The sequence below is a fragment of the Eubalaena glacialis genome, chromosome 2, assembly GCF_028564815.1.
Source record: "Eubalaena glacialis isolate mEubGla1 chromosome 2, mEubGla1.1.hap2.+ XY, whole genome shotgun sequence".
Classification (NCBI taxonomy): domain Eukaryota; kingdom Metazoa; phylum Chordata; class Mammalia; order Artiodactyla; family Balaenidae; genus Eubalaena; species Eubalaena glacialis.
In genome coordinates, this window is record NC_083717.1 from 29,011,019 (window position 1) to 29,083,107 (window position 72,089).

The following is a 72,089-nucleotide window of genomic DNA, read 5'->3' on the forward strand; positions in this document are numbered from 1 at the left end:
CGGTCAGGTGCAGTCGCCTGAGGGCCGGGCGTCGGGTCTGAGTCATGCGGGGCGCTGGGCGCTCGCCTCCTCTGCTCCTGAGCGCAGCGTCGCGGGGTTCGGCTGGCGTCTGAGGCCCAAGTGACGGCTTCCATCCAGGTTTACATCTGGGCCCCAGGTTTACGACTTGGGGGGTTTACGTCTGGACCCCACGTTTACGCCTGGGCCCGATTTACGACTTGGGGTATTTACGTCTGGACCCTAGGTTTACGGCTGAGCCCGGTTTACGACGTGGCAGGGGTTAGACGAAAGGGTTTAGTCTGGCCCGGGTTCATGGCTACTGCTGCCGTCTGCCTTTGGTGGCCCCGAGCTCATGTCCCAGCTTCTCAGAGGAGGGTGACCAATGGAGAAAGGGTCCTTCAGCGGCCACCACCTCCAGGACGCAGGAGCCAGGTCTTCCTGGGCGAGAGGTCTGGAGTTTTGGTCACAGCTGCCCCTCAGGGGCGAGTGCAGTGGAAGCTGAACCCTTCGCGGGGCCGGGCTGGCAGGCACCGTGCTCCCCTCCTCCTCCGCCGGCGTCCGTGTCAAGGTGTGTGTGTGCGGGTGACCTGAGCAGCTCAGGTGGAAGTGTGTGGGTCCACTTACAGTAAACACGGACTGTGGTGGCACTGCCTGATCCGCGGGCAGGGACAGTGGACGCGCGGGCCACTGCAGAGTTATGCTTGGGTTTTCCCCTGCGAGGGGTTGGCGCCCCGAACGCCCCTGTTGTTCAAGGATCAGCTGTACACATGTATGCACTGTGTGTATTAAATATTATGTATATATATATGTATCAGGTAAATGAAGAGGGGACTTACAAAGAGCATTTCTGGGATCATTTGGTTTCCAGTCATCTATCAGCCATTCATGTCATAAGACAAATGCAACTAGGGCCAGTGTTTTTTGTTTTTTGTGTTTTTTTTGGTTTTGGTGTCTCGTTTTTTTTAAATTGAAACCATCCTCAGTGGTCAATATGCTTCCTACACAGCCTGACAGAGGCAGAGATGCTTTGCTCAAAACCTCCTTTATTTCATTCATAATATAAGTAAGTTGCCATACAGACGTTGCCTTCAGTTTCTCCCATCTTCTAGAAGAAAGACAATAGTCCAATCATTATGGACTCCTCCTCATTATGTAATTTGTGTATCAAAACCTTGGGAGGGTTTTAAGTTCTGGCTTGATTTGTTTGCTGCTTCATGCATATGTGCCATAATTGCATTCAAATTGACACCTTCAGAATAAATATTTTGTTTTTTTTTATGATCTCACTGCCTTAGGTAGTTTCTCAAAGTGTGCACACCCCCAAAATAAAGTTCTGTGATTTTAAAAATGAATTCCTTATGCACAAATTGTTGCCTAGGAAAAGAGCCATTTAGAGGAAATTACAGATGCACAGATTTGAGTGAACTACTGCTCATGATTTTCCAATTAGTCCTTGTCTCTGTGTGTGTGTTTTCATTCTTTAATACTGTACCTTTCTTTCTACGCTTTTTTGTGTGGATCCCATGGCAAGCTTATTTCTCTGCCTCCTAGCAGCTGTTGAAAGGTTTATGAGATACTATGATTGTGGATGAAAGTCTATTGGTTCCACTCTGAAATCTGTTGAAAACAGACCATCTTGTATATTCAATTTGAACCATAAACTGTGGAGTAGAGGATTCGAGTGGGAATGGCCTTGGCTTATCCACTAAGGTGTATGGAAGATGAGTTTTGAATGAGAGATTGAGGAGTACTGAAAGTAGATAGGGAGAGAATATCCATGATTGTTTGACTGACGTGCATCAGGAAAACCTGGTGAGGCTTGGGAAGTAGGGATTCTGAGGTCATCTACAGTCATATATTTGCTTCCAGGACAGAAAATACTTCTATCCCCAAAAGGTGTTTTCTGATTTAAGAGATCCTTGGGTGACTCAAGTGACTGAATTGCTTCCAAAAGGTTGTCGAACATAACACAGATGTTTTAGATTTGTTTTAAGGGGCATGGGATTTTCACCCTATTGCCCATGAACCATAGATGCCAGTAGCAGAAGGAGTTGCCAATAGTGAATTCAGTAAAATGCCATCAAATTCAACATTTTGTATCATCAGTCTCAACACCCCTTATTTTCACATGTGACTTATGGGCATTGAGAGCACATCCATTAAAGGGTTCTGTGTATGTACAGTGTACAGTAGAAACGTTGGTTAAATCATGAGCAAATCCATGCTGATAAGACTGAGACTCTTCCATGGAGGGAAGGCCAGCTATGGACTGGGAACATGATGGGTTTTCAGGATTCTAAACTGAGGCTTATATGAGGACAGAAATCTCAAGGCATTGTATTTTAAACTGTTGGCGGAAAGTAGTGAACTAACAGTCCAGATATATCTTTGTGAGCACATACCTGCTCTGTTTCTGCTCCAACCATGCACTGCAGTGGGTGCTGTGATCCTGCGATTCCACCATAGCTTGATCAGTGGCGCTGCAGCTAAGTAACTGATTGTACATCAGGCAGCATAGAGATCTTTGATTAATCTCCTCCTGGTAGGTTTAAAAGATGGAAAACCCCCTAAGGGGTCCCGTTTGCTCTCCTTCTTTGCAGAGATCAGAGACAAATAGTTCCTTGTCGTGTTATTCTTGTCTGAGTAAAGAGGATTTGTACAAGAAAGTCCCTGGTGTAAACAGTATTGGAAAATAGTCTAAAGGATTAAAGCACCTCTAATGATCTGACCCCAGGACTGAGTCTTCTTGCAGGCTGCATTGATGATGCCAGGAGTAGGCTGCTCAAAATGATACTGGGACAAAGTGAGAGAGTGGCATGGACATATATACACTACCAAATGTAAAATAGATAGCTAGTGGGAAGCAGCACAGCACAGGGAGATCAGCTCGGTGCTTTGTGACCACCTAGAGGGGTGGGATAGAGAGGGTGGGAGGGAGGGAGATGCAAGAGGGAAGAGATACGGGAACATATGTATATGTATAACTGATTCACTTTGTTATAAAGCAGAAACTAACACACCATTGTAAAGCAACTATACTCCAATAAAGATGTTAAAAAAAGAAAAAAATGATACTCAGCACCGGGCATAAAAAATAAATAAGTACAAACCAAGTACAAACCGACACAGTATAAAATCAGGCTTTGCTTTGACATTTTAATATAAATATTAAAAAATCGCAGACTTAAGATATTAGGATATACACATAATGTTATCAACTGAAATTAGAGATACAATGTGGTGGGCTCGGTGGGCATATTGAGCTAAGTAAATGGGACTGCTAAGAAGAGAGAAAGCCAAAGGAAAGAGAAATCAAAACATAGGTACAACAAAATAGTAACATTTGAAAACACTTTCCAATGCATCACTTTAGAGCTTGTGGCAACAGGATTTTTTCCTGCTACATCAGAGAGTAGTTCAATGTCATTTCTTATTCCCCAAACAGGAAATTTGGTTTGACTGTCATAATAATCTCTTCGGATCAGTGAATCGTTAACAACTTAATCCAACAAAGCTCTGCTTTTATTTCCAGGCCAAGATTAGTAACGAATGTTTGAGACTTAAGCTGGGACTCACTGGCAGCCCTCTAATGCACTGACAACGTTCTAAAGATTACAGGTAAATCTAAAAATTAAGAATAAAGCGCTGCCCAAGATGGCACCCATCTGTCCATCTGCTCTGCCCTCCACAGTGGACAGAAGTCACACACACGCCAGTCACCACCCTTGTGATACCTGTTCTATCGTGAGTCGGGATGCTCTACTGACTTTTTAAGCTACTCTTTAGGATGGGAAAATTAGAGTGGAGGAGAGTTCCTGTGAATAAACAAAGTGTCCTTTCTGAATTCACTGAACACTTTTACAGGCTTCCAATTCACTTAACGCTGCTTAACCCACACTTGCAAATATTTGAAGAAGAAAATTACTTGTTGCCAGTAATTGCACCATTTGAAGAGATACATCTATAAATATGTACACCATAAACCAGCACATCTTAAAAAGTTTTTCCATTTAAAAATGACATTTGAGATGGGATCCTGTGGATTAAAGAAAAAGCAGGAACCTGTGGGCTTAAAGTATGAGAGTTGGTGGTTTTTTTACTCCATAGTTTCCCATATTGTGTAGTATGTTAATGTTTATTGTGAATCTGCAAGATTACATTCCACATGTGTGCTGTAAGCTTTCTAATTGCCACCTCCAGCTATTTCACAAGATTATTAAGTGTTCAAAGTAGGTTTATTTTGGATGTCAGTTATCCAGGGGAGCTTTAACTGTTATATTTTATCACGTATATTTTACAGCATGGTTCAAAGATGCTGGATTACTTGGGAGACTTTTGCACAAACTGCTGCCACCATTTCTTTGGATCAGTGTGTCCTGAACTATGTAACGGGGACGGGGAATCATTTTATCTTCCTCATTTTCTCTACAGTTGTACTCACAAAGGGATGAAACATTATATTCCATGTGTCCTACTGAGTTTTCTAACTAGCCTTAAAAATCATTAGCATTTATCGTTGATATGGACCATTGTACAGATTTCTACTGAAATGCCAGCATATATTTTTAAATTTCTAGAACACATCTGGAGAAGGACTGTACTCTATTGTGATTTTGCCATTTAGCAATAATTTACATCAGTAAAAAGCCACAAAAAAATTGAGGAGCATTTTTATTTTCAGATTGCCTATGATAGGATTAAATGGGAGAATATTGATGTACCTTTTTTTGATTCTAGAAAAATCTTTTTCTTTATTTAGTTCCATAAACTATAGGAATGGCATCATTATTTTTATCAGCTATTTTTATTTCATTTTCTGTTGTTTGTGTTTATCTTTTTAATCTTCTCATGTGTGATATGTTCGGGGATGGATGGCAACATTGCCAGAAAAGCAGTTTCTTTCTTTTTTTTTTTTTTTTTTTAAAAGTCCTCGCCTATTTTATTTCCTCCTTTTTGTACTTCTCAGATAAATCCACTGTCTTCTCAGGAAAATGCAATTTCTCAACTAAACATACATCTATCTTGGTTTATCTTTTCAGGCCTCACATTATGCCTGGAATATCTTTTTTCTGAACAATTTCTTTTTTTTTTTTTTTTAAAACATCTTTATTGAAGTATAATTGCTTTACAATGGTGTGTTAGTTTCTGCTTTATAACAAAATAAATCAGTTATACATATACATATGTTCCCATATCTCTTCCCTCTTGCATCTCCCTCCCTCCCACCGTCCCTATCCCACCCCTCTAGGTGGTCACAAAGCACCGAGCTGATCTCCCTGTGCTATGCGACTGCTTCCCACTAGCTATCTATTTTACATTTGGTAGTGTATATATGTCCATGACACTCACTCACCCTGTCACATCTCACCCCTCCCCCTCCCCATATCCTCAAGTCCATTCTCTAGTAGGTCTGTGTCTTTATTCCCATCTTGCCACTAGGTTCTTCATGACCTTTTTTTTTTTTTTTTTTTTTCCTTAGAGTCCATATATATGTGTTAGCATACTGTATTTCTTTTTCTCTTTCTGACTTACTTCACTCTGTATGACAGACTCTAACTCCATCCACCTCATTACAAATACCTCTATTTCATTTCTTTTTATGGCTGAGTAATAGTCCATTGTATATATGTGCCACATCTTCTTTATCCATTCATCCGATGATGGACACCTAGGTTGCTTCCATGTCCTGGCTATTGTAAACAGAGCTGCAATGAATATTTTGGTACATGACTCTTTCTGAATTATGGTTTTCTCAGGGTATATGCCCAGTAGTGGGATTGCTGGGTCATATGGTAGTTCTATTTTTAGTTTTTTAAGGAACCTCCATACTGTTCTCCATAGTGGCTGTATCAATTTACATTCCCACCAACAGTGCAAGAGTGTTCCCTTTTCTCCACACCCTCTCCAGCATTTATTGTTTCTAGATTTTTTGATGATGGCCATTCTGACCGGTGTGAGATGATACCTCATTGTAGTTTTGATTTGCATTTCTCTAATGATTAATGATGTTGAGCATTCTTTCATATGTCTGTTGGCAATCTATATATCTTCTTTGGAGAAAAGTCTATTTAGGTCTTCTGCCCGTTTTTGGATTGGGTTGTTTGTTTCTTTGTTATTGAGCTGCATGAGCTGCTTGTAAATCTTGGAGATTAATCCTTTGTCCGTTGCTTCATTTGCAAATATTTTCTCCCATTCTGAGGGTTGTCTTTTGGTCTTGTTTATGGTTTCGTTTGCTCTGCAAAAGCTTTTAAGTTTCATTAGGTCCCATTTGTTTATTTGTGTTTTTATTTCCATTTCTCTAGGAGCTGGGTCAAAAAGGATCTTGCTGTGATTTATGTCATAGAGTGTTCTGCCTATGTTTTCCTCTAAGAGTTTGATAGTGTCTGGCCTTACACTTAGGTCTTTAATCCATTTTAAGTTTATTTTTGTGTATGGTGTCAGGGAGTGTTCTAATTTCATACTTTTACATGTACCTGTCCAATTTTCCCAGCACCACTTATTGAAGAGGCTGTCTTTTCTCCACTGTATATGCTTGCCTCCTTTATCAAAGATAAGGTGACCATATGTGCGTGGGCTTATCTCTGGGCTTTCTATTCTGTTCCATTGATCTATATTTCTGTTTTTGTGCCAGTACCAAACTGTCTTGATTACTGTAGCTTTGTAATATAGTCTGAAGTCAGGGAGCCTGATTCCTCCAGCTCCATTTTTCGTTCTCAAGATTGCTTTGACTATTCGGGGTCTTTTGTGTTTCCATACAAATTGTGAAATTTTTTGTTCTAGTTCTGTGAAAAATGCCAGTGGTAGTTTGATAGGGATTGCATTGAATCTGTAGATTGCTTTGGGTAGCAGAGTCATTTTCACAATGTTGATTCTCCCAATCCAAGAACATGGTATATCTCTCCATCTATTTGTATCATCTTTAATTTCTTTCATCAGTGTCCTATAATTTTCTGCATACACGTCTTTTGTCTCCTTAGGTAGGTTTATTCCTAGATATTTTATTCTTTTTGTTGCAATGGTAAACGGGAGTGTTTTCTTAATTTCACTTTCAGATTTTTCATCATTAGTATATAGGAATGCAAGAGATTTCTGTGCATTAATTTTGTATCCTGCTACTTTACCAGATTCATTGATTAGCTCTAGTAGTTTTCTGGTAGCATCTTTAGGATTCTCTATGTATAGTATCATGTCACCTGCAAACAGTGACAGCTTTACTTCTTCTTTTCCGATTTGGATTCCTTTTATTTCTTTTTCTTGTCTGATTGCTGTGGCTAACACTTCCAAAACTATGTTGAATAATATTGGTGAGAGTGGGCAACCTTGTCTTGTTCCTGATCTTAGTGGAAGTGGTTTCAGTTTTTCACCATTGAGGACAATGTTGCCTGTGGGTTTGTCATATATGGCCTTTATTATGTTGAGGAAAGTTCCCTCTATGCCTACTTTCTGCAGGGCTTTTATCATAAATGGGTGTTGAATTTTGTCGAAATCTTTCTCTGCATCTATTGAGATGATCATATGGTTTTTCTCCTTCAATTTGTTAATACGATGTATCACGTTGATTGATTTGCGTATATTGAAGAATCCTTGCATTCCTGGAATAAACCCCACTTGATCATGGTGTATAATCCTTTTAATGTGCTGTTGGATTCTGTTTGCTAGTATTTTGTTGAGGATTTTTGCATCTATGTTCATCAGTGATATTGGCCTGTAGTTTTCTTTCTTTGTGACATCTTTGTCTGGTTTTGGTATCAGGGTGATGGTGGCCTCGTAGAATGAGTTGGGGAGTGTTCCTCCCTCTGCAATTTTTTGGAAGAGTTTGAGAAGGATAGGTGTTAGCTCTTCTCTAAATGTTTGATAGAATTCACCTGTGAAGCCATCTGGTCCTGGACTTTTGTTTGTTGGAAGATTTTTAATCACAGTTTCAATTTCATTACTTGTGATTGGTCTGTTCATATTTTCTGCTTCTTCCTGGTTCAGTCTCGGCAGGTTGTGCATTTCTAAGAATCTGTCCATTTCTTCCAAGTTGTCCATTTTATTAGCATAGAGTTGCTTGTAGTAATCTCTTATGATCGTTTGTATTTCTGCAGTGTCAGTGGTTACTTCTCCTTTTTCATTTCTAATTCTATTAATTTGAGTCTTCTCCTTTTTTCTCTTGATGAGTCTGGCTAATGGTTTATCAATTTTGTTTATCTTCTCAAAGAACCAGCTTTTAGTTTCATTGATTTTTGCTATTGTTTCCTTCATTTCTTTTTCATTTATTTCTGATCTGATCTTTATGATTTCTTTCCTTCTGCTAGCTTTGGGGTTTTTTTGTTCTTCTTTCTCTAATTGCTTTAGGTGCAAGGTTAGGTTGTTTATTCGAGATGTTTCCTGTTTCTTGATGTAGGCTTGTATTGCTATAAACTTCCCTCTTAGAACTGCTTTTGCTGCATCCCATAGGTTTTGGGTCGTCGTGTCTCCATTGTCATTTGTTTCTAGGTATTTTTTGATTTCCCGTTTGATTTCTTCAGTGATCACTTCGTTATTAAGTAGTGTATTGTGTAGCCTCCATGTGTTTGTATTTTTTACAGATCTTTTCCTGTAATTGATATCTAGTCTCATAGCGTTGTGGTCGGAAAAGATACTTGATACGATTTCAATTTTCTTAAATTTACCAAGGCTTGATTTGTGACCCAAGATATGATCTATCCTGGAGAATGTTCCATGAGCACTTGAGAAAAATGTGTATTCTGTTGTTTTTGGGTGGAATGTCCTATAAATATCAATTAAGTCCATCTTGTTTAATGTATCATTTAAAGCTTGTGTTTCCTTATTTATTTTCATTTTGGATGATCTGTCCATTGGTGAAAGTGAGGTGTTAAAGTCCCCTACTATGATTGTGTTACTGTCGATTTCCCCTTTTATGGCTGTTAGTATTTGCCTTATGTATTGAGGTGCTCCTATGTTGGGTGCATAAATATTGACAATTGTTATACCTTCCTCTTGGATCGATCCCTCGATCATTATATAGTGTCCTTCTTTGTCTCTTGTAATAGTCTTTATTTTAAAGTCTATTTTGTCTGATATGAGAATTGCTACTCCAGCTTTCTTTTGATTTCCATTTGCATGCAATGTCTTTTTCCATCCCCTCACTTTCAGTCTGTATGTGTCTCTAGGTCTGAAGTGGGTCTCTTGTAGACAGCATATATATGGGTCTTGTTTTTGTATCCATTCAGCCAGTCTGTGTCTTTTGGTGGGAGCATTTAATCCATTTACATTTAAGGTAATTATCGATATGTATGTTCGTATTCCCATTTTCTTAAATGTTTTGGGTTTGTTATTGTAGGTGTTTTCCTTCTCTTGTGTTTCTTGCCTAGAGAAGTTCCTTTAGCATTTGTTGTAAAGCTGGTTTGGTGGTGCTGAACTCTCTCAGCTTTTGCTTGTCTGTAAAGGTTTTAATTTCTCCATCAAATCTGAATGAGATCCTTGCTGGGTAGAGTAACCTTGGTTGTAGGTTTTTCTCCTTCATCACTTTAAGTATATCTTGCCACTCCCTTCTGGCTTGCAGAGTTTCTGCTGAAAGATCAGCTCTTAACCTTATGGGGATTCCCTTGTGTGTTATTTGTTGTTTTTCCCTTGCTGCTTTTATATGTTTTGTTTATATTTAATTTTTGATAGTTTGATTAATATGTGTCTTGGTGTGTTTCTCCTTGGATTTATGCTGTATGGGACTCTCTGTGCTTCCAGGACTTGATTAACTATTTATTTTCCCATATTAGGGAAGTTTTCAACTATAATCTCTTCAAATATTTTCTCAGTCCCTTTCTTTTTCTCTTCTTCTTCTGGGACCCCTATGATTCGAATGTTGGTGCGTTTAATGTTGTCCCAGAGGTCTCTGAGACTGTCCTCTGTTCTTTTCATTTTTCTTTATCCTGCTCTGCAGTAGTTATTTCCACTATTTTATCTTCCAGGTCACTTATCCGTTCTTCTGCCTCAGTTATTCTGCTATTGATCCCGTCTAGAGTATTTTTAATTTCATTTATTGTGTTTTTCATCGTTGCTTGGTTCCTCTTTAGTTCTTCTACGTCCTTGTTAAATGTTTCTTGCATTTTGTCTATTCTATTTCCAAGATTTTGGATCATCTTTACTATCATTATTCTGAATTCTTTTTCAGGTAGACTGCCTATTTCCTCTTCATTTGTTAGGTCTGGTGTGTTTTGACCCTGCTCCTTCACCTGCTGTGTGTTTTTTTGTCTTCTCATTTTGCTTATCTTACTGTGTTTGGGGTCTCCTTTTCACAGGCTGCAGGTTCGTAGTTCCCGTTGTTTTTGGTATCTGTCCCCAGTGGCTAAGGTTGGTTCAGTGGGTTGTGTAGGCTTCCTGGTGGAGGGGACTAGTGCCTGTGTTCTGTTGGATGAGGTTGGATCTTGTCTTTCTGGTGGACACGTCCACGTCTGGTGGTGTGTTTTGGGGTGTCTGTGGCCTTATTATGATTTTAGGCAGCCTCTCTGTTAACGGATGGGGCTGTGTTCCTGTCTTGCTAGTTGTTTGGCATAGGGTGTCCAGCACTGTAGCTTGCTGGTCGTTGAATGAAGCTGGGTCTTGATGTTGAGGTGGAGATCTCTGAGAGATTTTCGCCATTTGGTATTACATGGAGCTGGGAGGTCTCTTGTGGACCAGTGTCCTGAAGTTGGCTCTCCCACCTCAGAGGCACAGCCCTGATGCCTGGCTGGAGCACCAAGAGCCTTTCATCCACACGGCTCAGAATAAAAGGGAGAAAAAATAGAAAGAAAGAAAGAGGATAAAATAAAATAAAATAAAGCTATTATAATAAAAAATAAGAAAAAAATTATTAAGAATAAATTTATTAAGAAAGAAAAATTTTTTTAATTTTTTAAAATAGATTTATTGATTTTTTATAATAAAAAATAAGAAAAAAATTATTAAGAAAATTTATTAAGAAAAAAATTTTTTAATATTTTAAAATAAAAAATATGAAAAAACTCATTAAAAATTTTTTTTTAATTTTTTAAAAATAGAAAATAAGGAAAAAATTATTAAGAAAACATATATTAGGGAAAAAAAATTTTTTTTAAGTTTAAAAAAAAAAAAAAAAGGACAGACCTACCCCTAGGACTAAGGGTGAGAGCAAAGCTATACAGACAAAATCTCACCCAGAAGCATACACATATACACTCACAAAAAAAGGAAAAGGGGAAAAATTAATATATCCTGTTCCCAAAGTCCACCTCCTAAATTTGGGATGATTCGTTGTCTATTCAGGTATTCAACAGATTCAGGCACATCAAGTTGTTTGTGGAGCTTTAATCCGCTGCTTCTGAGGCTGCTGGGAGAGATTTCCCTTTCTCTTCTTTGTTCGTACAGCTCCCGGGGTTCAGCTTTGGATTTGGACCCGCCTCTGCATGTAGGTCGCCTGAGGGCGTCTGTTCCCCGCCCAGACAGAACGGGGTTAAAGGAGCAGCTGATTCGGGGGCTCTGGTTCAGTCAGGCCGGGGGGAGGGAGCGGTACGGAGGAGGCGGGGCGAGCCTGCGGCGGCAGAAGCCGGCGTGACGTTGCAGCAACCTGAGGCGCGCCGTGCGTTCTCCCGGGGCAGTTGTCCCCGGATCACGGGAGCCTGGCCATGGCGGGCTGCACTGGCTCCCGGGAGGGGCGGTGTGGAGAGTGACCTGTGCTCGCACACAGGCTTTTTGGTGGCGGCAGCAGCAGCCTTAGCATCTCATGCCCGTCTCTGGGGTCCGCGCTGATAACCGCGGCTCGCACCCGTCTCTGGGGTCCGCGCTGATAGCCGCGGCTCGCACCCGCCTCTGGGGTCCGCGCTGATAGCCGCGGCTCGCGCCTGCCTCTGGGGTCCGCGCTGATAGCCGCGGCTCGCACCCGTCTCTGGAGTTCGTTTAAGCGGCGCTCTGAATCCCCTCTCCTTGCGCGCCGCGAAACAAAGAGGCAAGAAAAAGTCTCTTGCCTCTTCGGCAGCTGCAGACTTTTTCTCGGGCTCCCTCCCGGCTAGCTGTGGTGCGCTAGCCCCTTCAGGCTGTGTTCACGCCGCCAACCACTGTCCTCTCCCTGCGATCCGACCGAAGCCCCCGAGCCTCAGCTCCCAGCCCCCGCCCGCCCCGGCGGGTGAGCAGACAAGCCTCTCAGGCTGTTGAGTGCTGCTCGGCGCTGAGCCTCTGTGTGGGAATATCTCCGTTTTTCCCTGTGCGCCCCTGTTGCTGTGGGATCCGCGCTGATAGCCGCGGCTCGCGCCCGTCTCTGGAGCTCGTTTAGGCGGCGCTCTGAATCCCCTCTCCTTGCGCGCCGCGAAACAAAGAGGCAAGAAAAAGTGTCTTGCCTCTTCGGCAGCTGCAGCCTTTTTCCCGGACTCCCTCCGGCTAGCACCGAAGCCCGAGCCTCAGCTCCCAGCCCCCGCCCGCCCTGGCAGCTGAGCAGACAAGCCTCTCGGGCTGGTGAGTGCTGCTCGGCGCCGCTCCTCTGTGCGGGAATGTCTCCGCTTTGCCCTCCGCACCCCTGTGGCTGCGCTCTCCTCCGTGGCTCTGAAGCTTCCCCCCTCTGCCACCCGCAGTCTCTGCCCGCGAAGGGGCTTCCTACTGTGTGGAAACCTTTCCTCCTTCACAGCTCCCTCCCACTGGTGCAGGTCCCGTCCCTTCTTTTGTCTCTGTTATTTCTTTTTTCTTTTGCCCTACCCAAGTACGTGGGGATTTTCTTGCCTTTTGGGAGGTCTGACGTCTTCTGCCAGCGTTCAGTGGGTGTTCTGTAGGAGCAGTTCCACGTGTAGATGTATTTCTACTGTATCTGTGGGAAGGAAGGTGATCTCCGCGTCTTACTCTTCCGCCATCTTGCCCTGAGGCCAGAAAAGCAGTTTCTTTACCCTTGGGCCCATACCCTCTGTGCTTCCAATAACTGGAAGAAAAAAGAAAAAGGTTCAGTGAGAACATGGACTTTCCCCCTTTGCAGGGTCCCTCCATGTGTTCAAGCGTCTGCCCGCTGAACAGTGTCATCTACTATAAATTTCAAAATATTGTTATTCTCCCTTAGTGTACTTTCTGTGTTTGCATAATTATAACAATTTCTTTCTTTCCTACCACTCCATGTGCATAAAGTGAAGAGAAAATGACAACAGAAGTGGAGAGAAAAATCACAAAATTCAGTTTGAAAAAGTTCCCATTTCTACTACTTTAGCTGAACCTTTATTTCCGTGACAATTGGCTCTGTGGCCAGCATGCCAGATGCTTGACCTCCCTTGTCCTCAGTCCTGTCCTCCAACGTTAATTAGTTTGCACTTTGTGACTGGCTCCTGTTGCCTGGAATCCCTGGAGTTAATCATGTCACGAGGGAACTTGTGTTCACTCTGGGACTTTATGTTACAGTATTAATTGTACAGTTAGTCTAAGGTGGGTGCAGTGGTGCCCATACGGTGTCTTGCAGGAGAGGGAACATAAATCTAAGCTGGGGCAACTCTTCTCTCTGGAAGCTGCACGTAGAGGGCATTAGATACTATAAATTGCAATGAAAATTTGGTGTGGATTGCATTTCTGTCTATAATCTCTAACTATAATGAGCAAGATATTGCTGAAGAAGAATACTTGTTAAGAATTCAGGTATAGGAATTAAACAAAATATAAAATGCCAGGGAAAGGGACTGCCCTGGCAGTCCAGTGGCTCGGACTTTGCCTTCCAATGCAGGGGGTATGGGTGCCATACCTGGTCAGGAAGCTAGGATCCCACATGCCTCGCAGCCAAGGAACCAAGATATAAAACAGAAGCAATACTGTAGCAAATTCAATAAAGACTTTAAAAATGGCCCACATCAAAAAAATCTTAAAAAAACCAATCCAAGGAAAGATTATGGGGCAGATAGCATTATCAGCTACAGTCGAATTATTAATATGACAATGTCATATATCAGGACAGACAAATGTTTCCCATGTTTCTCCAAAAATTGTAAATATGTGCACTGATGTTTCAGAAGGCCTTTGAAAACATGAAAAAAAAAACCTCATGTATTTTCAGTCTTTTAAACTTTACCTCTCTAGTGTATGTGTAGTGGTAGTTCATGGTTTTAAATTGCAATTTTCTGATGATTAATGATGCTGAACGCTTTTTGTTTATTACTTATTTTTATATCTATTTTTGTGATTTATCTATTGAAGTCTTTTCTCCAGTTTTTATAGATTGGTTGTCTTCGTTTCTGATTGGTAGTATTTCCTTATATATTACAACTGAAAGGCCTTTGACAGATACATGTATTGCAAATGTCCATGGATTGCTATTCCATTTCTTACAGTATCTGTTGATGAGCAGAAATGTTTAATTATGATGAAGTAAAACTTTTCTGCTTGTCCATGTCCCACGCTTTTGTTGTTTGTCCTGTTTATTTTTAAAAATTTGCCTAACTAAAAGTTGTAGAGACATTTTCTAGTGCTTTCTTCTAGATTACTTATAGTTCAGGGTTTACATTTCAGTCCAGATTACTTGTTCTCTGTGTGGTAGAGGTCAAAATTAATTTTTTTCTGTATCAGTAGCCTGTTATTTCAGCAACAAATTTTTGTATGGACTTACCATTAGCTATTGAATTGTTTTGGAGCCTTTGTTGTAAATCAAATGACCAAATTAGCATGAGTATGTTTTTGGACTCTATATTTATTCTGTTGGTCTAATTTTCTTTTTCTTTTTTTAAAATATTTATTTATTTATTTATTTGGCTGCACCGGGTCTTAGCTGCGCCACGCGGGATCTTCGTTGCTGCATGCTGGATCTTTAGTTGCAGCATGCGGAATCTTTAGTTGTGGCATGTGAACTCTTGGTTGCAGCATGTGGGATCTGGTTCCCTGACCAGGGATCGAAACCGGGCCCCCTGCATAGGGAGTGCGGAGTCTTAGCCACTGGACCACTAGGGAAGTCCCTATTTGTCTAATTTTCTATCTTTAATGTAAATATTCTCTCATTCTATTATTTTTATTGAAGCTTTTCTTGACTATTCTAGGTGCTTTGAATTTCCATATGAACTTTAGAATTAGCTTGTGAATTTCTGCAAATACAAAAGAATACTGAAATTTTGATTTAGATGCATTGCAATACATACAGAATAATTGGTGGAAAATGAAATCTTAGCAATGCTGAGTTTTTGAATTTATGAACATGATACAGCTCTCCAATCTTTAACTTCTTTTTTTTTAATAAATTTATTTATTTATTTATTTACTTATGGCTGCATTGGGTCTTTGTTGGTGCGCGCGGGCTTTCTCTAGTTGCTGTGAGCAGGGGTGGGGGAGCTACTCTTCATTGCGGTGCACAGGCTTCCTGTTGCGGTGGCTTCTCATGTTGCAAAGTATGGGCTCTAGGTGCACAGGCTTCAGTAGCTGTGGCACGCGGGCTCAGTAGTTGTGGCTCGCAGGCTCTAGAGCGCAGGTTCAGTAGTTGCGGTGCACGGGCTTTGTTGCTCCGCAGCATGTGGGATCTTCCTGGACCAGGGCTCAAACCCATGTCTCCTGCATTGGTAGGTGGATTCTTAACCACTGCGCCACCAGGGAAGTCTCTCTTTAACTTCTTTTTACTTTCCCTTTAACAATATTTTGCAGTTTTTTAGTGTAGTATGCTTTAGCTTTTATTAAAGAGTTTCCCTTAAGTATTTGGTGTTTTTACTACTATTGTAAATGCTATTTTTTGGCATTTTCCCATTGTTCATAGCTAATACAAAGAAATACAATTGTTCTTTGTATAATGACCTTGTATCCTGAAACTTCACTAAATTCACTTTTAAATCTATTAGTTTGTATCTTTTTTAATTTTCTTGAGTATACATTAAGGCAATGTGCAAATAAAGTTACTTATTTCTTTGCAGTTTTTGTAAACATCACACCTTATTTTTGACATATTATGTTGGATAGGAACTACTTTCCAATACCTAAATTGAAGTAGTGAGAACTGATATCCACGTCCTGTACCATCACTTATGAAAAATGTAATTCTGCCTGCTGTTAGCTGTAGGTTACTCATAGATGAGGTTTATCAGGTTGAGGAAATAATCTTCTATTTCTAGTTTGTTGAGAGGTTTTTATCCTGAATGAGTTTTGATTCTCAAATGCCTTTTATGCAACTATTGAGAAAATCATACAGATTTTCTTTGAGCCTAATAGTATGTAAATTACATTCAGTGATTTTTTTCAAATGCTAAATCAAAATTGCATTCCTCAGATAAACTTACTCGTAAAGTGTAATCATTTTTATATATTGCTGGATTTGATGACCTAATTCTTCTTAAGGATTGTTATGTCTATATTCATATATGTCTATATCTATATCTACCTATCTACCTAGATAGACAGAGATATAGATACAGCTATATGTATATATGTATCAGGGTAATGCTGGCCTCATTAAATGGATTTAATAATGTTCCAAAGTGTATTTCTAGAGAAGGTTATGTAAAATGGTATGTTGTCTTTATCTATTTGGTAAAATTTATCAGTAAAGCCACTGGGACTGGAACATTCTTTGTAGAAAAAATTGTAATGATGAATTTGATTTATTTAATAAGTATGGAACAATTCAAATTATTTTTTTGAGTAATCTTTCATAGCTTGCCTTTTTTTTGTCCAAACAGTCTCCACCTATTAACTGCTTACACCATTATTTATATCTTATATAATTTTCAAAAGAGTTGGATTTAAATCTACCATATTGCTCTGTTTTCTATTTGTCTCAGTTGATCACTGTTTATATTTCCCTGCCTGTATTTGAATTGAATTTAATCTAGCCTCCACAAATGGCCTAACAGCTATACCTTTTACATTTTAGTGGTGGCTCTTAAGTTTACAGCATATAACTTTAACATATTTCAGATGACATTCACATACAGTGTAGAAACATTTCAGCAGTATACTAGCATTTTCCCATTCCTGTTTTTTGCTATTGCTATCATACATTTTAAATTTAGATATGTTATAAACTCAACAATGCATTTCTGTTATATTTTCATTAGAGTTAGTGATCATTTAAAAAGATGAAAAAGTTAGGAAAAATGTGTTTTATATGTCTACCCATATTTACAATTTCTGGTGCTCTTCATTTCTTTCTGTCGATACAAGTTTCCATCTGGTGTAATTTTCATTCTGCATGGATAACTTATTTTAGCATTTCTTGGAATGCAGGGCTGCTGGAAATGTTTTCTCTCAGCTTTTGTTTTTCTGACAAAGTTTTTATTTCTATTCATTTTTATATCAGCTTTATTGGGGTATAATACACTTATAATAAATTTAATCAATTTTAATTTTATAATTTGATGAGTTTTGACAACATATCCAGCCATGTAACCACCAACACATAGTATAGAACATTTTAGTTACCCCCAAATTTCCATGCTACGCCTTTGCAGTTAATTCCTACCATCCCACCTGGCCCTAAGCAACCATTTATCTGCTCTTTATCACCTAATTTTGTACAGTACACAATGTAATACACATGAAATCATATAATATGCAATCTTTTATGGATGACCCTTTCATTTTCACATATTTTTGAAATTCTTCCAGGTTGTTGCATGTTAGTAGTAGTTCGTTTCTTTTTTTCTGAATAGCATTATTTCCTGTGGACATAACCACAGTTTTTTCACCCATTCACAAATTTGGCAGATACTGGCTTTTTTAATAAATTTTGGCTATAATGAATAAAGCTGTCATGAAGATTCAAACAGAAGTCTTTTGTCAACGATGTTTTGATTTGTATTGTTTTCATTAATTAATAAATGAATCAGAAGGTAAATATTTAACTTTGAAAGAAACTGCCAAATTGTATGCCAAAGTGGGTGTACTACTTTACATTCCAAGTCACAGTTCATGAGATTTCCAGTTGTTCCATGTACTTTCTAAGATTTGGTCTTGTCTTCTGAATGGTAACAATTATAGAGTGTGCTTAGTACTAGCTATAGTGATTTTAATTTAAATTTCACAAATCAGTAGTGATGTTGAGTGTTTTCTTCATGTGCTTATTTGCCATCAGTATATTTTCTCTTCTGAAGATTCTCTTGAAATTTTTGTCCGTTTAAACCCTTCTTGTTATTGAATCAAAAAGATTCTTTATAAATTCTAGATACAAGTTCTTAATCAGAAAAATATTTTGAAAATATAATCTCCCATATTGTGGCTTGTCATTTCTTTTCTTAGAAGTGATTTATGAAGAATATCTTCTGGGGTTTTTTTGTTTGTTTTTTTTAATTAATTATTTTTATTTTTGGTTGTGTTGGGTCTTCATTTCTGTGCGAGGGCTTTCTCTAGTTGTGGCAAGCGGGGGCCACTCTTCATCGCGGTGCGCGGGCCTCTCACTATCGCGGCCTCTCTTGTTGCGGAGCACAGGCTCCAGACGCGCAGGCTCAGTAGTTGTGGCTCACGGGCCTAGTTGCTCCGTGGCATGTGGGATCTTCCCAGACCAGGGCTCGAACCCGTGTCCCCTGCATTGGCAGGCAGATTCCCAACCACTGCGCCACCAGGGAAGCCCACATCTTGTGTTTTTTTAAAAATTTTTTGTTGAGGTTCAACTTATTTGAATTTTCTTTTCTGGTTTTTGCTTTTTATGCCAAACCAAAAATCTTTTTTGCCGTGAAGATTTTCTCCTGTGTATTATTCTGAAAGTTTTATTGATTTAGCTCTTACATGTACATGTATGATCTTTTTTAAAGTATGATATGAAGTAAAGGTTGATATATATGTTTGTGTGTGTGTATATCTGTATATATAATTTCTTCAGGAATTGTCGGGGACAGTTCTTTCTTCATGGAACTAGATTGGCACTCTTGTTAAATATCGACTGGTCTTCGATGTTTGAGTCTACTTCTGGATTCCCTGTTCTGTTTCTTAAATATATACATCTGTCTTTGTACAAAAACTGCAGTGTCTTTATTAATGAATCTTCATATTTGTCTTTAAATTAGTTAATGTGAATTATCCAGCATTCGTCTTCTGCTTACAATTTTTTTGACCATTTCTAGATCTTTTGCAGTACCACAGAAATTTCAGAATCAGCTTATAAATTTCTAACTAAAAATCCTGATGAAATTTTAATTGACATTACATTGAATATATTAATTTGTGGAAACTTAACATATTAACATACTGAGTCTTCCCACCCATGAATATGGTAAATCTCTAAATATATTTGGATCTTCTTGAACTTCTCTCCAAGTTGTTTAGTGTTTTTAAGTATACACATGTGGTACAAATTTTGGATCCCTGAGGATTTCATATGTTGGATGTTTTTGTAAATTCTTTTGCCTGCTGAATTTCAATTTCCATTTTTTTAAAATATACATTTTGGAATACAATTCATTTCTGATATTGACCTATAACATTGCCAAGCTTGATTTTAACTCTGTAAGGCATTATTATTATTATTATTATTGGTAGAATCTTAGGGATTTTTCTATTGAGAAGATTATGTGAATTCATTTGTGAATTAAATTAGGTTTATTCCTTTTTAAATTTTTTTGTGCCTCACTGTACTTTTTAAAGCATCTAGTAAAATGCTGACTAGAATTGGTGAGAGCTGATATCTTTGTTTTGTTCCTGATCAAAGGGGAAATCATTCAGTCTCATCACTTAGTATGATATAGCTGTAGGTTTTTTAGGCTAATAAGGTTCCCCTATATTTCTAGTTTTCTAAGAGGATTTTTAGTGAATAGGTACTGGATTTTGTTAATTTTTTTTTCTACAGCTTTTAATATGGTTATGTAACTTTTCCTTTTTAATTTGCTAATTGAGTGAATTAAATTGATTTTCAAAAGTGAAAACAACCTTGCATTACTGACTTAAACTCCACTTGGTCATGATCCATTTTATATCTTGCTGGATTGTATGTGCTAGTGTTTCCTCAAAAGCTGTTGTGTCTAGGAAAAATAAACTTTGGTACATCCCGATGATAGATATTATTCAGCACACAGAAAAAGAGCTATCAAGCCATTCAAAGGCATGGAGGAAACGTAATGCACTGTACTAAGTGAAAAAAGGCCATCTGAAAAGGCTACACACTGTATGATTTCAACTACCTGACATTTTGGAAAAAGCACAACTATGGTGACAGTAAAAAGACTAGTGGTTGTCAGGGGTTGAGTGGTAGGGAGGGATGAATAGGTGGAGCACAAAGGATTTTTAGGGCAGTAAAAATACTCTGTATGATCCAATAATAATGAATACAGGTCATTCATTATACATTTGTGCAAGCCCATGGAATGCACAACACCAAGAGTGAACCCTAATGTAAACTATGGACTTTAAGTGATATGACATATCAATGTTGGTTCATTGATTGCAGTAGATGTATCATCTAGTGGGGAATTTTGATAGTTGGGGAGGCTGTGCATGTGTGTGGACAGAGGATATATGGGAAATCTTTGTACCCTCCCTTCAATTGTGCTATGAACCCAAAAAACGTTCTAAAAAATAATCTATTAAAAATTATTGAGTCTATAGGTATGAAGGATAATGGTTTTTTATTTGATTTTCTTATAATATCTTTTTCTGGCTTAATGCTGGGTAAATGCTGACATATATTGAAGGGTTTGTATAGAATTAATATTATTTCTTTCTTGTATGTTTGGTAGAATTCACCACTGAAACTGTTTAATTTCTTTAATAGATACAGGGTTGTTCATGCTTTTCTTAAGTGAGCTCTGGTAATTTGTATCTTCCAAGGAATTTGTATTTCATCAATTAATAGAGAATTCTTCTTCCCCTTGTCATTCTTTTATTGGCCATGGGATCTGATGTCCCTAGTCTCATTTCCAGTATTAGTAATCTGTTTGTTCTTCCTTTCTTAGTTTATTAATCATTATAGATTCAGATTTACTCATTTCACTGATCATTTTAAAGAACCAGCTTTTGGATTCTATTGTTACTGTTTTTCTTATTTTAATTGAGTTGATTTCTACTCTTTTCTTTATCATTTCCTTCTGCCTTGCCTCATATGTATTTTGCTTTTCTTGGTCTAGTTTATGAAGGTATGCACTTTTCTCATTGACATCAAAACTTTCTTCTTTTCGGCCGTAAGCACTTGTTCCCATAAATTTTTCTCTACACTACTTTAGCAAAGTACCTCACACTTTCATGTGCTGTGGTTTTATTCAGTTATATTTAGGCGCTGTTTGGGTCATATCCCCATTGCCTGACAGTGGACAGGGGCAGTTACAGTGAGGGCCATGCTAGGTATATTATTTATGGCATTTTTTTTTTACACCTTTATTGGAGTATAATTGCTTTACAATGTTGTGTTAGTTTCTGCTGTATAACAAAGTGAATCAGCTACACGTATACGTATATCCCCATATCCTCTCCCTCTTACGTCTCCCTCCCACAGTCCCTATCCCACCCCTCTAGGTGGTCACAAAGGGCCAAGCTGATCTCCCTGTGCTATGCTGCTGCTACCCACTAGCTAACTATATTACATTTGGTAGTGTATATATGTCCATGCCACTCTCTCACTTCGACCCAGCTTACCCTTCCCCCTCCCCATGTCCTCAAGTCCATTCTCTATGTCTGTGTCTTTATTCCTGTCCTGCCCTAGGTTCTTCAGAACCAATTTTTTTTTTTTTTTTAGATTCCATATATATGTATTAGCATACGGTATTTGTTTTTCTCTTTCTGACTTACTTCACTCTGTATGACAGACTCTAGGTCCATCCACCTCACTACAAAATAACTCAATTTCATTTCTTTTTATGGCTGAGTAATATTCCATTGTATATATGTGCCACATCTTCTTTATCCATTCATCTGTCGATGGACACTTAGGTTGCTTCCATGTCCTGGCTATTGTAAATAGTGCTGCGATGAACATTGTGTCTCTTTTTGAATTACGGTTTTCTCAGGGTATATGCCCAGTAGTGGGATTGCTGGGTCATATGGTAATTCTATTTTTAGTTTTTTAAGGACCCTCCATACTGTTCTACATACTGACTATATCAATTTACATTCCCACCAACAGTGCAACACGGTTCCCTTACTCCACACCCTCTCCAGCATTTACTATTTGTAGATTTTTTTGATGATGGCCATTCTGACCGGTGTGAGGTGATACCTCATTGTAGTTTTGATTTGCATTTCTCTAATGATTAGTGATGTTGAGCATCCTTTCATGTGTTTGTTGGCAATCTGTATATCTTCTTTGGAGAAGTGTCTTTTTAGGGCTTCTGCCCATTTTTGGATTGGGTTGCTTGCCCTTTTGATATTGAGCTACATGAGCTGCTTGTATATTTTGGAGATTAATCCTTTGTCAGTTGCTTCATTTGCAAATATTTTCTCCCATTCTGAGGGTTGTCTTTCATCTTGTTTATGGTTTCCTTTGCTGTGCAAAAGCTTTTAAGTTTCATTAGGTCCCATTTGTTTATTTTTTTTTTATTTCCATTTCTCTAAGAAGTGGATCAAAAAGGATCTTGCTGGGATTTATGTCATAGAGTGTTCTGCCTATGTTTTCCTTTAAGAGTTTTATAGTGTTTGGCCTTACATTTAGGTCTTTAATCCATTAGAGTTTATTTTTGTGTATGGTGTAAAGGAGTGTTCTAATATCATTCTTTTACATGTAGCTGTCCAGTTTTCCCAGCACCACTTATTGAAGAGGCTGTCACTTCTCCATTGTATATTTTTGCCTCCTTTATCAAAGATAAGGTGACCATATGTGTGTGGGTTTATCTCTGGGCTTTCTATCCTGTTCCATTGATCTATATTTCTGTTTTTGTGCCAGTACCATACTGTCTTAATTACTGTAGCTTTGTCAGATAGTCTGAAGTCAGGTAGCCTGATTCCTCCAGCTCCGTTTTTCTTTCTCAAGATTGCTTTGGCTATTTGGGGTCTTTTGTGTTTCCATACAAATTGTGCAATTTTTTGTTCTAGTTCTGTGAAAAATGCCATTGGTAGTTTTATAGGGATTGCGTTGAATCTGTGGATTGCTTTGGGTAGTAGAGTCATTGTCACAATGTTGATTCTTCCAATCCAAGAACATGGTGTATCTCTCCATCTATTTGTATCATCTTTAATTTCTTTCATCAGTGTCTTATAGTTTTCTGCATATAGGTCTTTTGTCTCCTTAGGTAGGTTTATTCCTAGGTATTTTATTCTTTTTGCTGCAATGGTAAATGGGAGTGTTTCCTTAATTTCTCTTTCAGACTTTTCAGCATTAGTGTATAGGAATGCAGGAGATTTCTGTGCATTAATTTTATATCCTGCTACTTTACCAAACTCATTGATTAGCTGTAGTAGTTTTCTGGTAGCATCTTTAAGATTCTCTATGTATAGTATCATGTCATTTGCAAACAGTGACAGTTTTACTTCTTCTTTTCCTATTTGGATTCCTTTTATTTCTTTTTCTTCTCAGATTGCTAAAACTTCCAAAACTATGTTGAATAATGGTGGTGAGAGTGGGCAACCTTGTCTTGCTCCTGATCTTAGTGGAAATAATTTCAGTTTTTCACCATTGAGAACGATGTTAGCTGTGGGCTTGTCATGGCCTTTATTATGTTGAGGTAATTTACTTCTATGCCTACTTTTTGTAGTGTTTTTATCCTAAATGGGTGTTGAATTTTGTCAAAAGCTTTTTCTGAATCTATTGAGATTTTCATATGGTTTTTATCCTTCAGTTTGTTAACGTGGTGTATCACGGTGATTGATTTGCATGTATTGAAGAATCCTTGCATTCCTGGGATAAACCCCACTTGATCATGGTGTATGATCCTTTTAATGTGCTGTTGGATTCTGTTTGCTAGTATTTTGTTTTGTGTTTATTTCCATTTCTCTAGGAGGTGGGTCAAAAAGGATCTTGCTGTGATTTATGAAATAGAGTTTTCTGCCTATATTTTCCTCTAAGAGTTTGATAGTGTCTGGCCTTACATTTAGGTGTTAACACCATACACAAAAATAAACTCTAGGTATGCTCTGATTTCCTCTTTGATTTCTTCAGTGATCTTGTGGTTATTTAATAGTGTATTGGTTAGCTACCATGTGTTTTTAGTTTTTAAAGATTTTTTCCTGTGATTGATATCTAGTTTCACAGAGTTTTGGTTGGAAAAGATACTTGATATGATTTCAATATCCTTAAATTTACCGAGGCTTGATTTGTGTCCCAAGATATCATCTATCCTGGAGAATGTTCCATGAGCACTTGAGAAGAAAGTGTATTCTGTTGTGTCCTATAAATATCAATTAAGTCCATCTTGTTTAATGTGTCATTTAAAGCTTGTGTTTCCTTATTTATTTTCATTTTGGATGATCTGTCCATTGGTGAAAATGGGGTGTTAAAGTCCCCTACTATTATTGTGTTACTGTCGATTTCCCCTTTTATGGCTGTTAGCATTTGCCTTACGTATTGCGATGCTCCTTTCTTGGGTGCATAAATATTTGCAATTGTTATATCTTCTTCCTGGATTGATCCCTTGATCATTATTTAGTGTCCTTCTTTGTCTCTTGTAATAGTCTTTATTTTAAAGTCTATTTTGTCTGATATGAAAATTGCTACTTCAGGTTTCTTTTGATTTCCATTTGCATGGAATATCTTTTTCCATCCCCTCACTTTCAGTCTGTATGTGTCCCTAGGTCTGAAATGGGTCTCTTGTACACAGCATATATATGGGTCTTGTTTTTGTATCCATTCAGCCAGTCTATGTCTTTTGGTTGGAGCATTTAATCCATTTACATTTAAGGTAATTATCAATATGTATGTTCCTATTACCATTTTCTTGATTATTTTGGGTTTTTTTTTAACATCTTTATTGGAGTATAATTGCTTTACAATGGTGTGTTAGTTTCTGCTGTATAACAATGTGAATCAGCTGTACATAAACATATATCCCCATATCTCCTCCCTCTTGCGTCTACCTCCTACCCTCCCTATCCCACCCCTCTAGGTGGACACAAAACACCGAGCTCATCTCCCTCTGCTATGTGGCTGCTTCCCATTAGCTATCTGTTTTACATTTGGTAGTGTATATATGTCCATGCCATTCTCTCACTCCATCCCAGCTAGGTCTTTTCCTTCTCTTGTGTTTCCTGCCTAGAAAAGTTCTTTTAGCATTTGTTGTAAAGCTGGTTTGGTGGTGCTGAATTCTCTTAGCTTTTGCTTGTTTGTAAAGGTTTTAATTTCTCTTTCGAATCTGAATGAGATCCTTGCTGTGTAGAGTAATCTTGGTTGTAGCTTTTTCCCTTTCATCACTTTAAATATGTCCTGCCACTACCTCTGGCTTACAGTTTCTGCTGAAAGATCAGCTGTTAACCTTTCGGGATTATCTTGTATATGATTTGTTGCTTTTCCCTTGCTGCTTTTAATATTTTTTCTTTGTATTTAAATTTTGATAGTTTGATTAATAGTGTCTTGGCGTGTTTCTCCTTGGATTTATCTTGTATGGGTCTCTGCGCTTCCTTCACTTGGCTATTTCCCTTCCCATATTAGGGAAGTTTTCAACTATAATCTCTTCAAATATTTTCTCAGTCCCTTTCTTTTTCTCTTCTTCTTCTGGGACCCCTATAATTCAAATGTTTGTGCATTTAATGTTGTCCCAGAGGTTTCTGAGACTGTCCTCAATTCTTTTCATTCTTTTTTCTTTACTCTGCTCTGTGATAGTTATTTCCTCTATTTTATCTTCCAGGTCACTTATCCGTTCCTCTGCCTCAGTTATTCTGCTATTGATTCCTTGTAGAGAATTTTTAATTTCATTTATTGTGTTGTTTATCATTGTTTGTTTGCTCTTTAGTTCTTCTATGTCCTTGTGAAACGTTTCTTGTATTTTCCCCATTCTATTTCCAAGATTTTGGATCATCCTTACTATCATTACTCTGAATTCTTTTTCAGATAGACTGTCTATTTCCTCTTCATTTAATTAGTCTGGTGGGTTTTTACCTTGCTTCTTCATCTCCTGCCTATTTCTCTATCTTCTCATTTTTCTTAACTTACTGTGTTTCGGGTCTCCTTTTCGCAGGCTGCAGGTTCATAATTCCCGTTGTTTTTTGGTGTCTGCCCCCAGTGGGTAAGCTTGGTTCAGTGGCTTGTGTAGGCTTCCTGGTGGAGGGGACTAGTGCCTGTGTTCTGGTGGATGAGGCTGGATCTTGTCTTTCTGGTGGGCAGGCCCACATCCAGTAGTGTGTTTTGGGGTGTCTGTGAAATTGCTATGATTTTAGGCAGCCTCTCTGCTAATGGGTGGGGTTGTGTTCCTGTCTTGCTAGTTGTTTGGCATGGGGTGTCCAGCACTGGAGCTTGCTCCAGAGGAGTGGAGCTGGGTCTTAGCGTTGAGATGGAGATCTCTGGGAGAGCTCTTGCCGATTGATATTACGTGGGGCCAGGAGGTCTGTAGTGGTCCGATATCCTGAACTTGGCTCTCTCACCTCAGAGGCTCAGGCCTGACACCTGGCCAGAGCACCAAGACCCTGTCAGCCACACAGCTGGTGGTTCTGCACCCCTGTGGTTGTGCTTGGCACAGGGATTAGAAAACAGGGAAATATCCTGACTTCAAGTGTATGATCTTCACAGCAGAAGTCTTACTTCTCTCTGAATCCATAACAATGCAGCTGTGGTAAGTGGGTCATTCCTCCACTGGGAAGTGGAGGGTCAGCCCCTTGGACCTGGTCTTATCTGTGACAACCCTTGCTGTGGCTGGCTGGATGTGGCCCGGGTAAGATCTTCTCGTGCTAGTGGCTTGTCTCTGCCTCGCCAGGAATGACTCCCCCGAACCTGTACTAGCAAGTCTGTCTTCAGCCGCCTTTTTATGCAGAGTCATTCCCTGTGATTGGAAGCAAGATGGCTGGAGCAAGCGGACACCGGCAACAGGGAAGAAGGAGAAATAGAGCCAGGGACATTTATGGCATTTCTTTATGTTTCTTCCTGATGTCTAGATTTTTTACAAGGAGTTGCATTTTCTCCACTCTGGCTGGGCTGAAACTCCAACAGACTCTACCCCAACATGACCTTCAGAATCTCAGTTCTTAACCTCAGAGCACCGTTTTTTTCTGCCATGATTTGCTGCCCCTCACCCTGAGCATAAGAACCCTGTTCTGTGCAGTTCTTGTTCTCCATGGCAAACTCTACAGATTCAAGCCCCCTCCCCTGCCCCAAACTCTGAGCTCTCAGCTCAGCAATATCATGGCACTCTACCTGGATTCCTAATTTTGTCCTGTGGTAGGAAATTGTCCCCAGATGGAGAACCAGTGTGATTGTGGCACTCACTCATCATTTTAGAAATGATGGCATTTCTAAAACAAATGCCATCAAATGGATGGCAACCTTGGACTGTCTTTATCCAAAGCCTGAAAGCAGTGCCTCATATGTCTTGTCCAGTGTCATGGTTGTTGAGAGTGGGAGGAGTTCGCCCCGTGCCAGTTACTGTATCACAGCTAGAAGTCAAAATCTCCCTTGTGCACCTTTCAAGTAAAGGGATGTTTCATAAGAGAGACGCTATTTTCTCCCAGCAAGTGTGATGTTTCTGTATTATGGTTAAAAAAAGCAACAGAAACAAAAATGCAAACAGCACATCTGTCTCTTGCAGTGTAGCCTTCGCAATTCATGTGGAGAAGAGTCCCAGAAACGCCTGCTGCTGTGAGCACCCTGACAGACACTGACAGCTGAGAACCCATGCCCACACCAGTCATGGAAAGCCCGTGAACCTTTAAAATTACATATTTTGGGGATGTCTCCAGCTAGGGCTATCATCAGTATATATTGCCGTGTTTCCAAAATGATAGTAATAACCACAGAATGACAGAATTCAGAGGACGTGCCGTGAAAAGACGTGAGGCCAGGTGAGGTGAGGTGTGTCCCTCTGGAAGGGCACATTGCTAGATGTGTCTGACTCTCACTGTCAGTACACTGCTCAGTTATTTTACCATCTCACTGTTTGCAGAACCTGGGAATAAGAGCTTTTAAAAAGCTGGGTCATAAGTGTCTGGTCATACTTGTAGTTATACCAACATACTAGCAAATATTATGGTAAATAGCACATTTCGCTCAAACATTTAGATTTTGTCTTTGTGTAGATAAGGATAAAGAAATATTACAACTTTCAATAAGAACTGGAGCAGAATTAAAGTAAATCCATGCTCTTTACACATGCCAGGTCTAATCTTATGAATGCAGCAAGAAACAAGCAGTCCTGATAGACTCATTTTTTCAGTTCTCTAGCTTGAATATCATACACTTCAATGGTACCTTTGCCCAAGAAAGATCTAGATACAAAGATAAGGGACAGTATTTCTCACCACATTACAAATGAAAGACAACATATATTTCTGAACATGAAGACTTAAAGAAATCATCTAAAACATGGAAATCTCAAAGTAATCCAGAGCATTTTACTCTAAAGTTCTGTCCTTGACACAGAATATATTTTGTTCATGGTGTTATGGTAGCATTTACTTGCCCTTGTGACTTCTCTCACATATTTGCTCACTGGCTGACTGTCAGCTATGCAGTGGGAGGGACCACCCCACAGGTTTGTTATCATTGATCACGTTAGCCTGGTGACAGTATTCCATGAGCAGCTAAGAAGTGCAAGTCCCATTTGGAAAGCACTTCTCAAGACTGTGCTTGCATCAAATGTGCTGTTGTCCCACTGGCCAAAGCAAGTTCAGTGGCCAAACCCTGACTCAGTATAGGTCACACCATATGAGAAATGACCAAGTTGAGACCATGACTGTGACAGTCAATCCACTCTCTGTCCCAAGTGATCCACATCCGTCCCTATTATAAGATTCACTCCTCACCCAACCAAAGGCCCAAATGTCTCGTCATACCGTGGTGTCAAGCTCAAATCCAGGCTCTTTTCATCGACATCATGTCCACATGCAGCTCCTTGAATGCAACCCCTCTTGACTCAGAGACCTAGGATTTAGAAGATGAGTTATCTGTCCTTCACAAACCCTGGAAATAGTATGGCAAGGGGACGAGATTCTTGCGTCAGACACTCCCACTTAAGTAGAGGAGGAATAGAGACACACTGTAGTTGCTGGTCCACAATAACTGTGAAATTCTGCCGAGCCATAGTTACTACGTGCCCCTTAGCAGTGCAGGCAGCGTTCCCGATTGGGCCTGGCTCTGCTCCCTGGGGGTGACCTTGAATTCCATCACTTTCTGGATCTTGGTTTCACCTACTGGGCTTGGTGTCTGTGCTCCAAGACAGCCTTCCTTCTCTGCAAGGAATGGCTGGGCTGGCAGATAATCACCTTTCTCAACTTGCTTCCTGCACGTAGAAAACTGAGGACCCAGACGCCCTCTGCTTTCATCAACCTTGGACTCATAATGCAAGCTGGTATCACATATTCATACACAACTTTCTTAAAATCATGTGGGCTTCTTATGTATTACAAGTCAGTCCTCTTCAGTCAATCAGAGACACACCCTCGGTGACCTGGAGACATGTCTTTCTCAACCTGTTCTTACAGTTATTCTGTGAGTGAGCTTCTGGGAGGCTGCACCCTGAGGAAACTTACAAGTCCTGATGTAGCGGAGAAGGTCTGCTGAGCAGCATTGTCAGCATTTCAGAGGCTCCTTTCACTGTGAGAATCATCCACCAGATCTGGAGCATGGGAAAGAGAAATTGTCTTATTTTCCAAACCAGCAAGCCCTGCCTATTCTGTATTCACTCAAAATCCCATGTGCAGAACTGAATAATTTTTCTTTAGTCCTTCTCACTCTTCTTGTATCTCATCATAAATAACTGAAAGAAGCCAACAAGCCGGGCCCACATTTTGCCTGGACATCACCTTGGCAAAATCTGCAAGTGCTTTAGGTGTGTTTTCTCTCATGCCAGTTACCAGAGGAGATGTTTTCCCCGTTGTTTCACATCTACGTAACACAGGCCACCATTTCCCCAGCTTTGTGTAGAATTTTTCTAACAAGCGTCCACCAGTAATTTGCTCATCATTTTTCTAGCTTTTGCATCCAGCCTCCACTCACTGCCTTGTCCCAGTGCTGGTGTTTTAGCTTTCAGCTGTTGTTTTCAGCATCCTACTTCCAGGTACCAATTCTGTCAGTTCACCTTTGCTGCATAACAGACCACTTCAAAACTTAGTGAGTTAGAACAACAACTATGAATTCAGTTTGGTTTGAGCTCAGCTGGACACTATTTCTCAGCAGGGATCAGTAATGTGTCTGTGGACAGCTTGGAAGTTGCTAGGCCTGGTCGGCCAAAGAAAATCTCACCCAGGACTCTGCTCCACGAGGTGTCTCAGCAAAGTAGACAGTGTTTCCCACGTGGTGACAGAGTTCTAAGGAAACACTGCCACACCTCTTGAGGGCTGGACTGAGAACTCAAGACAACACCTTTGCCACATTTGATTGGTCAAGACAAGTCAGATGCCAGCCCAGATTCACAGGATGGAGAAAAGACCCCACCTCTTGATGGCAGAAGTTTCAAAGTTTTTGTCTGCCTTTGTAGTCTACAAATTAAATCCAGGACTTGATTTTGGTGGGTTATATACGAGTAAGAAAAAAGGATGTGACAGAAATGAGAGAATTCCTCTGTAGTTATGAGTTTTTTCTTTTTTTTTTCCAGTTTTATTGAAATATAATTGACATACAGCACTGTATAAGTTTAAGGTGTACAGCATAATGATTTGACTTACAGCATGAAGTGATTATTATTGATACAATAAATTTAGTGAACATCCAATTCTAAGATAAATATGTGCAAAATTAAATAGAAAAAATTTTCCTTGTCATGAGAATTCTTAGGATTTATTCTCTTAATGTATATAACATACCGCAGTGTTAATTATTATTGTTGTATATTACATCCCTAGTACTTATTTATCTTATAATTTGAAGTTTGTACCTTTTGATTGCCTTCATCCAGTTCCCCCTTCCCCAATCCCCTGATTCTGGTAACCACAAATCTGATCTCTTTTTCTGAGTTTGTTTGTTTGTTTGTCTCTGAAGCATAATTGATCTATCAGTACAACACTATGTTACCTCCTATTACATAAAATAGTGATTCAATATTTGTATGCATTTTAAAGCTATCACCATGATAAGTCTAGTTACAATATGTCACCAAAGATATTACATAGTTATTGACTATATTCCCCACACTGTACATTTCACACCCATGACTCATTCATATTGCAAATGAAAATTGGTATCTCTCCTTCACCTATGCAGGTATGTTTTTTACTTCCTTATAGAAACACCTTTGAATGGCCACCATATCCTATCTTTCTGCATCTTTCTTAACACTAAGCTTTCCTCTGCTCTTTCTTCCTCCTTCTCGTCTTCTACCCAGAACAGCACAGGTGGGTAGAAATCTTGAACAATTAACATGGTCCAAGTGTAGTGGAAGAATAGGAAATTTAAGCAACTTGTTTCTCCTACTGTAAGCCTGAGGAAATCTCAACTTTCCATCTATGGAAGATTGCCAAGGCTTAGGACATGGATGCACTTTTCCAAAAATGGTATCTGTCCAAACAGTGGAGTATTTTGAAATGTCATAGAACTCACAGCAACATTTATAGTTCAGTTGAAAATCAAAATATAAATTCCTGGCTTTAACAAATTCCAGTATGGTGCATGTGTTTTTCCCCAGAGTCAACTTCTGTAGGATAGTGAAAGTTGATATGCTAACCTCTGTTTCAATGAAGTGATTAAGAATTTGTTGCCTGGTAACAGAGTTAGTATGTTTAATATTTGTTTCTGATAAGTACACATCTCGATATATTTTTAAGAGATACTCTGAATCAGGTGAAAATATTGATTTGATATTAAAATGGTTTTATTTCTAATTGCTCTGAAAATTATAGTAACAAATGGTATGTGTTAGCTCAAAAGTAATAGTTGCCTTTGGGACACAAAAAGCTCTGGGGCATATTTCAGGTAAACCCCAGTGGAAAATGAGTCCCTTAGGACGGCTGTTGATTTGAATCTGTTGTGGGTTTCATTCCCCGTGTCCATATTTCCAGTGTTCATCTTCTTTATATTTTTTCCTGTTTTCACAACAGCTTCCGCTCCAATTCAAGCTTGTTGGGCAAAAATGATGTTTGACTCTGAGTACATATCTGGTCACTGTTGACATTAAGTGCACTGAAAATCCATTCTTGTTGACAATGGGGAGGGTCATGTCCTCAAAGAAGTTATTTGCCCCTTCATACCATTTTCTTATTTGCAGTCACAGTAAGATAATTTTGTGGCTCATCTGGTGGCAATGTGGTATAGCTTTTAACTATGCAAGACTTTAAAACTAATCAGCTAAAACCATAAAAATACAATGAAGCAATATGTTCATTTTTTACACTTAGAGCACTAAAAATGCACTAATTTAGTGACATCAAAGGGGAAAACGTAGTATGATTACATTAAATGTGACAGAAAATAAAATGTCCAAGTAAATTTTCATGAATACTTTCTGCCTATTCTTTAGCTTATTAACACATTTGGGGTTTTTTTGTTTCTTTTTTTTTTGTTTTTTTTTTAACATCTTTACTGGAGTATAATTGCTTTACAATGGTGTGTTAGTTTCTGCTTTATAACAAAGTGAATCATACAAAGTTATAGATATACAAAGTTATACATATACATATGTTCCCATATCTCTTCCCTCTGGCGTCTCCCTCCCTCCCATCCTCCCTATCCCACCCCTCTAGGTGGTCACAAAGCACGAGCTGATCTCCCTGTGCTGTGCGGTTGCTTCCTACTAGCTATCTGTTTTACCTTTGGTAGTGTATATATGTCCATGCCACTCTCTCACTTTGTCACAGCTTACCCTTCCCCCTCCCCATATCCTCAAGTCCATTCTCTAGTAGGTTTGTGTCTTTATTCTCGTCTTGCCCCTAGGTTCTTCATGACCTTTTTTTTTTTTTTTTTTTTCCTCTTAGGTTCCATATATATGCGTTAGCATACGGTATTTGTTTTTCTCTTTCTGGCTTCACTCTGTATGACAGACTCTAGGTCCATCCATCTCACTACAAGTAACTCAATTTCGTTTCTTTTTATGGCTGAGTAATATTCCATTGTATATATGTGCCACATCTTCTTTATCCATTCATCTGTCAATGGACACTTAGGTTGCTTCCATGTCCTGGCTATTGTAAACAGAGCTACAATGAACATTTTGGTACATGACTCTTTTTGAATTATGGTATTCTCAGGGTATATGCCCAGTAGTGGGATTGCTGGGTCATATGGTAGTTCTATTTTTAGTTTTTTAAGGAACCTCCATACTGTTCTCCATAGTGGCTGTATCAATTTACATTCCCACCAACAGTGCAAGAGTGTTCCCTTTTCTCCACACCCTCTCCAGCATTTATTGTTTCTAGATTTTTTGATGATGGCCATTCTGACCAGTGTGAGATGATATCTCATTGTAGTTTTGATTTGCATTTCTCTAATGATTAATGATGTTGAGCATTCTTTCATGTGTTTGTTGGCAATCTGAATATCTTCTTTGGAGAAATGTCTATTTAGGTCTTCTGCCCATTTTTGGATTGGGTTGTTTGTTTTTTTGATATTGAGCTGCATGAGCTGCTTGTAAATTTTGGAGATTAATCCTCTGTCAGTTGCTTCACTTGCAAATATTTTCTCTCATTCTGAGGGTTGTCTTTTGGTCTTGTTTATGGTTTCCTTTGCTGTGCAAAAGCTTTTAAGTTTCATTAAGTCCCATTTGTTTATTTTTGTTTTTATTTCCATTTCTCTAGGAGGTGGATCAAAAAGGATCTTGCTGTGATTTAAGTCATAGAGTGTTCTGCCTATGTTTTCCTAAGAGTTTTATAGTACCTGGCCTTACATTTAGGCCTTTAATCCACTTTGAGTTTATTTTTGTGTATGGTGTTAAGGAGTGTTCTAATTTCATACTTTTACATGTACCTGTCCAGTTTTCCCAGCACCACTTATTGAAGAGGCTGTCTTTTCTCTACTGTATATTCTCGCCTCCTTTATCAAGATAAGGTGACCATATGTGCGTGGGTTTATCTCTGGGCTTTCTATCCTGTTCCATTGATCTATATTTCTGTTTTTGTGCCAGTACCATACTGTCTTGATTACTGTAGCTTTGTAATATAGTCTGAAGTCAGGGAGCCTGATTCCTCCAGCTCCATTTTTCGTTCTCAAGATTGCTTTGGCTATTCGGGGTCTTTTGTGTTTCCATACAAATTGTGAAATTTTTTGTTCTAGTTCTGTGAAAAATGCCAGTGGTAGTTTGATAGGAATTGCATTAAATCTGTAGATTGCTTTGGGTAGTAGAGTCATTGTCACAGTGTTGATTCTTCCAATCCAAGAACATGGTATATCTCTCCATCTATTTGTATCATCTTTAATTTCTTTCATCAGTGTCTTATAATTTTCTGCATACAGGTCTTTTGTCTCCTTAGGTAGCTTTAATCCTAAATATTTTATTCTTTTTGTTGCAATGGTAAATGGGAGTGTTTTCTTAATTTCTCTTTCAGATTTTTCATCATTAGTGTATAGGAATGCCAGAGATTTCTGTGGATTAATTTTGTATCCTGCTACTTTACCAAATTCATTGATTAGCTCTAGTAGTTTTCTGGTAGCATCTTTAGGATTCTCTATGTATAGTATCATGTCATCTGCAAACAGTGACAGCTTTACTTCTTCTTTTCCAGTTTGGGTTCCTTTTATTTCTTTTTCTTGTCTGATTGCTGTGGCTAAAACTTCCAAAACTATGTTGAATAATAGTGGTGAGAGTGGGCAACCTTGTCTTGTTCCTGATCTTAGTGGAAGTGGTTTCAGTTTTTCACCATTGAGGATGATGTTGGCTGTGGGTTTGTCATATATGGCCTTTATTATGTTGAGTAAAGTTCCCTCTATGCCTACTTTCTGCAGGGTTTTTATCATAAATGGGTGTTGAATTTTGTCAAAAGCTTTCTCTGCATCGATTGAGATGATCATATGGTTTTTCTCCTTCAGTTTGTTAATATGGTGTATCACACTGATTGATTTCCGTATATTGAAGAATCCTTGCATTCCTGGAATAAACCCCACTTGATCATGGTGTATGATCCTTTTAATGTGCTTTTGGATTCTGTTTGCTAGTATTTTGTTGAGGATTTTTGCATCTATGTTCATCAGTGATATTGGCCTGTAGTTTTCTTTCTTTGTGACATCTTTGTCTGGTTTTGGTATCAGGGTGATGGTGGCCTCGTAGAATGAGTTGGGGAGTGTTCCTCCCTCTGCAATATTTTGGAAGAGTTTGAGAAGGATAGGTGTTAGCTCTTCTCTAAATGTTTGATAGAATTCGCCTGTGAAGCCATCTGGTCCTGGGCTTTTGTTTGTTGGAAGATTTTTAATCACAGTTTCAATTTCAGTGCTTGTGATTGGTCTGTTCATATTTTCTATTTTTTCCTTGTTCAGTCTTGGCAGGTTGTGCATTTCTAAGGATTTGTCCATTTCTTCCAGGTTGTCCATCTTATTGACATAGAGTTGCTTGTAGTAATCTCTCATGATCCTTTGTATTTCTGTAGTGTCAGTGGTTACTTCTCCTTTTTCATTTCTAATTCTATTGATTTGAGTCTCCTCCCATTTTTTCTTGATGAGTCTGGCTAATGGTTTATCAATTTTGTTTATCTTCTCAAAGAACCAGCTTTTAGTTTTATTGATCTTTGCTATCGTTTCCTTCATTTCTTTTTCATTTATTTCTGATCTGATCTTTATGATTTCTTTCCTTCTGCTAACTTTTGGGGTATTTTTGTTCTTCTTTCTCAAATTGCTTTAGGTGCAAGGTTAGGTTGTTTGTTTGAGATGTTTGCTGTTTCTTAAGGTAGGATTGTATTGCTATAAACTTCCGTCTTAGAACTGCTTTTGCTGCATCCCATAGGTTTTGGGTCGTCATGTCTCCATTGTCATTTGTTTCTAGGTATTTTTTGATTTCCTCTTTGATTTCTTCAGTGATCACTTGGTTATTAAGTAGTGTATTGTTTAGCCTCCATGTGTTTGTATTTTTTACAGATCTTTTCCTGTAATTGATATCTAGTCTCATAGCATTGTGGTCAGAAAAGATACTTGATACGATTTCAGTTTTCTTAAATTTACCAAGGCTTGATTTGTGACCCAAGATATGATCTATCCTGGAGAATGTTCCATGAGCACTTAAGAAGAATGTGTATTCTGTTGTTTTTGGATGGAATGTCCTATAAATATCAGTTAAGTCCATCTTGTTTAATGTATCATTTAAAGCTTGTGTTTCTTTATTGATTTTTATTTTGGATCATCTGTCCATTGGTGAAAGTGGGGTATTAAAAGTCCCCTACTATGATTGTGTTACTGTCGATTTCCCCTTTTATGGCTGTTAGTATTTGCCTTATGTATTGAGGTGCTCCTATGTTGGGTGCATAAATATTTACAATTGTTATATCTTGTACTTGGATTGATCCCTTGATCATTATGTTATGTTCTTCTTTGTCTCTTGTAATAGTCTTTATATAAAGTCTATTTTGCCTGTTACGAGAATTGCTTCTCCAGTTTTCTTTTGATTTCCCTTTGCATGGAATATCTTTTTCCATCCCCTCACTTTTCAGTCTGTATGTGTCCCTAGGTCTGAAATGGCTCTCTTGTAGACAGCATATATATGGGTCTTGTTTTTGTATCCATTCAGCCAGTCTATGTCTTTTGGTGGGAGCATTTAATCCATTTACATTTAAGGTAATTATCGATATGTATGTTCCTATTCCCATTTTCTTAATTGTTTTGGGTTTGTTATTGTAGGTGTTTTCCTTCTCTTGTGTTTCCTGCCTAGAGAAGTTCCTTTAGCATTTGTTGTAAAGCTGGTTTGGTGGTGCTGAACTCTCTCAGCTTTTGCTTGTCTGTAAAGGTTTTAATTTCTCCATCACATCTGAATGAGATCCTTTCTGGGTAGAGTAATCTTGGTTGTAGGTTTTTCTCTTTCATCACTTTAAATATGTCCTGCCACTCCCTTCTGGCTTGCAGAGTTTCTGCTGAAAGATCAGCTCTTAACCTTATGGGGATTCCCTTGTGTGTTATTTGTTGTTTTTCACTTGCTGCTTTTAATATGTTTTCTTTGTATTTAAATTTTGATAGTTTGATTAATATGTGTCTTTGCGTGTTTCTCCTTGGATTTATCCTGTATGGGACTCTCTGTGCTTCCTGGACTTGATTAACTATTTCCTTTCCCATATTAGGGAAGTTTTCAACTATAATCTCTTCAAATATTTTCTCAGTCCCTTTCTTTTTCTATTCTTTTTCTGGGACCTGTATAATTCGAATGTTGGTGCGTTTAATGTTGTCCCAGAGGTTTCTGAGACTGTCCTCATTTCTTTTCATTCTTTTTTCTTTATTTTGCTCTGCAGTAGTTATTTCCACTATTTTGTCTTCCAGGTCACTTATCCATTCTTCTGCCTCAGTTATTCTGCTATTGATCCCTTCTAGAGAATTTTAAATTTTATTTATTGTGTTGTTCATCATTGTTTGTTTGCTCTTTAGTTCTTCTAGGTCCTTGTTAAACGTTTCTTGTATTTTCTCTATTCTATTTCCAAGACTTTGGATCATCTTTACTATCATTATTCTGAATTCTTTTTCAGGTAGACTGCCTATTTCCTCCTCATTTATTAGGTCTGGTGGGTTTTTACCTTACTCCTTCATCTGCTGTGTGTTTTTCTGTCTTCTCATTTTGCTTAACTTACTGTGTTTGGGGTCTCCTTTTCACAGGCTGCCGGTTCGTAGTTCCCGTTGTTTCTGGTGTCTGTCCCCAGTAGCTAAGGTTGGTTCAGTGGGTTGTGTAAGCCTCCTGGTGGAGGGGACTAGTGCCTGTGTTCTGTTGGATGAGGCTGGGTCTTGTCTTTCTGGTGGGCAGGTCCACGTCTGGTGGTGAGTTTTGGGGTGTCTGTGTCCTTATGATTTTAGGCAGCCTCTCTGCTAATGGATGGGGCTGTGTTCCTGTCTTGCTAGTTGTTTGGCATAGGGTGTCCAGCACTGTAGGTTGCTGGTCGTTGAGTGAAACTGGGTCTTGGCGTTGAGATGGAGATCTCTGGGAGATTTTCACCATTTGATATTACGTGGAGCTGGGAGGTCTCTTGTGGACCAGTGTCCTGAAGTTGGCTCTCCCACCTCAGAGGCACAACACTGACTCCTGGCTGGAGCACCAAAAGCCTTTCATCCACACGGCTTGTAGATGTGGGGCAGTGGTTCAGGCGACAACTCCATCAGCTCTCATCAAGCTTCCCTCTTTCATCTTCTCCGACTTCTGGGCTGCTAGTGCTGGAGGGTCTCCTGCAGAGGCAGGGGCTGGCTGTGGCTCACCGTGAGGACAAGGACACTGGCAGCAGAAGTTCTGGGAAGTACTGCTTGGCGTGAGCCCTCCCAGAGTCCACCAACACATTTGGTTTTACCCAGCAACCACCTCAGTGTATAAATATCAAGCTAATGCTTATTTGCATCTTACTGTACTACTAAGGACACCAGTTGACTAAATTGATGGCAATAAAATTAAGAAAAAGAAGCAAAATGATTCCAGAAGCCAGACTTTAAAAATAAAAATTAACAGAGTGATGTAAGAGTAAGATATGGAAGAAGGCTGAATCCCACTTTAGGAGATTTAGCCTTTAAAATCAGTGTATTTTTTTCCATCTACATACAGTGCTTCTGAATCAATTCAGCAAAGCCAGTATTCTGAGCCTCCACCCCATCCCCATGTGCCTCAATTCCTCCATACACCTCTGCAATCTGGCTTTGATCATCAACCATCAATGTACTTTGTCCTGCTTTGAGAGGCAGATTGTGGCAGCAGGACTGAGTGCATCTAACTGGTCTTCAGAGGTCCTCCATCACGATCCTGGTCTCATTACTGCTGTGCTCTAAACTGCCAGTCACACTAGGCACAGAATAAAGTAACACAGTAATCCACATCACTGGGTCTTTGAAGTCAGATTGTACACAAATTACTTCCATTAAAAGGTAAATGTTGCTATAATCTTCTTGCAAATCTATTAGAAAACAGGTTTTTTTCAAAAAATTTATTGTTAGGATCAGTAGCCCTTTGTTGTCAAAGCAGATTATTTTCTTCGTAAAAGACTCTGTAGTTTCAGGTACTTACATTGACGTCGAAATACCCATATCTTGCTTTTCCAGAGAAAATGAAGACTCTCTATCAGTATAACATAATGCTGTTCTGAAATAAATATATATGTGTTTCTTAGACAATCACAGTTTCACTTGAGCATTCTCTTTTGTTGAAATGTCCTCTTATATATATTTAAAGCATTCTCTTTGGAAAAAAATGTGCTCCAAAGAATGATAATCAGTTGATTTCACTATAATCCATGTGCAAGTTGTCAGAAATTGATGTATTACAAGAACCCAATAAGTCTGAAGTAATTAATTTTAAATAATTGTATAGAATTACATTGAAGTAATGTAAAAATTTTTTTAAAATAATTTCAGTTTATGAACCTCATATTTGCCTATTTACCAGTTGTCATGGTCCATTTGGGCTGATACATGGGAATACCGTAGACTGGGTGGCCTAAACAGCAGAAGTTGACTTCTCACAGTTCTGGTGGCTGGACCTGAGAGATCAGTGTGCCAGCATGGTTGTGTTCTGGAAAAGCCTTTTTCAGGTTTGCAGAGGCCACTTTTCTTCTGTGTCCTTACATGGCAGAGAGAGTTCCAGCTCTCTGGTGTCTCTTCTTATAAAGGGTACTAATCCCATGATGGGGCCCCACCCTCATGACCTCATCTAAATCTAATTACCTCCAAAGACACCCATCTCCAAATACCACCACATTGGATGGTAGGGCTTCAAAATATAAATTTGGAGCAGAAAGTTAAATTCAGTCCATAGCACAAGTTAAAAACAAAACAAAACTAGACAATTCAATGTTGTCAGGATTCCAGTTCTTCCCAACTTGATCTATAGATTCAATGCAATCCTTATCAAAATCCCAGCAAGTTATTTTATAGATATTGATAGGTGGACTCTAAAGCTTATATAAAGAGACAGAAGACTCAGAGTAGCCAACACAATATCAAAGGAGAAGAACAAAGTCAGAGGACGGACACTACCCAACTTCAAGACTTACTATAAAGCTACAGTAATCAAGACAGTGTGGTATTGGCAAAAGAAGAAACAAATAGATCAATGGAACAAAATAGCCTAGAAGTAGACCCAGATAAATATCATCAACTGATCTTTGACAAATGAGCAAAGGCAACTCAGTGTAACAAAGACAGTCTCATCAGGAAATGGTTCTGGAACAACTGAATATTAACATGCAAAAAAAAAATGAATCTAGACACCTTACATCTTTTTCAGAAATTGATTCAAAATGAATCATAGTTCTACATGTAAAACACAGAAGTTTAAAACTGCTAGACAATAACACAGGAGAAAACCTACATGACCTTGGGTATGGCAACGACTTATATACAGCATTGTAAGTACAATCCATGAAAGAACTGATAAAATGGAATTTATTAAAATTAAAATCTTCTACTTTGCCAAAGACGTATTAGGAGAAGGAAAAGAGAAGCCAGACTGTGAAAAAAATATTAGCAAAGAACATATTTAATAAAGGACTAGTATCAAAAATATACAAAGAACTCTTAAAATCCAACAATAAAAAAAACAAAAAACTAAAAAATGGGCAAAAGAGCAGAACAGAATCATCACTGAAGATACATAGAAGGAAAATAAGCCTATGAAAAGTGCCCAATATCATATGTCATTGGGGAAATGCAAGTTAGATCCGTAAGATACCACTGCTCACCTATTAGAATAGCTAAAATCCAAAACAGTGACAACGTCAAAGGCCAGGATGTGGAACAACAGGGACTCTCATTTGCTTCTGGTGGGAATGCAAAATGGTATGGCCACTTTGGAAAACAGGCAGTTTTTTACAAAAGTCATAAAAAGAGTTTTTTAACTAAAACTCTTACTCTGTGAACCAGCAGTCATGCTCCTTGGTTATTTACCCAGCGAACTGAAAACATCACCACATAAAAATCTGCACATGGATGTTTATAGAAGCTTTATTCATAATTGCCAAAACTTGGAAGCAACCAAGATGTACTTCAGTAGGTGAATGGATAAATAAACTGTGGTCCATCCAGACAGTTAGAATATTATTCAGCACTAAAAAAAAATGAGCTAAATGCATGTTACTAAGTGAAAGAAGCCAATTTGAAAAGGCTACACACTGTATGAGTCCATCTATAAAACATTCTAGAAAAGGCAAAACGGTGGAGACAGTAAAAAGTTCAGTGGTTGCCAGGGGTGGGAGTGATGTGGGAGGGATGAATAGGTGGAGTACAGAGGATTTTTAGGGCAGTGAAACTAGTCTGTACGATACATAATGATGGACCCGTGTCATTATACATTTGTCTAAACCCCTGGAATGTACAATGCAGAGTAAGCTCTAATGTAAACTATGCACTTTAGTTAATAACATTGTATTAGTATTGGCTCATCAAATATACCACAGTAATGAAATGTGTTAATAATAGGGGAAACTCAGAGAGCCCCGAAGAGGTATATGGTAACTGTGTTTTCCTCTCAATTCTTCTGAAACCCTAAAACTGCTCCAAAAATGAAATCTATTAATTAAAAACAGGCAGCATGGATTCTTCAACTGAACAATGCTGCCTCCCATTTCTAGTTCCCAAACTGCCAAGCACCCCCTCCAAGGATCCCCTCGCTGTACTGGAGCTCTGACTCTTCAGCAGAATCTGACTGTAGGTTTGTGTCAGTTGGGCTGGCTGGCGTCGGCTTCCTGGAGCGTCTGGGGTCTCTGCAAAGAGGTGACCTCCGGGCACCCACAGCCCTCTCTGCATCCACTGCCTCGTAAAGAGCCTCCTGCTTTGCTGTGTCTGAGTGGGTGGTCTGGGCCTCTGACAGCCAGGATGCCCCTGAAACTCATTTCAGTTTGAATCATCCTTGTATTGGGTTCAGTGAGTATTTAATTGTATATTCTCTATTATCTCATACTCACCATGAAGCTCAAGTTCGATTCATCCTGAAATTTTAGTCAAACCAAAGGGAAGAGTGGAAGACTCTCCCCTTATTCTCTCCTTCCAAGAGTACAGAGCAGCTTCTCCCCACCTCCCACCCAGAACACGTGGGGCTGATTATGATGCTTGTTTCTGAATATGTTAAAAGCATGCTGGTGACGCAAAGAGTTTAACAGGAGGCAGGCCAGGAGGGGTCACCTGGATTGTGAGAGCTTTGTGGACACCCCTCATGCCTGACCTGTGGTCAGTCTTCGTCTTCTTCAGTTCCATAAATCTGGCCTCAACAGAGATGAAGAAAAAACAAACAAACCCAGTTCGTCATTTTCGCCTGGAAAAAAGTTCACCAGAAGTGTCCCTTAGGAGATGTCAGTTGGTCAGACATGACCACTAAAGCACCTGAAAAATCACTCCATCTGTCAGGCCACCTCCTCCACCCACATCCTGTGGACACAGCAACAAGAAACAGTCAGCCGCTTGGGAAGGGAGCGCATTACATTAATACACAAGCAGTGGCCTCCTTTACACACTGAACGGGCTCTTTAGGCTGCGATGGGGCCAGATCACCTCTTTAACTGACTGGAGTGCAGTGACAGCCAAAGTTAAAGAGGATTATCATTAGAAACTGTTTCCTTCCTAATGGCAATGATGATGACCTTCCACTTAGATAGCTCCACTCAGCTGGAATGGCCGCAAGCTTATTATGTACTTAAAATAATGCACCTTATCAATCACTAAAATGTCACTGCTTCCAGGAGGGAAAATTGCTGTCCTATTACAGCCAGTGGCCATTGGACCCCCAGACTGAGGAAAAGCGAGGAAAAATATTAGCTTTTGAGGGATGGCTTTTTTCTTCTGAGTCATGTGGTTTGGGTTTGTTTGTTTTACTCACAGTTAATTGTCCCTTTTAAAGTTTAAAAGTGCTAATGATTTAATTGTTTTCCTAAGAATACCAAATACAGACCTCAGTTTACAGCTCAACTAAGAAACAGATTACTCATCTATAAATACAAATAAAAACCATTTAAGTTCCCCTAAAATTTACTCATCTGTTGCCTACATTTTTTAAGGAAATGTATTTTGGAGAAAAATAATCCTCTTAGCTACAATCATTTGTACAAAGTCAAATGAAGTAAAATTCTCCACGCTCAGGCTTCCTTCTTTTGTGGTCACCATTTCTTGGTGTGTCTGAGACTGAAGTCCAGTGCTGCTCCTGAAGGTGTCCTTTGACAAATGCACCTCACAGGGTGACCACCTTGGAAACATCCTTGGTGAGAACTGCTGTCTTACCAGCCCCAGGCGTCCCAGCAGTGCCATCTCCTGAGGATACGGGTCCACGGTTTCCTGTGAACCCAGTCCTTTCTCTCAGAAGAAGCATAAGGGGTTCCTCACAGCCACCCCCAGAACTCTGACTGCTGCAGCCCCTACTCATCTCGCTCCCCTCCCCTTCCAGCCCCTCAGCACTTACCCTGTGGTTAACTTCACACTTGTCCTATTACACGGCCGTTTCCTGACTGTTCTGTCATATGGTTCTGTTTTCTCACCTGGATCTGAACTCCAAGGGGACAGAGATCCTCTCCTTCATCCCGACAGCCACAGCACCTTGCCCATCCATCGCAGAGCTAAAATAACGACATCAGCAGATGTTGGCTGATTTCGGCCATGGCCCTGCTGGAGTGGGCAGTGCTGTCTCCATCCATGCCCCACACAGCCAGTACCTACCAAGCATGTCACAGCTCTTAGTGTCTTTCTGGGAGGCAGGCCTAAATCAAAACACCCCAGTTCCTGTGCATTTAAATGTATGTGGGACTCCCTTTTGTCACAATGACTCAATAATACAAATCAAAGTGTGGGTGGGTTTCACAATTTGCCAGTGAACATGGGACGAGGGACTAGTAGTTGGAGCATATGAAACCTTGAGGTGAACATTCTCTCTTCGTGTTTCTCTGTCTCTGAGGCTCTCTGTCTCTTGTCTTACTTCTTTCCCGCCTTCACCCCTTTCCTTCCAAACCCTTGAATGCAGACTGACTTACTGTAAACCAGGTGACAGACACTGGGTTTCCGGGACAGCTTTCCAGGTCCTCACTACGTCACCAGGCAGGAGGTGGGGTGAGCAGCTGCCTTTAGCACTTTGTCTCCATCATTATCCACCGGGTTTTATCAGTTGCAGACTCTGAAGTGCATTTGGCTTCCGAGCTGTAAATCATGAACAGGAATGATATCAAGGCTGAAGGGGAACAACAAACTGAGATCAGCCCTACAGCAAAGTACAAACCAATAACACCCTTTGTCCCTGTTGAGAATTGGATGAGATTTCCTCACAGGAGGTTGTCCACAGCATTACGACAAAGCAATTTCCACTGTAACCTGAGGGCACGGTTCCCACAGGATGGGCCCGGGGTCTGTTTCATTTACATGCAGGTCAAACATCCAATTGATTTTTAACTGTCCATTTTATTATTTGTCAGTAAAAAAGAGAAGAAATCCAATTTTAGGGATTGGTCCCCATAGGCAAGCTACTGTGAACATAAATGTATCCTGTTTAGCCTTGGCGATGTGTTTCTCAGCCATATGCCCCTCCCAGCCTGGAGAGCTGCAGGTTGTGGCTGATAGGGCAAAGGTTGCCAGGGCTGAGTGCTGGGAGAAGGCTGTGCACAGTTGTTGTTAGGAGCCATAAAGGCTTTGTCACCTTCTTTACTGCTGAAAATGCCAGTTTGTTCACTTCTGGGGTTAAGAGAGTAACAGGTTTTAACAAGTCTTCAGCCATTTGTACTTGAGCATGAACTAGGTCCATCAGATTAACATGCAGCTTCCAGTCCCCTGGCGGAGACGATGATGACGAGGGCTCAGAAGGAACAGAGAAATACCTAGAGTGTGGTTCTCAGCATTTATACCAGCTACTCAGAATCACCTGGAGACACTTGTCATAGCTGCAGAGTCCTGGCTCCATGCCCAGGAATACACGCACACACAATGGTCTGGTCCACATGTTTACTCTTTGATACAAAATATCCCCTAATGTCCTATTCGAAATATTGTGTTTTTCCTTAAAACATCAAAACCTAATTGGGCCTGGTTGGGAAAACCCTGAGATAGCCACAGCCTGATGTGAAGCAGAAGGCAAGCAAGGAAGAGGTGGAGGAAGCAGGCCAGGGCAGGCAGCCCAGATGGTCCCCAGGAAGATGGCATCTGCCATAGCAGCATCCAGTGTGGAGAGAGAACAAGTGGGGTCCACTTGGACTGGTGTTGAAATCCCACACCTGAGAGCAGAAGCAGGAGTTCTAGGTGATGGCTGTGTATGCCCAGGTGTATCTGGGCTGTGGCACCAAGCACCATACTGCTAGAAAAGGCATCTGCAGCCTCTGCGGTATCAGCTAGTGACACTGGTAAGAGAAGCCAGGAGGTGGATTGTTGAGGATCAACAAACCCAACCTCAGGCTAGGCCCAGCAAGACCTGGTGTCCAGATCAGCCTGTCGTACACACTAGAGACCGTGGAAGCTCTCTGTGATGTTTAGAAGAAAATTTTCCCTTGGTCAGGCACACAGATGTATGTATCTCGTGAAGGACTTGATTCCGAATAGGAAGACATTTCTACCTCCTCCGGGCGTGAGCTGCATTCCTGGAGTGATTTTTCAGCATTCCTTGCTGGAGGCTCTGGGGAATAATCTGCTTCCAAGCTCATTCCAGTGTTGGCAGGATTCAGTTCCTTGTGGTTGTAGGACTGAAGTCCCTGCTTTCCTTGTTGGCTCCTAGCCAGGGCTGGTCTTTGCTACTGGAGGCCCCTGAATGTCTTCTCAGGTTTCCATGTGGCTCCCTCCAGCCATTGGGGTCCAGCTCTTTGCACACTTGGAGCTTCTCAGACTTTGCTTCTGCCAGCCTCTCTTGCCTCCAGCCAAAGAATGTTCTCGCCTCTTCAGGGCTCACGTGATTAGATGGGCACACTGGATAATCCAGGATGTCTCTGTTTTAAGGTCCATGACCTGAACCACATCTGCAAAGACCCTTCTGCCATGTGAGAGAGCATATTATTAGGTTACAGGGATTAGTGACATAATTGGGGCCATTCTACTGACACATCCTTCAATGACACCATCAGTACAGCTTATAAAAGACTGCATTTCAGGCACAATGGAGAAACACTGGCCATTCCCTGAGATGCGGATTCAGCAAGTTTGTGGTGGAGCCCAGGGATCTGAAAAGCTTGCGTGTCTCATTTGATTCTGTAAGAGGCTTTGTCTATACCCCAGCGCCAAGGCATCTAGAGAGATCACGGGAGAATTGAGTGCTTGTGGGAATACTTGGAGAGAATAGAGGAGACGCAGACTGAGATAGGATAACTGTTAAGAAAAATGCCATCTGATTAAAAATGAAGGCGCCACGAAGGACCTCACTCTGCCACGGATTCAGCTATACCTTTAGTTAAATTCCTGGAGGTACAAATTGTGAAGCGTTCCCCGGTGGAACAGGCTGACAGCAGAGGTCCACAGCAGGATGTGTATCGGGACAGATTCTGAAGAAGGACTGTTTGTGGTGGACAGAAGTGAAGGTGACAGAAGCAGTGTTTGGGGGTCAGGTGCACCTTGGTTTGCATTCAGATAGATTTCCTTGAAAAGAATAGTTCATGTTTGTTTACCAAAGCTGACTTTTGATATAAAAGGTAAACATCTATGTCTAAACTTATTTTTTTAATTAGCATATGTCTTAAATGTCAGATGCCATAAACGTTTCTTGATAACAGTATGTTAATGGTTCCTAATAATTTAATACAGTCAAAAAAATTATGAAAAAGAACTTTGTGGAAAGATGTTTCTTAAAGGTTTTTGGTCCAGGTTTTATATTTGCTAAATATCTAGAAGAAGAAGTTTTAGCTGACTAAACAAAAAGAAGGATTTTCAGTGTATGAGAGAAAAATAAAATGTAAATTGTATAATTGTGTATTTGGTATGACCTTGAGATGAATGCAAACATTACCACAGTATTGTGTGTGTTGTGGTATTTATGTACATTATATGGTGTGGATTTATATGCATTTATTACACTTGGGATATTTCTAATCAAATGAAGAACTATGTCGATTACAATAAATCATTTTTTTGTGAAGTTGATTCTAACCACTTGTCCTTTAATAGAGAACTTCCAGAAATAGAGAAGGTTATTATATAATAACCTTTGGCCACCTTTCCGTATCCTGTGGGATTGCACACGGCAGAAACATTTAATTTCTCTCCATGTCTGGACTTGGTATCTTTATATATCTGATCAAGCTCATCTCACTATTAGGAGCGACCATTAAACTGAGACAGGAACATTTATCTGTGCAGAAGTCTCTATTCACTTGATGTAGATACTGAATAAAGAAGGTAAAAGGAGTTTAAAAGTCGCCCTGAAGTTACAGGCGTGTAATTAACATACATATATAAATATGTAAATATTATAAAAACATATAATGTTAAGTTAATATTTGTATATAGAGAGACAGATGTAGAGAGAGAAAGAGACACATTTCCTAGTGTCCAATGTTGAGGAATTCCAAACTGGACATTTGGAAAGAAGAGACAGTTCAGGAGATGAGCAAATCCTTTTGCATGGACCACTGTATTAAATAAATTTATCTATCATGTAACAGAGTCCTAGTAAAAGGTAAAACAATTAGCACCGGTTCATGGATGCGGAAATGGCCCAGAGCATGAAGCGCTCTTCAGCAAGCAGCTCAGGCAGCCTGAGGAGAGAGAGGCATGAGGGTAAGCAAAGCAGAAAAAACACAGAACAAAGACAAAGTAGAAGCTTATTTCTATGTTGAGTATGTGTGGATGTATTTTAGGAAGTTCTGTATTATTTATTACTGTTACTATTGTTATCCGGATGAAATTGAAAGAATGCCAGGCTTAGAGTGGACAATTTGGGCTTAAGGTCAGCTAGCCCGCTGGTCAGCTGGGCAGGCTTGGGCAAGTTACAGATACACTCTGAGAACTAGATGAAATGATGTGAGAAACATGCCGTCCACAGTGCCTGGTCTATAAAGGGACTGTAAACATCAGTGCTTCATTGTACAAACCATTGCTCCTGTCTGCGTTCCCTACTCATAGTTCAGTAACTCCTAATGTCGTCCTGATCTTCCAAGCTTCAGCTTCTTTCGGCTCCTCAAAGTGAGCTCTCCTTCATGAAACACAAACCGAGGCAAGGTCTGCCTGTCGGGAAAGGTCACTGTGTTTGGCAGGATGAGTGCCATTAGCAGCGGTTCACTGAAGTCCAGGGGGAGGAAGCGGACAACTTCCTTGCCAGGCAGGATGAGCGAGGACGCCTCTGGAGCCCTGATAGCAACTGTATTCCTTCTGTGAATTGGCTGAGCCTCCTCCTGTGGTGGGGAGGACCAGGGCCCAGCCCCAGCTTCACCATCTAGTTTAATTTGACCGCGGTCAAGTTATGCAGCTTCAAGCTTGGCTTTCTTTATATGTGAAGCGGAGGCAATAACACACCTGTTAGTGTAGGCACTAAATGGGGGAGTCCACATAAAACTCCTACACACTCACACTGTTCGACACAGCGCGGCCACTCTGAGCAGGGCCGGTTGCTGACGGCCTCCTCCAACCCAACGCCGTCCAGGCTCATTCTGCTACCTCAGCTCCAACTGTCCTTCAAGATGGGCATGATCATCCCTGTGGTCAAGATGAAGAAAATGAGACTCAGGAAACTTAAAGCCAAAACAAATCCCAATTTGCCCGACTAGAAAATCACCTTGGACCCAAACATGCATCACCCTTGGTACTGTGTGTGGAATATCCCACTCCCTCACCTTGAGGGTTATGTAAAAGTCCCCACCCTGTTAAGCTCAGGTGTGCCCATGACACATGGCTTCGACCTGTGAGCTGCAAGTGGAAGCAGGTGTCACCTGTACCCAGAAGCTTTGAGAACCTGTGCAGGCTTCCTCCTCGTCTGCCTGGGTACAGAGGGAGGGCAGGCAAGACACGGGGATCCAGACCCACAGCTAATGCCCCTTCCTGCAAAGCAAGCTTCCCTCAGATCGAATCACATTAAAAGCCTGTTGTCTTTACCATTTAGTATCAAGAAATGATTAATCAATCATGTCCAGGTACCAATAATCCTCTGCTTATTTAATTTGCAAAGCTTCTATGCTTAGTATTTAGTGATTAGGATGAAGTGAAGTTTCCATGTAACATAAATATTTGTTGTAATACTAAAATTGTGTTAGCAAATTTTTCTTCCTTAGGCAGTGAACAGTGAATAAAGCTAAATGTGAATTTAATTATTCAGGATAAGGCACAATTCCATAGATTTAGCTTCAGAAACTGTTGAAATTTGTTGTTATGATTATATATCTGAGATAAATTAGTTTCTGAGTCTTTATTTTCAGAAAGCCAAACTCAGAAATGAAATTAGGTGTGGATAATTCATATTCAGTACATTCCAGTTTTAATGTAACTGAATCATGATGCATTGAAGCCTGGTAACAGTATTGGCCAATTTACAGGGCAAACTAATCAGATAATCTGATAACCCACAAAATAATCCTATGAAGGACTCAACATTTAAAATGATGGAGACACTATATGTAATGATTAAAGGTAACAGGCCAGGAGAAAATGATCCTATATAAAATGACTAGTCACATGCAAAAAAAATGACTATTCATCCTTGCTATGTTTAGGATGGGTCTCCTAACATAATTTGTAAACTATAAATTAACACAAAAGGAACTAGTAGTTTTTTACATCACAGTGTAAATCAAAAGATTCCGATACCAACTGCATCACCTACGAAAGGAACAGGAAAGGGCTTATAATTTTTTTTATTTGGTTTATTGCATGATGACTCTGTGTTCCTCCTACAACTGCTATATGGGGCACTTAGGACGCAATGGTATGAAAGTAAAGTAGAAAAAGAAGCAAAGAAAATATTAATTTTTGTTCAGCAATATAAAACATGAAACAATAGAAACACTTGAAATATAAACAATGAAATATATTATAAACACAAGAGTATACAGCATTCTGAAATACATGAGCCAGCGTTTCAAATAAACATGCAAAAGTGACGGTTAGGTGTGCTAGAAAGGTGTGTCTAATACTGTAGAATATTACACTCACTTTATATTTAATTTGATATTACAGAAATGAAATTTGCGCTGAAGAGGAAAGCAAGAACCATACTGATACTCCAAGATCTTCCTAGCTCCTCAGAAAGGTTAGTGAAACTATTAAGCATTCTTTGAAGTGGAGGAGATTAAGGAGACAGCTCATTGAGGGGAATAAATCTCTACCTGGAACAGAGGTCTGCAGTGGGGGCTGGAAAGCTATTTGAACAAAAGTCATAGCATTTGAGATAAGAAAGGGATGAGCAGCAAAGGAACCTAAGGCCCTCTCTTTCAGAATAAAATTCGTGGAAATTTATTCTCCCATAGTCTATCTATAAGTGCAATTCCTGAGACCTTTCCGATTCAGCAGTCTAATAAAATGACTCTGGCATCGCATGTCATTTGCTCCATGTTAATTCCACTTATCTGTCATCCCCTCTGCATCAGTCAACAAATATTTACCGAGAAGCTGTCATCTGCCTGGGACTGTGATGGTGCAGGACAGAGAGATGGCAGGGACACCACACCTCTCCTCAACAAAGCTTCCTAGCAACAAGGATACCCTGTGCCCTCAGGATCCCAGAGGCAGCACTGAGCTGCTAAGCGCCTGCCTTGGAATCTGACGTAGGAGACCCAGCCCTCAGGTGGGGCTTGCTGAGGCGCTGCCCCGCCTCCGCGCAGTTCTGTGGGCTCCTCAGAACACTGTTGTGTACACGCTGTTTTGTGCAAAGAGCCATGTGAGGAAGTGACTGGGACCGTGAGTCAGTTTTTACCAACGACTAACAGGGACCTGGGATTTTAGGCATTTTACTCTTCATAAGAGATTTAACCACAGAGCTGAGCAAGCCAAGTATGTTTCTTGATAACCATTTCATTACACGCCTCCTGCATGTGATTTAATTCCAGGCTCTGCTGGGCAGTGGTGGAAATTTTAAACGTCTGACGTGTTTTTTGTTTTTTGTTTTGGGGGGTTTTTTGGGGTTTTTTTGTTTTCTTTTTTCTTCCCCCCCCCCCCACCGCCACTTTCCCCCCTTGGTGTCCATACATTTGTTCTCTACATCTGTGTCTCTATTTCTGCCCTGCAAACCGGTTCATCTGTACCATTTTTCTAGGTTCCACATACATGCGTTAATATACGATATTTGTTTTTCTCTTTCTGACTTACTTCACTCTGTATGACAGACTCTAGATCTATCCACGTGTTTTGATGTGGAAGATCTCAGTGACCAAATTAGTTTTATTACCTGATCCAAGTCATGTCAATTCAGTCGATAAATATGTGCCAGGGTCCATTAATATACAGATAGATGATAGAAATAGATAGATGATAGATAGATATAGATAGATAGATAATAGACAGATATAGATAGATGATAGATATAGATAGATAGATGATCGATAGATATAGATAGATGGTAGATAAACAGATATAGATAATAGGTAGATAGATAGATATCAATAGATAGATAGGAGATAGATAGATCGATAGATAGACAGGTTGATTCATTGATAGAGAGATATGAGAGAGAGACAGAGAAACAGAGGGAGGAAGGGCATCCATAGCTTCCATATGGATTAGAGGGAATTCCGTTTATTTTTGAGGGTGTGCTATGACTACACTGAAGAATCTAAGTTTATCCATATATTTTATTTCTTTTTTTAAAACTATGAGGCAAATACATTAACAGTGGTCACTTCTGGGTTGTGGATATTCAGCTGTTTGCATCTCTTTAGCATCTCTTTCACCTTTTTTGCATAGTTAACAAACATCTTACAATTTTTAAACAAATCTGTTGATTTTCCACAACAATTTTGCTTTTCCATATTTACTTGCAGTTGAAATCGTTTCATCTGCCACATATAAAGAGCTTTTCTAGGAAGAATGTTTGTGAAGAGTTTTCCTTTCCTGTCATGTCAGTTTACCCCAGAAGCTCTCTGCATCAGGAATTGTATGAGGAAAGATTCAATCATAGGGAGGGATGTGGATAAGGATAAATATGAGACTCAGTTAAGAGAAACAATTACCTTAACAGTACTTGTATTTACTCATTGGGGTTCAACATATACAACCAAGTAAACAAACTGGGAACAGAGAGTTATAATAATATGAGACTACTCAGATGGGATAGGCTAGGACAAGAGTGGAAGTGGGCTGAACCCTACAAACTACATGATGGAATAGAAGTCTTTCCTGGTCAGGTTCAGTGCATATGATGACTTTCAGAAAAGAATCTTTTGAGAATGCAGATCATGTAAAAATTTTAATGTGATAAATTAATGAAATTGACACATAGAATGGACCAGCAATGGATGTATTCTGTTTCTACCAAAGCGTTCTTTAGTTAAAATTTAATCTGAGAAAAGGACAAAACCTCCACATACCTAGAGTCTAATTCTGAAGTCTGGCATGAGTTTGAGAGAGTGTCACCTCAGTTCTTCACTCCACCTGTAAGGAAGGAGAGACACAGAGAGGCCGCCTCATGGTTCTCCTCTGGCTACTTCCTGGCTCGCAAGGTCTGCTGAGCCTCGCAAGACCCCAGCCAGGGCACATCTGTTGCCTTGACTGCCTGTTTGGTTCTCTGCTTGTGTCTGTGCCGCAAGGGACCAAGAAATAAGCTGAGGAGGACCTGGAGGGGCACAGAAGCTGAGGCTTTAACTCACTAGAATGTTTTGGTGCTTTATGAGTTTACTGTTTTGAAAACATTTATGTAAGACTGGCCCAGGGTGCTGAGGCTACAGGTGCCAATTTTATGAATCAGATCAATTTCTCACTTGTTAGCTGCAGTTGTATATACATTTCCCCCTAAAGACACGGTAGCCTCCAACTTTATTAGTAAACATGAAACATTGGAGAATCAGGTTCTTTGTGAGAATGGCCAAGTGTTTTAACCCAGCAGTGAACGTTGCTTGTGTACAGACACACTCATTCCCCATGAGTCAGCTACTTAGGAATCCATGCAAGGTAGTTTGATTTGTTTGCTCCATTTTGTTTAGATGTTTAGCTTTTGCCAAGAAGCCAGGGGATACTTCTATCAGAAAGGCAGAATAGCAGAGTGATTAAGCGTTCTGTAATCAGACTTGGCTCCCAGTGTATGCTCTATTAGACTTAAGAGTTAGATGCCCTTGGCAACAAACTTACACTTCATAGCTTTAGTTTTCTCATATGTAAAATGAGTAGGAAGATATTCTCTATCCCATATGGTCATCATGCCTGATTCATAGTAATCAAGAACCCAATATATGTTAATTTGGGGCATGAGAGTAGCAACAAAAAATGGTTGTGTAAGCAGTGGTCCTACTTACTGTGAGTAACAGGAGGAGAAAGTCAATGTGAAGGGCGTAAGACGTGGTTGAATTGAGCACTCCTGGGGAGAAAAGTCACCATCCTGTGAACACTCTCTAGTCTGTCCATAGAAACAGTTTATTAGCCCAACTCCTCCCAATACAGGTATCATGAAAACTCATGGCCATTGTTGTGATAAAAGCAGAGAAGAGGAAAACCATGTGATTTAAAAGGACAACTTCAGAGGCTTCTACCTGAGCAGTGGTTTAACTGATCTACTTGATAGATGACAGTTTAAGGTGTAGTGAAGATATTTGAGTAGGAAATACGAGCGAACCTCTCTACCCACCTGTACTTCCAGAAATGATCTCAAAGGAAATGACAACAGCAGTCCAAAAAGACTAAACGTGGGTGTTTCCATAAGAGGAACATGAAGAAGGGAGAGTGGTGATAAATTGGATACAAGAGTCTCTGATGGACTAGACACCCAGTGGAATCATCAGAGGTTTGTAACAGGAATGACTGAAAAGCAATCTGAGAGGAAGAGAGGTTTGGACAGTGAGTTTAGATGAGGAGGATTGTCAGGGAGTAGCAGGACCCGAGACTTTCTTTGCGGCCTGTGTAAGCAGGATGGGTGAGGCGGCCACTGAGATGTTCACCCTTAGAAGCCGGGGTCTCCAAGCACTGAGATCACACAGAGCAGTAGCTACACTTAGGTTGGGGAAAAGACTATGGACCAAGGGCCAACGTCTTTGATGAATGAGGGTCTACATCATGCAGACAATAGAGAGAGGATAGGATGAAAAGTCTGGCTTTACGAAGAGGGGAATTGTAAAGACACATGCTCTTTTTGGACACTGACACATACTGAACATGTAAAGCCACTAACTGGTTTCAGTTCCTAGAGAGCTTCAAGAGTAGAGTTAGATTTGAGCTAAGACACGAAGGTGATACGTGTGCTCTGATGAGAGCTTGTGAATACAATACGGAGGGTGCTGGTTGTGGAGTGATTGTTCTAGAGGATGTCGTGAAAAACCTCAGGGAGTCTGGGAAGCACATAGGGGCATGTGGGCTCAGGGAAGTGGAAAGCGTTGTGAGTACCGCAGAATAGGAGCATGCAGATTGCTGAACAGATTTACATTACCTGTGAGTGAGGCTCATGCCTGTTTTCTCCAGTATTAGGAATACGTTGTGTCCGCCATATGATGTAAGACCACCTGACCTGTCCTTCCTCTGACTGAAGACCTCCGGACTTGCCCTCAGTCTTATTTGAGAGTCAGGGTATAAACACATTTGATCATACAGATAAACATGCGACAGTATCCTGAGTTTATTTTAGATTATGTTTTGCTGAGCTGATAAGTTATGCGGAAGTGGAGGTAAGAAATGACATCATCAAGCCCACTCCTGAGCTTCCATGTCTTCATGAGTGAGGTCCTGCTGCAGGCAGGCGGCACCGAGGGTAGAGCCCCTGAAATCTCTAAGCCAGCCACACTGCGGTCCCAGGCTGTCTGGTCTCCGAAGGAAGAATCTATACATTTCATTTGGTCTTTGGAATAACCTTTTTTGAATATAAACAATTTTCTTGGAAACTATTTTCCCCAAAGGGCTCTGTCTAAACACCACAGCTGGTTCCATCCATGCAACGTGTTCAGCATAAGCCCAAAGTCCTCTGTCCTAAAAAATTCTACGGTTTACCATGCTTTCATGTTGATTTCCCATTTATTTGGATATTCTACCCACAATGTGCTGACATCATTCTACTACTGAAATCCATAGTTAGGATGGTTCCAAAGCCTCAGATCAAAATGTGCAGTTAGGAGTGATGTCATCATGGAAGATTAAGAGTTTCTACTGTCTGCCCCCCAATTTAGATGATCACCTGTGGACTCGAGAGCCTTCCTGAAGTCCAGGGGTCCAGCAGAGAAGTTCACACACCTTTGGAGCAAAAAAAAAAATAGGAGCAGATGCAATGAAGAGGGACCAGGAGCGGTCTGGCTTTGCCCAAGTGGCACTGCCAAGGGCCATGATTTCTCCTTTTGGGGGACAGTGAGGTTGTGCAACAGTGCCGGCCTCCCAGCTGCACAGGACCTTGTCACAGAGGCCCATGTCTCTCTCTCCCCATCCAGAGTACTGAAAGTCAATGAAATCAGGAAAACAGTACACAAAATAGAGCAAAACCCTAACCTGGAATACAGTGTTGTTTTGTTTGTGCCTCAATCTTCTGAAAAGAGGAACAGTAGAAACATGGAATGCTCCGGAATAAGACAGGTCTTCTGTGTCTGGATGTGAGACCAGACCGGTTCTGCTTGAACAATTTGGGGAAAAACATCATGTGACAAAAGATGTTGGCTGAAACATAACTCCTGACTCTGCTTATTGAAAGACAATCCCGTGGAGGAAACACCAGGCTCATCCCTGTGGCCAGAGGGCAGACTTGACCTGCCTCGGTGACCACAGACTCCGCTCTTATTAAACTCCCAGTCATCCCTCATCTGCTTTTGCACCGGTTTGAGGAGCTGAGTTAAGACTGAGACCTGCTCACAGCCACACACCTTAGGGAATCAGAGGGAGAGAGGATGCCGCTTATGCTGTTATTATTATTGTTATACTTGTTATGAAAGAAATACAAGGTCTGTCAGAGTATCGTTCTGCTCACTCTCCTGCCTCTGATGGGAAAGCCTGAGTGCCCTGTCTGTACCCACATACTTGAGTAAGTGCACATTCACGGGAGTAACTGTGTCTGTGGGAGAAAAAGCTTGGGCTACGGTATGTATGTAGAATATTAAGAAAGTATCAAGTGGCAAAACTTTTGAGTCAAGATGCCTCCTTTCAGGAACTGCGAAATCTCAGGCCAGTTTCAGGAAGGGGGGCAGAAATCCAAGTGACACTCAGCGTCCTGCTTCAGATTTGATGACTCAGATATTCACAGGCCTGTGTTTTGATGAGTCGCTAGCAAGAGGAGCCCTGCATCTACAAACGTCCAGCCCCTCAGAGGGATTGGCCATCGCGGACACATTGCTAACCAGCACTTACACGTGGTTGGTCAGCACTGGGGAGTGGAATGTGCCATTTTTGTTCAAAAAGAAGGAACCACCACCTTTGAAGATGCCACCACCCGGTTAGCTCATGCAAGTTCACGGTGTTCTGTCTACTCCCTTTCCAAAGGAGCACCGCATTCTGCACTGACAAAGAGGCCTTCCTGGTTTGCTGCGCCAGCCGATTTTTTCTCTTTTTTAACCGTTAGCAGGGAGGGTGTCCTTGCGGTGCCAGCCATAGCATCCAGGGCTGTAATTTTTCCAAATCATTGGTTTTGTTTAGCAGAATGGAGTTGGCTGTCCACAGCGATCCCGACAACAGAATGGGGGATGTTTAGACTGCAAAGTAATTAGGAGACTCTCAGAGGAAATCCCACACGAAGCTGATCTCCTGTGAGAGCCAAGCCAGTGTCTCAGAACTGGGTTGCACAGAAACGCTTCTCAGCTTTCAGCTTGGATCTGCTCTCTTGTCTGTTCCTGGAGGGCCACGGTGCCCTGAGTGGTTCCCTGGCCGCTTGCCCCGTTGGCCCCCGTCCTTGGGTCCTGAGGAGGGGAGCTGGCCAGCACCCCGCTGTGCCTTATTAGGACTGTGGCTCCCAAAGTCAACACTATTCATTCTGGCACACGCGCCTCCCCTTCAGAGATCGACTTTTTCTGCTTGTCAAATTCCTGCTGATCCTTCAAGATCCAATTCAAGTATCACCTATGTCATAAAGTTACCCAGTTCCGCCAAAGAGGTCCTTGGTCACGAATTTCCTTTATACAGAATCTGCAGGCGCATTGATCCTGGATGTCCAGCCTCCAGAACAGTGAGGGATCAGTGTTGGTTGTTTATCAGCTGCCCTGTCTGTGGTGTCCTGTTAGAATGTCCTGAATGGGCCAAGGCAGGGGTCGCACTCTGTTCTTTCAACTCTATGTTGTCTAAACCCAGACCTCTGATGAGAGAGACTGCTGGTCTCTGATCTCTCACGAGGTTGTAACACGATCTCCTTCGTAGAAGAAGGCAGTTGGCAGCTGATAAAGGAGTGAAAACCAGGTCTGAGTGTGAGGCCAAGCAGTCGCCCACGTGCTTTCTGGTGCCCAGTCCCTTTCTCGTCTCTCCCAGTGGACAAGGGGACCCTGGATGTGGCCAAGAGGTGTGTGTGGACACAGACGAGTCTCCACACTTACGACTCTATGCCTCGTAGATAATTGTAAGATTGCTGAAGTGACAAAGGTCTTCCGTACCTGAATAAAGTCTGCATGGGTCCTTCTGCCCGCCCCCCCAAACAAAAATAATAATGGATTGCCTAGTATGGTTCACCCATGTAAAAAAATCACACTGCCATTTTTCTTACTGTTATATTTATTAAGATATGATAAATATCACTTAAACAGATATTATTTTAAAAGATCCCAGAGTTGACAGAAATAGCAGTAGCTACTGTTCATTAAGCATCTTCTGTGCATAAGCCACTGTGCTAGGAACTTGAGAGATATTTTCTCAAATCTTCCCAATAGCCTGTTATGGTAATTATTGTTATGCTCTATTTATAGAAGAGCACTCTGAGCATGATGGATTAAGTGAAGAGCTGAAATTCAAACTTGCTTCTTCCAGGTTTAAAGCCAGTGTCACACCTGGATAACTTTCCTTGCCATGTTTCTGGGGAGCAAGGTTAACCCCAGGGGAAGTTGGCAGCTTTCCATAAAGTTGAAGAAGCCGGACACACGACATGCCTCGCTGTGGGAGGATTGACGTCCACCTTGAGGGGCGACAGCTTCCAAGACGCGGACTCCGGTGGCCTTGCACTGGTAAGGGGCCACAGGGTCCTCAAGTTCCTTGTTCTGCAGATGTGTGAGCAGATAGATGCTCCGTCGACGTGGAATGCGTGCGTGCCTGCTTCTAACATAAGGAGAAACAATGCTGCAAGGCGGGAGGTGGGGAGCAGCGGTTCTCTGACTTTGCCCGAGTGTGAGGAATCGTGACTGTGGGCCAGGAAAGCAGCCCCCTGGCGCGGGGTGTGTGTACTCAGCACTTGTCTCCCGGCTGACCTGGGACCACTGCTCCTGCTTTGGCTCATTGGAGTAGCTGTATTTTACTTAGGGAGATATGAGGTTATTCCTAAATAATTCAGGGCTACTGGGAGGGCGAAAGCAATTGTGAGAATATTACATTTGCATTAGACGTATTAAGTGCAACCAGACTGTCAAGGGTTCTCTCACGGGTTGGATTCTGCAGGCTCTTAGGGTTGGTGGCAGTCGTCAGCACGGGGCGTGATAAATCGTTGAAGTTGAAAGTGGAGAAGTAAGTATTACAAGATACTCAGGGATTCCACAGACAAATAAACTCCGGTAAAAGATGTTGGCTCATGAAAAGTATTTTATGCAAAAGGACTCTGAATAAAAGTAGGAAAAGGGTGAAAATCAGTCACCCTTACTGAAATATATGGGAAAAGTCATTCGTTTAAGTCCATTATCAAAAGTATCTAAAAACCCCGTTGGACAGGAAGAGTTCAGTCCATCTATTGCTTTGTCCCCGGAGACAGTGCCAGTAAGAGCAAAAGAAAACGTTCTCTTTTTTACAGTCAGAGAAGGAAGAGGTGTTAAGGTAAGTTTTCCTATTGTTACCATGAGACTGTGACCCGGGAGCCTCTTTCAAGCCTGAATCCAGGTTCAGTATCTTTACATTCAGTTACTTGTTCAGGGGTGGGGGACCTACTGAATAAAAACACTGGTTAAGCTGAGATGATATTCTGGGCTTCTTCTGCTAAAATGTGACATTGCTTAGATGTTTTAGGGTTTTCTCTTAGGGCATGTGAAAATGGCTGATGCTATGGAATTACAGAAGGGCGGAGGCGTATTGCACATCTTAATTAGTTCAATCAAACTGGATACAGGAGTGACCCTGGACAGGCTCGCTGCCACCAGCCACCTCACTAGTTTCCACCACATGCATCTTCCTCTCTTTGCAATCCATGTACCACATTATAGTGAGAGTTTTCAGTTTCTTTTTTATCAGCTTGTTAGACACGTGACAAATGGTAAAATGCACTCTTTTTAAGGGTACAGGTTAATGAGCTTCGACAAATGTATTTACAGACCTTTTAACCACAACCACAAACAAGACGTAACATTTCTGTCACCCTAGATGTTCCTTTATTCAGCTTTGCAGTCAATCCCCTCCCCGCTCCCAGCCCCTGATTAACACTGGTCTGATTCCTCTCCCTATAATTTCGCCTTTTTCGGAACAACCTGTAACTGAAATCATACCAATGTAACCTCCAGCATCTGGTTCCTTTAACTTAGCATGGACCTTCTGAGATGCATCAGTGCTGTTGTGTGAATCACGTGATGTCCATGCTGGGTCTTGTTCTATTACAGGTGCATCGTCATCTGTTTATCTGTTCAAAACTTGGTGGGCATTGTTTTCTTTTCCCCATCTATTGGTGATTATGATTAAACATTCATGCACATGTGTGTCCTTAGTTTTCATTTCACTTGAGTAGATACCTATAGTGGGCCTTATGATAAGTATATGTTTAATTCTATAAGAAACTGCCAAACTGCTTTCAAAATGGGTTGTACTATCTTGCATTTACATCAGCAATGTATGTTCTGTAGTATTTTTTCTTGTAATTTTTTTTATGGTTTTGCTTTCAGAGTAGTTGTATTCTCACCAAATGAGTTGAAATGTGTTCTCTCCTCTTTTATCTTCTGGAAGACTTTGTGTTGAATGGCTATTATTTCTTCCAAAAATTATTTGTTAGATTTTACCAGGGAAGACATCTGAAACGGGAATTTTCTTTCTTTAGTGGAATCATGGTGATTCTGGTCATCTGTCTCTTCTTGGGTGAGACTGCATACTTTCTATTTAATCTATCAAATATATTGCCTTGAAGTTTCTTAATATTCTTTTATCTTTTTAATGCCATTAAGGTCTATGGTGAGCTCACTCTTCTACTCCTAATATTGGAAACTTGCGTCCTTTTTTTTCTTGATCACTCTAGCTAGACTTTTAATAATCTTCTTAATCTTCTCAAAAGGTCAGTTTTGGTTTCACTGATTTTCTCTAATTTTCTGTTTTCTACTTCACTGATTTTTGCTCTTTATAATTTCCCTTTTCCATTTTCTTGGTATTTAATTAACTTTTCTTTTTCTATTTTCAAAATTTGGAAACTTATACCACTGATTTGAGACCATGTTTTATTTTCTAATATAAGCATTTCTTGAATTAAAGCCCTCTCCAGGCACTACTTTAGATGCATCTCACCCAGTTTGATGAATTCTGCTTCATTTGTATTCAATTAAGATGTACTATAACTTCCCTGAGATTTCTTCTTTGGCTATTGGATTATGTAAAAGAATGTTGTTTAATTTCCAAATATTTGGATATTGTCAAGATACCTCTGTGTTCCTGACATTTTTAGTTTAATTCTGTTGTGTTTTGTTGCGTTCAGAGAACACACTTAGTATAATTTCAGTGCCTTTACATGTGGTGATATTTGTTCTATGGCCAAGAGGACCATATCTTGACAAATGCTTCATGTGCACTTCACAGCCATGTGATTCCTCTGCTCTTGCGTGGAGTATCCTACAAAATGTCAGCTAGGTAAAGTCAGCATGTTGGTATTGTTCAGGGCTCTGGGCTCTCATTTCTGTGTGTCTATTTATTCTATCAATTACTAAGAAAGAGGTGTTCAACCCTCCAAAAGTAATTTTGGATTTGCCTATTTCCCTTTTCAGTTCTGTCAGATTTATCTTGAACCTTTGTGATTAGTTCCATGCACATTAATTCTTCTTGATGAATTATCTATTTTTATATAATAAAAAAGTCTCTCTTTATGTGGTAATATTCCTTGCTATATGGCCTACTTGGATGTTAAAAATTAATTAATTAATGTTAACACGGTCATTTGCTTATACATACATATTTAATGCCTATGCATTAGTTATACATATTTAAGTCTTTAAAAAATAGTCATAATTTTAATACCATTTTCAAATACATAATAAAATACATAAATACAAATATATAGTTAATGCCAATTTTAGAGCAGTTTCTGATTTGAATATAAAACTGACAACTTTGAATAACTTAAGAACTATATCAAGGTACACATTAAGATTAAATGTTCTTCTACTTGATTCTTCTTTAATAAATCTTCCTGCTTTTCACCCAAACCAAGTCATGTATCAGCAAATAAGTAATGGAAGATTGTTTCTGCACCATAATTATTTGAGAAATTTATAACTAAGAGACTATTTAATCAGTTAAAAATCAAACTTGCAATGGTAGACCTGAAGGGATTCAGAAAATAATCACTATAGCATCAAATAAATCTGAATTCTGAAAATACGTTTGGGATTCAGACAGCCTATTTGTTGGTTATTTAGTCTGTTTGAATATTAATTAGTGTATGTCCTTACATTTATGCTACCTGTAAAACTTATAAAACTGCCTTTATTTCTCTCAGAAGCTGGATTTGAGATTGATATTCATTTTCCCTCTAAACATGTTGATGTTCCTCTTGACTCTTATTTCTGCATGTTCCTGGGATTGATGTGTGAAGCTGTCTCTCCTTCCTGAAAGGATAAGGCCTAATCAGTCATCCCAGCCAGTGGTAACTCTCAGGCTGCCAGGCTCTGGTTTGCACTGTCCAGTCATGCAGTCTAGACCTGTTAGGACCCAGAATCCTGTTACTGTTCCCCATGTGCTCACACTCAGGGGCCGTGGCCAGTGAAGACAGAGGACTACTGCTGCATGGCTAGAGTAATGTGGTCCTAAAAGAGGCCCCCACCGGCTTGTCGTTGTGACTGAAGCTCTTATAACAGCCACACATTGACCATTGCCTGAGAAGATGAATGTACCCCGACATGCTGGCAGGGCTGCTTTCCAGGCACTCCTGAGGCCCGCTTTTACCTGGTCTGTCGGGGCCTAAGGAGAGGCAGGTTTGCTGATCTGGAGTGGAGGTCAGTGGAATAACCTGAACTCCAGGACGGAACACGCCATCAGAAGAGAAGAACTTGCCGAGTGGATGGAAAGAAACTTGAAAGCAGAGGACACATGCGGGAAGGGTACATGAGAAGAAGGAAAATTTTAAAAAATAAAAGCCTGATAGTTCACGGTTTTGCCCCAGATCTTTTCTGCCTAAACCAGTTTGACTCTTACCAGTGCCTGCCTATAGGTAAATAGCTTCAAACCACAGCGCCCCAGTCTGCATATTGGCAAGGGGCTTACAGAGGCCCTTGTCCAGTGCCCCCGATGTTTAAACCCTTCACAGAGTCCTGCTCTGTGGGGCCAGCCTCTGTCCATGCCCGACTCCTAGACCTTGCACCAGCCCACGCAGGGTTTCACCCTCAGACAGCTCTGACGAGGGGCAGCGTCTTCATAGGGATCCAAAATCTGCCTGCTCTGACGTCAGCGTGTAGGTTTTAGTGGACAGTGGAGGCCAGATAGAAGGGGTCGCCCTCCTCTTCCAGAGGTCAGCCCTTCATATGCTTGGAACACTTATTGCACCTCCACCAGTTCTCCGCGCACCACCCCCCATGTTCCCAGTTCTTTCAACACTCACTCACAAGACGTTCACCCTTCCAGCTACTATTTTAAAAATCCCACCTTGTCTATGTCCTTATTAATGTATGACGTTGACAACTAAACAAACGTATTTCTCTATTGTCTGGAAAAGGCGGAGGAAAGGGGAAATCAGTCTTTCCCTAAACTATGCTTCCAGAAAAATCAGCGTTTATTTTTGGGGTCACCGCACACCATCACATCAGAGCAGGTGATAAACACGATTAGCTCTCCCTGTATTTTCAGAAGGAGAACTCTGGAGACAAAGCGTTCCATCTGCTTCAGAAAGGTTACATGCACAGAGGAGGAAGAAAACATCCAGAACTGAAGATACCCTTTTATTTTTGTACTCCTACATTTTTTTAAATGTTTGTTTGTTTGTTTGTTTATTTTTTTAAATAAATAAATTTATTTATTTTTGGCTGTGTTTGGTCTTCATTGCTGCACGTGGGCTTTCTCCAGTTGCGGCGAGTTGGGGCTACTCTTCGTTGCGGTGCGCAGGCTTCTCATTGCAGTGGCTTCTCTTGTTGCGGAGCACGGGCTCTAGGTGCACAGGCTTCAGTAGTTGTGGCACGCGGTCTTGGTAGTTGTGGCTCGCGGGCTCTAGAGCGCAGGCTCAGTAGTTGAGGCACACGGGCTTAGTTGCTCTGCGGCATGTGGGATCTTCCCGGACCAGGGATTGAACCCGTGTCCCTTGCATTGGCAGGCAGATTCTTAACCACTGTGCCACCAGGGAAGCCCTTACATTTTTTACTTTTAAGAAAATAAAGTTTCTTCAACTCCCAATGGAAGTAGATAACAAAAATAATTCTCAGAATTTTTTGTCCCAAATGCTATGACTAGATGATTTTTTTACTTTAGAAAGGATTTTTGAGAACCACATAACCAAATGCACATTTTGAGCACTTGAGACACTTTTTTCCTGTTACGCATACATATTAACAGGAACTTTCATAGAATGCTGTATCCGTTGAACTATATCTTCATTAAATCTGAGAAATGTAAAAATCCAAATTCTTGAATAGGTCATCATTTCAAGAAACATGAATTATGCCCAATGTTGATGTTTTAAATAATATCAAGCTGATAAAATCAGTGTTCTTTCATTTCTCTGCATAATGTGCCTTCTACCACCAAACCAGTCATTGTATCAAGATATGGAAGGAGATAGTGCTGAGTGATAATGGGAAGAATTTTGCATAGCACAGGCTCTGGAGTTACACAGAATTGCCTTAGAATTGCAGCTCCACCATTCAGTAGTTGTATGAAATTGGAGAAATTACTTAACGGCTTTAAGACTTAGTTTTCTTATGTCAGACACAGGCAATGAAAAGGATTCTACTGTAGTGATGTAGAAAAGCGCTCAGAAGACATTCTTCACCAGTAAGCAGTACACAGTAGCTCCTGTCATTTCCTGTAATGAAGACGCTGGGCTAAATTCTCATCCTCTGAGCCTCCGTGTGTGTGACCACCACAAAGTATAGTTCGTAGAAGGGCCTTCCTCTTGTCATGTGCACCTGACTATAGGCCACTGTCCATGCCTGTGTTTACCTTCATTAAGAACACCTTCCTCTTTCTAACTATACTCTGGTTTTTTTTCCCCAAGACCAATCTATAAGTAGAAGCCCAGGTGGGCAGAGGTGGGGAGCAGGCTAAGCCAGTCCCTGGCCACGCATCCCAGGGGCAGAGAACACCAGCATCACCTGGAGCATGTTAGGAACTCAGGTTCTCCATCATCAGATCTGCCTCCTTAGAGTCAATTTTTTAAGGCATTCGTTGCCTGAGAGGTGGATGGGCATATCCTAGTCTTAGCAGTACCGTCTGGACCACCACACTGTGAGGGAGGAAGACGGTGAAAGACAAAGGTAGCGTGTGGGCTCATGGAGCGTCCCAGGTGAGAGCGACACAGTGAGGTCTGGTTGACCCCCTCATTTTACACACAAGGAAATTGTCAAAAAAACAAATTATTTTGCACAAATGCTCAAATTTGAATCCTTGAAAGTGAAAACTGGATCCCAATGCTTCAATATTTTTGTAGAATGATAATTCTGCTACTTTTGAGGGCCACATGGAAGAAAGAGGACTGAAGAAACAAAACCAGAGGATAAGTAACTTTAGTTTAAATCCCCGATGTTTATTTACTCAGCATTAGATAATGAATTGAGATACATGGAGGTTTTGCCCTTCTTCTTCACCAGAGAATCTCACTGCCTGACACAGTGTGTAGGAAATAGTTTTGAATGAATGAACAAGAGCCAACGAACGGGAAGTAAGAAAGCTTGCTGCATGTGGAATGAAATAGTAGAATGTCGTTCAGCTCCTAGGAAAGATCTGTTGAAGAGTTTGCTGGTAGCAAGAACACTGGGAGATTTGTGCACACTGATTAATTGAACATTTAAAAGCTTGTTTTCATGTACAGTTTACTCAATTTATAGATGCAATTACCGAATTTGCATGTACAAATGGATGCAGCTGCAAAGCCTAAGGTATTTTTTTTCATTAGATCTACTAAATTTGAATCAGAAAATAGGTTTAAAAGTCGCATAGCTCTCTCTGCTAATGATAAACACAGCCCAGCATCCTGTACTTGAGAAAGGTAATTGGGAAGGTCACTTATACCAAATAAACTAATAGGATTGAAAGGCATGAAATCCTGTTTTACAGTTAAAATGCAAGAAGAGAACAAATCTTAATTACTTCCTACCTTGATCAACTTCCAACGCCTGCCTCAACTGTTTTAAATCAGTTATGTAGAAACAGGCCAGAGGAGTTCAGACAGCAACCTGCTGAAATATGTTCACAGCAATGATAATAAAACACAGTTCAAGTTATTATACAAAGTTGATGCTATTTTCTTTTCCATTTTTTTTCTTGATTTCACACGAGAAGTTAAAGGATGGACAAGACATTCTAACGCTGTGGTAGGTAACACCATCAAAGTTTGACTAGACTCATACTGAGAAATTTTGACTATATTTCCCTAATTTTTCTGAGCTCTTTCTCTGGCACTGACGTTTTGCACTGCATAAAAGTGGCTTTATGTGTAAATAAGAAAAAGATGTTATTTTTAAGTACTGATTGCGTCCAAGCAAAGAGAATTTTGTGGCAGATGTGTACGGTCACCTCCAAAATCTTGACCAGATATTGAATGTACAGGAAGGTTATTAGTAAATTCACATTCTTGGGAGTTTCTTCATGTTTTAAATAGTAAACTAATTCAAGAAGGATCTATCTGATAAATTTTAATATCATTTGTACACAGACAGGAGTGATGATTTTGGTTTTCATCTGAGGTTTTCTAAATCAAACTGAAATGGTCCAACATTCATATATTTTAAATCATGTCAGTGCATTGTAAGCTGAAAGGCTTGCATCTTCCCGGTTGTAAATCTGACAGAGCCCTTCCATCCCAGATATTTCCGACCTTTTTATCTTCATTAAAGTAGAAGATAACCCTTCAGAAAGTGTTGAGGTGACAATCAGAGACTCCTGAACAGATGAAACAAATCCAATAAATTTCAGCTTGTTTGAGGCATTGCCACAGAACCCAAGCTGCCCACATGAGAATCTATATAAGTTGATTTGTTCCTGCAAGCTAACATGGAGGTTCTTGGTTTTCTCGATTTATAAATTTCCTTGGAAATCTTTGACCATGGAGTCCTGCAACCTTGCCTTTAGGACTTCACGAGTTCCATGTTTCCCTTTGATGGCAGCATTTCATATTTAGTGGAATTCAGTGACAACCTACACACACAGACTGATTTGACATCTCCTGATAGTCTATCAGTAGACATAATATAATGTAAGTAAGGCTAAATTGATTTCCTTATGGAAGCACACACTCATACTCTATGTGTGTGTTAGTATTTCAGTTATGTCACTCAGAATTCTCACTGCCGTTGTTTTTCATAATAGTGGGTAACTGTTTATGGGTGCTCACAGGTGTGCCTGGCTTGTGTGTATTCTCTTCATATAACCTGCAGTACAGCTCTGCAGTATAGGTATTATTATTATCCCCACTTTACAGATGAGAAAATGCAAGTCACTTGCAGGACTCACATCTAATAAACGGCAGATTGACTATCTAGGAAATGGGATTGAAACCCACTTACCTCAGTGGCATAACTAAAAACAGTTAAGGATTACATTCAGGACTGCTGGGTGTTAAGTCCAACTATTACTGTTAATTAGGTTTCTGGGGTTCGCTTCTGGTTTGTATAGTTTCTTGTATATTAATGTAAAAGTTGGGCTTTTTAACTGCTAAGGAGTGTTGCAACTGAAAAATTATAAATAGAATCTAATAAAAACAATAAAATCAATTTAAAAAATTCTTTAGGGACTTTATCATTCTGAATTTTAAATCTCACCTTTATTTAGATTAAGAATATGTAACAGATTGGCTTGTATATGATCTATATCGCTCTAAATCTTCTGAAAGTTATGTTGGTTTTAAAAATGTATATTCTAGGTCTTAATTTACCTTATCAAAAGATTCTCAATTCCATTATTCATAATTAAAATAATCAGTTGAATTCTAAGACACAATACCCATACCTGGATTCCAACCACGTATCTTAAAGTCCTTATCTTGTCTTTGCTACACCTCTGTATAATGAAAGTTGTATCCCAAGGGTCCCTGGGCACCGAGCATCTAGTCAGCAGCCTGGGACAAATGCAGGAAGCTGCAGCCTGTGGGTCTCCTCTGAGGCAGCTCCTGATTTTAGACACAATGTATGTCTGGGATCTACATCCCAACATGTTTTTAAAAATCTTTACTTATTTACTACTGCTTTCATTTACTTATACCTAGTTTGGCATAAGTATTCTCTTCATTAGTCTCTTAAAAAAAAAAAAAAGAAAGAGCAGGATTGTATTAGGCAGGTTAGAAAAAATGAAGGGCTGACATTTGGAACTAAACAATGTGAGGACTATTTGAATATAACTACCTATGACTCTATCCTACCTGTTTCTTCCCTGAAAACCATGGCCTGTGGCTATATCCCTGACCTCAGTCTGACACAATGTCATGATTTTCTTTGCTCCCTGTGACCACCAAGATGGTTTGCCTAGACTACATCACAGGTCAGCCACCACTGCTAACTGATGCTGTCCAATAACAACTCACAAAGTGTTAAGCCTCTGGGAACTAAAACAAGATTTTCCGTGATTCTCCTGATCTTTTGAACCAAATTCCCCTTTGGAAGCAACCTCACCAACTATCCCTGTGATGACTGTGTGTAGAAATGAGCCAGGACCAAACTTCGTGGAGCCCATCCATTAAATCAGGCATTGAGCAGATAGAGCCATTTCTTCTCTGTTGCCTGCAATAGAATATATTCAGAGCACTTCATATTTCACTATAATTATCAGCAAAATGATTTTCATTGAATTTCATTTCTTCTCTTAATAAAAAGAGCCTTCAAAATGAATAATACAAAAATTTCTGCTCATTCTTTATACTTATAATCCACAAAGCATTCACCAGAAAAGAAATGACCCCCAAAAGGAATCACAAAGTTCATTCACTCTAGGGTTAAGATACTTTTTTTCTATTTCTACAAAGGTTTGTGAATTCTTCTATGGATTAAACTATTCAGACCCCCACAAATTGTTAGTCAATGCATGAAATGTGATATCGTTTTTTTTGTTTACAGACCTTTGTGCTGCTTTTGAAGTTCAGTTTAGAAAGCTCCATCGTATTTAGTTCATTTGCTTATAAAAAGTCTGTTAAAATCTTCTCAAGAAGCTTTGTATAAATTGTCAAGTTTGTGTGTTTTCAAAAGCTGTTTGGAGAAGTGAAAGCTGTGACAATTAGATTATTTTAATATGATGTGGTCAATGTGTTTACTCAAATTATATCTGTGAAAGAAAGATTTAAATAATCTCAGAAATATATATATATATACACACACACACATTGTGTGTGTCTGTGTGTATGTGTACACACAGAGAAATAAGCCCCATTTTAGCTGTTCTGACCTGAAATTCGGATTTATATTTTGGGTCATCAACTTCCTGCCATCCCCCTCTCCATCTCTAGTTCCATCAGTAGTTTACTCCTCCCCACTTTCCCAGGTGAGTCCTGGTTCCTTCCCAAGCTGACTCTGTCCTCTGGAGATGCTGGGACTTTAACTTTCTCCTCCAAGTGACTGACAGCTGAATTATTGAAGGTCATGGGGCTTCCATGAGACTGGTAACTAAGTGTATTTCATCACTTGGTTAAGTACTTTAGCCCATCATGATTTAATATAGAATACCATTTTATAACTATCAGTTACTGATACGTATACACATGATTTGATAGTTGGAATTCACTAACTTAAGGATTTTGCTTTGTTTCATTTTCCGTTCACATAAAACATCCAGGCTCTACAGTTAGATTGACTGGATTCAAATAAGACTCCCACCACTAGTGCTTTGTGAACCTGGAGAATTTGCTTTCTCTCTGTGCCTCAAATTACACCCATAAATCCAGGATACTGAGAACCTACATGCATGGTTTGAATATTTAAAGATAGACAGGTAGGTAGGTAGGTAGGTAGATAGATGTTAGGTGACAATGCAGAGAGATAGATAGATCATAATGATGATGAAGATAGATATAAAGATATACTGAATTGTACCAAAGCCATCAATAAATATTAGCTCTTATTATTGTTGCTGTTATCATCATTATCATCATGATAAGCATTTAATTCCAGGTATTCTGAAGAACAAAGTGTTAGACTATTATTCCCTAAATTTGAAGAATGTATTTCAGATCAACTGAACAAGGAAATATATATATATATTTATATTAATATATACCATATTATAATGTATCTATTTATTATATACACACACATATATATATAAGTTTAATTGAGTTTTTCAAGCCCCTCATTCCTAGGGAAGTCTCCCACCTTTATTTTCGAAGCATCCACCCCTCATGGCCTGCCACATGGACGACCACTCTCAGGGAGCCCTCTGAGAGTGGCACTTCACAGGAGCGCTCTGCTTGCTACCATGGTGTTAAAGTATAAACCAAGGACACCATTTCCCAATACTCCTAAATCTGACAAATCATCAGTGTATAAATATGGCCTTGATTCCCTGAGGTTCACACAGAAAAAGGTAAAATGTCCCTTTTTCCACATTCTTGTGGTCACTAGAGTTGGAATAAGTATGCTCCCGTGTGTCATGAAATCTTTGAGGATCAGAGCTCTCTATCCAGCTCGCGTGACCTTCCTCACGGGCTCAGAAGAAAAGAGGATGCCCAGACCAGCATCCAAGTGAGGCCTTCCTTCTCACCAAACCCAAACCACTCTGCAGTTCTGTGCCGGAATTTCATTAATTTCATCAAATGTACTCAAACGTGCTTCATCAGCTGTGTGCAAACATATCAAAATCCTAACTTTAAATCAATTCACCATTTTCTGCACATTTGAAATACAGCAGATGCTAACTGGGTGCTTTGTGTTATCTTATTATGTTATCTTATTATGATTATCTTATTAATCATTCATTCACTTATTCAACAAATGTTTGTTAAGTTGGTGGAGAAGCCAAGTACTGTTTTGAGCACCATGATTCTGGGCACTAGGATAGTGGGGAACTCAGCAAATATGTTACCTGCCATCATGGACTGTCTGATCCCCCTTAGAGACGTGGAGACAAAGGCTGACAGACAGTAAGAAACTGGTGAAGGTGTCACGGTTTCTATCCACACATCTAGGACAGTAGTCGATGCCCAGGCTTTTCAGCCAGGAAAATCTTCTCTGACAAACAAACCAAAATGCACTTGTTTCCTACTGGGACATGGAGACATCTCCAAGGAAGACATCTCTAGTGAAATTCTCATCTTTGTGTCATCTGGGTCTTTTCCCCTAAAATGCTGAATATATGAATCATGCTTATCTTAAAGTCTTTATTTTGGAGAGAGAGGGTCTATTGTGGGATTGTTTTCTGTCATCTTTCTTGATCCAGGTCACATGCCTAGCATCGTGTATAAAAACATGATGGCATCTTCCTCCAGCTGGCAGGATTTATCACCTTGACGCAATAGAAGTGACATGAGTCAGGAAGGCTCACCACTTCCTAGGTCAGAGGTGTAGCCCTCCAAACACTTCAACAGTGATCAAGGCGGGGCTTCACATGATCTGGGCAAGGCGGAACCTGAACTCTGAGCTTTATCTCCTCCACAGTTCAAGAATGTGGAAAAAAGGCCATTTTGCTTTTCAAAGCTTTTGGTTTTGTGATTTAGTCTCCTACCCAATGAAGCTCCAGAATTTAACAAACATCTTGAAAGGAAATCCAGCTGTATGTACATTTTAATATTTTTTAATCTCTTGAAGGGCCAATATAAAAATATGAGTGAAAGAAGAACTTCAAACCAAGCATAAAGGATTATGAACAGCGGAGAAAAACACTCAGAATGAAAACACTTCTCTACTGTATTGTTACGTCAGCTGCAATTAATACTGATATTTACTATGGACTTTAATTCAATTAATCAAAGATTGACCAAAGCCTTCACCAAAGAGGATGGTCTTCTTTCCTAAAATGGGAAACATATTAGACTGTTATCATCTTTAAGAAACACACAGACTTTTCCAGCTGTGAGGGCAGCATGTGAGGGCACAGAAGACGTGACACCTGTCCTGAAAAGAAGAAGAAGCTGGAAGAACTGAAAGTCATCAGGGCACTGAAGCTGCAGGACAGCCCACCCGCCGAGACCAGGGAGACGCAGCCTAGAGCAGCTGCCTGAGCAACAGTCACTATGGACTAGTATAAACACTACTAGTGGATTTTTTGGAGGAGGTCTCAAAACACAACCGCCACCATAGGTTGTCGTCTTGCTTCCCTTTGATTTCTTTGTGCACGCACACCCCTCGCTGGTCTGTCAGCGGGAGCCAAGGACCCCAGGGGAGGAGCCCCAGTGACTGCTTCTCTCTGAGGAGCAGGAAGACTTCGGGGCCAGGGCAGTGTTCACGTGTCTGCGGGTCCCGTGCCCAAAACGTCATCATCTTAATACCAACTCTTATGGCCTCCTCACTTCAAAGCCCCCAAATGAGAGTAAGTGGTTTTTACATTAATGCTTTTTCTCCCGGCAGTAACTTGTAGGGACAGGTTCCAAGTTCACTGCTGAGACCCTCATCATGGCCGTGCTCCCTTCTGTGACAGAGCACCATCCACGTGAGGCCTTCCAGCACCTCAGTGAGTCTTCGCTCCC

The 72,089-nt window shown here is 40.2% G+C and overlaps 1 long non-coding RNA gene across 1 annotated transcript; it reads left to right on the top strand.

Annotated features, from left to right (window-relative positions):
- Positions 1-422: 422 nt before the first annotated feature.
- Positions 423-58,085, top strand: LOC133084879 (uncharacterized). The gene is made up of 4 exons (XR_009699483.1): positions 423-568; positions 3,533-3,618; positions 50,045-50,117; positions 57,926-58,085. It is a non-coding gene; the product is annotated as an uncharacterized LOC133084879 (long non-coding RNA).
- The last annotated feature ends 14,004 nt before the right edge of the window (positions 58,086-72,089 follow it).